The following is a 70,328-nucleotide window of genomic DNA, read 5'->3' as shown; positions in this document are numbered from 1 at the left end:
GTAAGGACCTGGTTATCCATGTCCTACCAGGCACAGAGCATTCTAAATTCCACGGATCTTTAGCAAGATTTAGACTCCCAATTCTTCTTTCTTTGGAAATTGATTTATCAAGTCCTTGAGTGCTTAAGAAAGTGTTTCCCTGCTTTTTTGCATATGTAAATGACTCTGTGGATAACCAGGTTTGCTGCCTTTCCTACCTGCTCTGGCCTCGAAATTCCAGTGTTCCTTTCAGCTTCGGGGAGGGAACTGAGTCACAAACATAAAGAACCCCACAAAAATAAAAAACCAAACAGCTGTGCTGTGCCAGTGTGTAAATTTTGGGGGAAAGGTCAAAACTTCCATCTCTCAAATAACTGAAGATTTGGAATATATCCTGGAAGGAGCACTGGGATTGCAAAGTGACCCAGTGTAGCAAGTTTCAAATATACCAGGGTGTAGGGGCATGGTGAAAAGTGTTGAGCCACAAGCACACTTTGGTTGTGTGCATACTTCATTTATGGAGAGATTTAAAGGATATTTGAAGAATTGAATGATTTTCTTCATGTTTCCCATTCCTCCATAAGAGCAATGGTTCAGGTCAGACTCCTAATGTGAAGATTCCCATTGATTTTAACAGTAGGTAAATTGGAAAGGGATGATAAGGAATTCTTAAATGTATAAACTTACTTTGAGACACTTATCTCTTCACTGTTATCACTATTGGGGAAGGCAAATTAAGTATTTATATCTTTTAAGTTCATCTTTAAGAGGGACTGTAAACACATTTGATCTGCATTTTGAATACAGTTTCATTGTATTTGCAGAACTCTCAGTTTCTTTTGAAGCTTCTTGGCACCTCACAGGAGTGCTCAAGTCAGAAATACCTCTAAATATGAATATAGTCTTTTATTTCCTTTCTATGTCACCTCTTTAGTTCTTGGAAATGGTCGTCTTGTAATGGAAAACATTGATTAATTACTGATGTTACTGATGTTATTGATACAGACAAGTAAAATGATTTTTCTGATTTTTGCAGCTTATGAAGTACAATCTGTCTCAAGTAGCCACAATACAGAAGAGACCTGGGAGCAGAAGGGACGGTACAGATGAAGCAGCTGATTAAAACTATTCCTGTGTCTTCAGACTGATTTTTGTGGACATGGTAAAAAGGAAAAGCATGCAGTTTAATTTTTGCTAAAAATAAATGCTTGAGAGAGAAAGAAAAATCACTGACTTTATGAGAAGTGGACTGTTCATTATTAATAATAACAACAACAATAATATAATTATTCTATAATAGTTGTTAAATAATAGTTGTTGTTAATTGTGCCTGTCTTTCCATCCCAGGGCTCCACGGAACTCTGGTGATCCCTGTTGCTCACACTTGTCACCATGCTGGCAGAAGGCATCCTAATGAGGCTCATCTATAAAGAAAGCTGTCATCAAGATAAGCCTTGTAAATCTCCTGCATCCCAAAAGGCTAAAGAGGGAATCTGGAGACAGAAACTTGTAGACATCCCAAAAATTAAAGGCTTTGCTGATGGATGTGAGAAGCAGGAGGAGCTCTCTGCCAGAAGCAGCCAAGTGGAAGCCGGGAGCAGCCCCCGATGGAGATCCATGGAAAAGGAGCCTGCAAAAGATCAGGAAATGCTGGTTAAAGGAACTGCATCCCCAGCTTTACATATCCCCAAGAGAGGAGGAAGCCTAGACCAGGTGGATTTGTACAGATCCTGGCCTTGCAACAGCATTTACCAGAACTATCCTGACCTGCAGATCGGGGGGGACCACGTGGGGGGCCACACGTGTGACTCGGGCTGTGTCCTGGACCATGTGTGTGATGAACTCCCCGACGGCCCCGTCCTGCTCTCCATAGATATTCCCCAGGGTCAGTCCCCTCTGTGTGAGCATCCTGAAAATCCCAGTGGGATGTCCCTGCCTGGAGAGGAAGCTGGAGAAAGGAGCCTCATGCTCAGTGAGGAGCCCCTTTCCAACTCCACGCTCAACAAGTACATGGAAGCCAAAGTGGCAGAGCTCTACAAAGAGTTTTTGGAAGAAAGCCTGGCCAGGTGTGGTTCCATAACAAACCTCCTCACCTGCAGCTGGATAAGGAACAGCCTGGACCAGATAAGTGTTCAGATCTCCCAGGAGCAGAACATAGAAACCTCCAAAGCCAGAGGAGCCCTCTTGCATTCGTTGGCTTTGTTCAGCTCCCACAACGCTCCCAACAGGAACAGCTCTGAGTTCAGCACCCCAAACCTCCAAATCTCCAACCCAGTGGGTGCAAAATGGAGCTGCAGGATGGAATTCACATCCTGACGGAGCTGCTCAGCTCAGGAGAGGGATGGGATTCGGTTATGAATGTTTTGCTCTAAGGATTGGGTTGGGAAATGGAAACATTTGCACACTACAGTTGTTCTAATTAATATCTTAAGTCTTAAACCCCTTTGGTAGCAGGGGAAGTAAAGGTCACTGTTTTCTGTTTTCTAATGGAGAATTTGAAGTTAATTTCTCTCAAAAAAATGGTCAATCATGTTTTTATAATATATATAGAATCATAGAACTGTTAAAGCAGGAGATGACCACTAAGACCATCAAGTCCAACCATCAACCCAGCACCAGTAAATCATGTCCTCGAGTGCCACATCCACACATAAAAGCATTAATTTTCTGCAAAATCAGCAGAGATGATTGCAGCATTCCTGAAAAAATAATGCAAGATTCCTGCATCTTCATTTGGAAATTTAAACACAGATTTTTGAATGGAAATTCTGTTGTTTAGCTCTCAAATACATTTTCTCCCCTTGCCTCTTGCTTCTCAGCAAATATTTCAGCTGGAAATTATTCATTATGTCATTGCTGTAAAATGAGAGATGAATTGGAGTGTTACCTGCTCTGCAGAATTTTTTTTCTAATAAAGCTTTTCATTGGGTGTTTTTGCTTTTGGTTTGGTTTTGTTGTTTGTTTGTTTTAATCTTTATTTCTTGGGCATTTCTTAAAATCATCTCTGAACTCAAAGAAAATATCAGCAGGATTGAGAAGAAGCTGCTCCTGAGGGAAAAGTGATCCGAGTGGGCAATGTAAGGGCTTCTCTCTCCTGATTAAAATGACAGGGAAAGATAATTCCTGATAAGGAAATAAATTTATAAAATCACACTCATACACATCCAAGACCTAACTGGTCATTGCCTGATCCAAAATTCCCACTGACCTTGGTGCAAGGAATACAAGCAATACTGAATCTCATCCTTGTTTTCTAGGTGCATGAGAGGAAAAGGATGATTTGCTTCCCTATGCATTGCCCTAATTCCACGTGTGTCTCATTAATCTCCTTCTCAGCATCCAAAATCAAGCCAGGAATCCTTTGGAAGAGGCCAAATGACTTCATTAAATTCCAGAGGAGTCCAGGGTGGGCAGAGCTCCCCAGATTTCCTTGGTGGAGGTGCAATTTAACCGAGGGTGAGAGGGGAAATATTCCAGAGGGCAGCAGTAGCCGAAGGGTTTGCAATTATCTGTAGCAAGAAGTGCTCTGTGCCATTTGTGCTGCCGTGCCCCAGCCCTTGCTTCCCCCTGGGATCTATTTATAGTTCAAGCCAAAGTCTGGAAAGAAGTTAATTGCACGAGGTTCTTCCTCAGGAAATGAGGAAGTCGGAGGTTAAACCTGAGCTCCAGACTCCGGTGGTTTTCTGTTCTTCCCAGCGCTCAGGAGTGCGTTGGAGGAGCCCCTCTCTGCTCTGCTGCTCACCTCAGCCCCAAGAGATTAAAGTCAATGGATCAGCAGCAGCTGCTGCAGTGGGAGAATCCCTGATGGATCTGCTGCTCCATCCCCGGGATAGAAACGGAGTGGCAGAGGAGAAAACACATAAATAATGAGAGTTTGGCAAAACCTGACATTATTTGGAACATGTGTTCATCCTTTCCCTTCTCAGGACTGGTTTCAGAGCTCATTTTAAAATTAATTTTGTTAAATATGTGGACAATTTTAGCTGGAATGAAAATAAACCCCCATAACAACAGTGTTTTTGAGGAAAATAGGTAATTTGGACCACCTCAATGGCGTGTTTTCACAGCACAAATGGAGGTGCAGGTAAATGCACATTGTTAATGTAAAGCACATTGTATTTTGTTATGGATTTTATGTAGTTTTGCCCATAGAAAAATATTGTCCATGTGCTTTCTTCCCCAACATTTGTTAAACTGGTTTAATCCACAACTTAAGTAACTTCTCAAAATTAATTTCTCTCTGTAGGAAGAAAGATGTTGCTGCAGAACACATTTTAGGGGGCAAAATCTGTTAATTTCTAAAAAGATGAGACATTTATTTCTAACTTAAATACTATTTTAATTCAATTTTATTTTAATTGATATGCTGCAATCCATGACCTGCTTTGGATTTATTTAGATTTGGAAGATGCTAAGTCCCATTATGAGTTTGAGTAAAACTCCATCAGCTGCACTGGAGTTGTGCCCGTTTTCATAGGAGGAAAATGCCTCAGTGAACTCAAATTCCATGGGGAAAATCCCTGGAAAGGTGCTTTTCCAGCCTGCTGAAGGGCAGCAGCTGGATTTCATTACAAAGAAAAGCAGTGCCATATTTTACAGGGCAGACATCCACGGCCAGATTCTGCCTGGAGTTGATTTTTATCCACATGCCAGAAAATCTGATGTTAGAGGAGAAATGCTGGCAGGGAATTTTTACCTTCGTATCCAGCTCTCAGTCCGTGTTCCCACAGAGGAATATTCAGCAGGTCCTGGGAACCAGACCCTGTAGGAAGCTGAACTCTTTGGTTAAATTTCCCCAATTAATCCTGTAGTCAGGATGTTCCCCAGCCTGCCTCAACTGTGAGAATTAAGCCCCTCTTGAAGGTGACTTCATCTACCTGGAGGATAATTAGGGTTTTTGTACATTAACAATTTTTTTCTGAGATTTATTAAATAGTCAAATGGTGATATCTAGTGGTGGTTTCCTTTAGTACCTTCCAGGTCAGGATTTTGAGAGCTTTACAACCATTTTGCAATGAAATCTCAAAGTCCATCTTTCTCTGGAGGGAGGATTATTTCCCATAAAAAGGATGCCCAGGTGTGCAGAACAACAACTTCCATCAATTAATGTTCTATTCCAGTTAAAATCAAGAAGGACTTAAACCCTGGAAGGCCAAACCCTTCCCTTTAGGACTAAAAATTCTGACTGACAATCAGAAAAATCTCAAGCACTAAATACCTGTAGTTTCCATTCATCTCTCTTTTAATCAAGAAAAAGCCATTTGCTTGTTAAACAAATGGAACTAAAGCTGAGTGGCTTATTTTTACGTTTTTCAAAATGTAAAATATTAATCTACCTTTAATGGGCTGAAATCTACTTTTTAGCTGAGTGTTATTTCTTGCACTCCACTGGTTTATACATGGTATGGCAAAATGGGTTTTTTTCTCTCTGTTTTGCTCCTGTTTTACACACAGATTTCAAAAATTCAGATACTTGATTGTAATTAACCTAATTTTCTTTATCTTTACCAGAATATCCTCACCACTTAATCCTTGCCTGCTTTTCCTTTGAGTTCATTTACTTGTGATAATCCCATAAATGTGTTGGGAATATAAATCACTTATGAGGGTCAGTGGTTGTTTGGTAAATGAGTGCCCAGGTGCTAAAGAGCCTTCCACTCCCACATCCACCATCCTGGCTTCCTTCTGGGGGGAAATAAAAGGGTTTGGTATGGAGCTGTGAATCCCAGGAGGTTGCAGACCTTTCCTTTTCCATTCTGTTCCACATAGGAACAATTGTTCTGGATATTCTCCTTCCCTTGTGGGCTCTGCTCTTGGGGAGGCAAAAAATCTGGAGGAGTATTTGATGCACTGGAGCAAAGTGGGGGGAGATTTATGTGTAGAGCTGAATTATTGAAACTTGCACAAGATGTGTTGGGAATCTTGTGTGGTCTATGCCCATCAAGGCTTTGTTTTCCTCAGGATGCTTGTTTGGGGCTCTCTTTGGAGGAGAAAATTTGTTGCTATTTTTACAACCTTTTAAACTGAAATGCCTTGGGAACAGTGTGGCATCTCACCACTTTTCTGGGGGTTTTATTTGGTGATGTTTCTGAAAAAAGGGTGAGCAAGGAGATTCCCCTGGAGAAGGGAACTGCAGGACCCTGAGGGATGGGGATTAAAACCGGCCCCAGAAGAAGAGCTGAGACTCACAGCGGTTTTCTGTGTCCCACACCTGCTGCTCTTCCTTGAGGGTAAGTGGGAACAGCATCTTTCCTAAATGGAGCTCTGGGTAAAGCTGAAATTTGGGCTCTGTGGAACTCTCTGGGAATATCAGCTCTACTACGGAACCAGGCTGGGAGAGGTGGGGGGCTCTGGAGAAGAAAAGGCTCTGGAGAGAGCTGCGAGCCCCTTCCAGTGCCTGAAGGGACTCCAGGAGAGCTGGAGAGGGACAAGGACAAAGGCCCAGAGTGACAGGACAAGGGGAAATGGCTTCCCGTGCCAGAGGACAGAGGGAAATGGAATATTGGGAAGAACTTCCTGGCTGTGAGGGTGGGGACGCCCTGGCACAGGGCGCTCAGAGAAGCTCCAGCCCTGGAAGTGTCCAAGGCCAGGTTGGACAGGGCTTGGAGCAACGTGGGATAGTGAAAGGGGGGTGGCACTGGATGATTTTTGAGGTCACTTCCAACCCAAACCAGTCTATCATCCCATGATTTTTTTATCTTTTCTCTCTTTCTCCTCACTCTGGTGCAGGAAGGGCTTTCCTGCCTCTCACTCCTGTGTTGGGACACAGAGACTTTGCTTTTCCTGGGCTCTGATTTGATATTTAGGGATGCTTGATCCTCCTCAAAAAAGTTTCTAATTTTGTGCAATAATACGATTTCATAATCTGCTGTGTTGCAGTTTTTTGTTCTCATTCCCCATCTGTAGTGATTACACACTTCTGCTTTCCATTGCCAAATTTCCAAGGCCCATGGACCATTTATTCCCTTTCTCTATTGCTCAACCATACAAAGTTAATATTTCAATAATTAATTACTAATCTGAGAGGTGACAAAAGTTAACAAAGATGAGTGAGAGAACACCCAGACCTGCTATGATTTTTTTTTTTTGTTGTTAATTTTAAGTTGTGTTGACTCTTTGTTCATATCAGTGAGATTTTTAAATGTAATGGAATAGGGAATGGAACTGCAAACAAATTTCTTGAAAATCTTGCCTTGAAGTTTTAAATTACTGAATTTTATCCCTCTTTCCTGGTAGTTGAATTATTAAAAATCCCTTTCCTGGAATAGAAGGCAAAAGCATTGATATTGCACACATTAAATTTATCCAGATCAGAGTGTGAAATGCTGTATGTGGATATTGGTGCTGGTGTTTGCACGCTGGGAAAGGCCACAGCTCCCTTTGCTGCCCAGGCTCTGCTCCAGCTCAGCCATCAAACAACAAGGACAGGTCACTGATCACAGAAAAATGTCCTGGGGACACTTCTATCGAATATTTTTATGTAACAAAGACATCCTTAGAAAAAGCCACCTGCTTATGTTTATTCCACAAAGAGAAACAAAACGCTGTGTCCAGGGAATCCACTTCAGGGAAAGTGTGGATTTCTCCTGACAATGTGTGGGACCAGGGTGTGGTGTCCTGGGGGCAGCCAATAGATGGGAACTGATCTCCACACAGAGGTGAAATCCATGAATTAAATATCCCAGATCTCACTGGTAAGGAGGCAGAATGTGCTCACACCTCTGCTGAGATGTATTCTCTTAATTTGTTCCTTATCAGTATTCCAGCTGCTCAATGTAATTTTGTTGGAATTCTCCTTAAACCCAGATTTTTGGCTGGAATGACTGATGTTATATTAAACCTCAGCCTGCCTGGGCTCTGGGTGCCCACAAGGCTCCCCAGCTCCCTGCAGCACCAAGTCACTTTTCAGTGTCCCCTGGCCTGTGATGTGCTGACAGACCCCACGTGGTGGCTCGGGGTTTTCTGGGGTTTCCCGTTCCTGCTGCCCAAAATAGCTGTGGCTGAAATCCTTCCCAGAAGGGGAAGTGGGATGAGTGGCTTGGAGGTTTTTAGGTTAAGCTAAAAAAAAAATAAAAAATGTTTGCTTCTAAAAAGGGCCAAAACCCAAAAAAACCCACAAGTGGTAACACTAAAACATCTTCTGGGTGCTCCCAAATATCTGTCCCGGAGGTCAGCATGGAGCACTGAAGGGTTTCCCTAGGGAAAGCCAAGAGCTCCCTCAGGGATAACCCACCATGGTACTTGAGGGGCTGCCCATGGTCAGGAGGTGCATGTTCCCTGGAGAAGAACGTGCAGAAATGTCACATTTTTATTGCAAAAGCCTGAATTTTGGTCACTGATATCACATCTCACAATAACTCTGTTCTTCTCCCAGTCTTCCTCATTCCACCAGGAGCAAGGTGCCCATCAGCACAATTGTAGGGTTCAAAATCCAGCCTGGAGATTGGAAAATGTAAGAAAGAGCATTACATTAGGGAAAAAAATGAATGTCTGTTCATAAATATCAGATCAAGTGGTGCTCACATGAAAAAGTAGATCAATACTATCAATAGCCATTAGCAAAGGAACAGCACGAATTGTGTTACCATAGAACTTTGGAAAAACATTTTGTCTTTGGCTTTTGGCTTACTCATAGCTAATATGTAATTGGAACTTGGTGGTCTTAGGGGTCTTTTCCAACTTTAATGATTTTATAAGGTAGCTTTCTTTGAAAAACTGAGCATATTTTAAAATTATGCTCCCTGTTGACCTTCCTCAAATTCTGTCCCAGCTCTGTTGGTTTTTTTTCTGGTTGCACGATTAAATAAATATACATTCTACACACAAAACCAGTTTTCAGGATGCTGTTGAACTCCCCACTGCAAGGCTTTTTCCCCTTCAAGATGCAAACATTTAGTTTTTTTGCTTAAGGGAAGTGTAAGTGAGCATTAACTTTTTGGTTTTATTTGCGAGTGTAGCAAAAGACAAAACGGATCGTTTGGGGATGGAAGGGAATGGGAGGTTGGCAGAACTCCTTTTCCCTGCTGCCAAATGGAACAAGTCCTCAAACCCTTCACTTTAACACCCAATATTTCAACAGAAGGAGGAAAATATGATGGCTTGGGATGTAAGCCCAGGCTCAGAGCTGCTTCCATTGCTCTTCCTCTGGCTAAGTAATTTCTTAATTACTTCTTAATCACTGTTAAGAGCACTGTTCTCCCTTTTTCAGAGTAATGAGTGATTTCTTCTTAGATATTAGGAAGAAATTCTTCCCTGTGAGGGTGGTGTGGCCCTGGCATAGGTTTTCCAGAGAAGCTGTGGCTGCCCTGGAAGTGTCCAGGGGATGGAGCTTGGAGCAACCTGGGATAGTGGGAGGTGTCCCATGGATGGGGGGGGGTTTAATGAGATCAGCTTTAAGGTCCCTTCCAACCCAAACATTGTCTGAATCTATGAAATTCAAATCAAGCCTGGTAAAACAGAAATAAGTCACTCCTCGAGGGTATCACTGCATCCCTCCTGTCTTCCAAAAATGTATCCTCCTCTTGCTTTCCAAATGGGATGAGGAGCAGGGAGCTCATGTGGTGCTGAGGCCCAGGATCTGGGGCCCCACAGCTCAGAAGTGGGTCACCAGCCTGTCACTGGCACTCGATTTTGGTGTCACTTAGGCGACTGAAGGGAACAAATAGGTCATCGATCTGTCTGGCAACAGCCCTGGGCCCCAGATTTTAATTACCAGTGTTCTTTGGGCTAAATTTGTGTCTCTTGAAACATCATCAACCTAAATGAAACTTCACAATGCCTCGAGGAATTTAACCCAATAATTTTTTTTCCCCACTGTTTTATTAAAATCCGTTAAACACTGTTGCAACTACCTTTATTTTTCCATTTTCCCAGCTATTCTGAGCAACTCAGTTTTTGATGTTTTCAGGAGAGATGAAGAGAACTTTTCCTGTTAATCTTCTTTTTTTTAGGAAGCTTTAAGCTTTTATTTGTCCCACACAGGTATCCTCCATCACTGCAGCTCTGTATGTAGCCCAACAAACTGGGTGATTTGCTTGTTGTACCAAATGAAAACTGATTTCCAGTAATGTTTGTGTTGTGTTCTTCGTGTGGGTACTGCAGAAATCCAGGGAAGCACATTGTGTGATGGAGCTGTTTTGGGATGGGGTTTTTATGGGACCTGTTCAGTCAAAAGTCTGTCTGTTCTAACAGAGGTGAAGATTATTTTTTTTTCCCTCCAAGTGAGGTTTATGAGGGACTGGGAGCCAAAATACATCAAAAGTTGGGACTAAAATGTGAGTTGTACCATTGGTGTGAGGGCACACAAGGCATTTCCTCAGGGAAGCATGTACAGGAGGACACTATTTGTGTACATGGCACCAAAAAGCACCACTCTACAGTGGGATCTCCCAGCTGGAAACTGATGGACCAGGGAGGGAAACCAGCCTGAGGTGGAGCATTTGCTCCTCCCTTTGCAGCCACCCCCACGAGCGCTGGTGTCTCCAGCTTCCAACCACTCACCCATCACAGCGGGAGCAGCTGCAGCTCCCAGGGACATGGAGAGCCAGGGACACAGAGCTGCAGCTGTCCTGGCTGGGTCCTGGCTCTCCTGCATCCTTCAGTCCCACCAGGTGGGAGCCCTGCAGGAGCCGCTGTTGGAGGATGCGATCCTGGAGAACATCAGCTGGGCTGCTGAGGAAGCCCAGGGCAACGACTCCTCAGAGCACGCCTTCTTCTCTCTGGATTATCAGCACGTCCAGGTCCCGTTTGAAATCACGCTCTGGATCATGCTGGCATCCTTGGCCAAAATAGGTGAGGCCTCTTGAGAGGATGAGGAGGGATGGGGAGTCACTGTGGGGGTGGTGTGGGCAGGGGTGGCCTTTGCTCCACGTCCTCTCTGGTTTGGAGCCTGAGGTGATGTGCCAAACCCTCAGAATCTGCACGCTGTGTGCCAGAAACACTGCACAGGTGGGAAAAAAGTTGCATTTTAGGTGGGAAATTGTGGTTTTCCATCTAGAAATTCACACCTGGGAGTGCTGCTGCTGTTAGGAGGAAAAATACTGGGTTTCCAGGAGGAGGAATTTGATTTAGCTGCAGGACGCACCAAGGTGTGTGTTCATCTTGATTTCCTTGCCAGCCATGCTCTGTGCAGGTGGTCCACTGACATCTTCATCTTAAAATGAAGATTCCTTATTCTTCAAAAAGTGCCTCGTGTCTTGCCAAGGAATGATTGCATCCATGTCAGGGTGTTACACAGCCTAAAATAAAACCTCTGTGCATTGATTGTTCATGCAAGGTCATCTAAGAAAGATTTAAGTTATGCAAAGTCTCTGATTTTTTAGATTTTCCTCTGAAAAAATTGGCACAGAAAAGTGAAAATTTTATATAAATATCATATTACATAACGAGACCCCAATTCTAGTCACATGCATGAAGACATAATAATGATCAGAGGTTTAAAAAAATTCTTATTCTAATTAGGTTTGTTTCAATGACTTTTAATAACTCACCTTGTACTTGTGGTGGTTGTTCTAATGTTGGGCATTGCACAAGACAGGCTTGATTGCACATTTTTCAGCTTTTTAGCTTTAAATACCAATGATTAAATACTATTAAAAGTGGACCTGCTTATAATTAATGGGAAGGATTTTTGTGGGTTTTTTTTAAAAAATGTATAGAATCTGTATTGTGTTTAAAATTAGAAGTTTCTATTTCTGTTAGTGCTGAGGATGGGCTGCTGACTAGCTTACATAATTAATAATTCCAAATACTGTTTTATTTATGCAGATTATTACTGTTTGTTTATTACCTCAATATATCTCTTTAACCTTATGATATGATGAAATGAGGCCTGCACAGATGGGAATTTGAGGAAATTTGGTATTTTCAGTAATTTTTCAATTTTCTAACTGATTTCTGAGCAACTTCGCCCTCACTGTGTGAATTTTTGTGCTGCTCCGAGGTGGAACCTGCTGACGATGGGAGTGTGGGGACCTTCTGAGGGTTTGTGCTGGTGGGATAACACCAGTTTTATCTCTCTTTGTCTGTGCCCTCCAGGGTTCCATCTCTACAACAAGCTGCCTTCCGTCGTTCCCGAAAGCTGTTTGTTGATATTTGTGGGGCTCATCATGGGGGGAATCATCTATGGGCTAAATGATAGGTCACCACCAGTGATGGACAGCGACATCTTCTTCCTCTACCTTCTGCCCCCCATCGTGCTGGATGCCGGCTACTTCATGCCCAGCCGCCCCTTTTTTGAGAACATCGGCACCATCCTGCTCTACGCGGTGGTGGGGACCATCTGGAACGTGTTTGGGATCGGCTTTTCCCTCTATGGGATCTGCCAGGTGAAAGCCTTCCGGCTGCAGGACGTGTCCCTGCTGCACAACCTCCTGTTCGGCAGCCTCATCGCCGCCGTCGACCCCGTGGCCGTGCTGGCCGTCTTTGAGGAGATCCACGTCAACGAGAAGCTGCACATCCTGGTTTTTGGGGAATCGCTCCTCAACGATGCCGTCACTGTGGTAAGGACCAGCCTGAACTGGGGCATTTAACCCACAGAGGATGGTGCTGAGTGATGAGATGGGAGATCTCAGCCTGCAGAAAAGGAGACTCAGGGAAGACTTTATTTCCCTCTAAAGCTCCTTGAAATGAGGCGGGGTTTGGTCTTTTCTCCCAGGGTGACAGGATGAGAGGAAATGGTCTCAAGTGTCACCAGGGGAGGTTTAGATTGGCTATTGGGGAAAATCTCTTCATGGAAAAGGCAGTAAAGCATTGGCACAGGCTGCCCAGGGAAGTGGTGGAGTCACCACACCTGTGAGTATTTAAAAACCATGTGGATGTGGCACCTGGGGACATGGTTTAGTGATGAACATGGCAGTGCTGGGTTAATGGTTGGACTCGATGATTTTGGAGGGCTTTTCCAACCTCAATGATTCTGTGATTTGTTAAGGGAAAAGGCATCAACAGCCCCTTCTAGCATAGGACTCCTGGTCCAATTCTCTGGCCTGAGGTCCTGGGCAGCATTCAGGTGAACTTAGAGCTTTTCAGGCTTCTCTTTGACTCCATGTCTGGGGACAGAAATGTCCATGAGGGCTTCAGCAGTCCCCTGGTGGGAGCCAGACCTCCTGGGCAGGAGGTGACACTGCACTTGTAGAAATCTCAGTGGTGTATTTGGTGTCAGGAACACGACTGGTGAACATCCAGTTAACAGCTGTTCCCCCTTTCCCCCACAAGGTGCTCTACAAGCTCTTCCGCTCTTTCTGTGAGATGTCGACCATCAAAAGCGTGGATGTTTTTGCTGGGGTTGGAAAATTCTTCGTGGTTGGGCTGGGAGGAATTTTAGTGGGGCTGAGTTTTGGGTTCACCGCCGCCTTCACCACGCGCTTCACCAAGGACATCCGAGTCATCGAGCCCCTCTTCGTGTTCCTGTACAGCTACCTGTCCTACCTCACTGCAGAGATGTTCCACCTCTCCGGGATCGTGGCGTAAGTGAGGCCCAGCAGCTCCTCTCTCCAGGAAAACTTCCTGCCTCTATTCACTGAAAAATACCCAAAAACATTTAAAAATTTGGAAATCTCTGTATGGCAAGGAGCAGGGCCCTCGCCAAGTGTTGCTCTGTTTCCCAAAGTGCACATTGATGGCTGATGGTGGATTTATGTGGGTTATTGAGGAATGTTTGTTTGAGCTCCATGGGATTTTTTTGGAAAGGCTGAGTGCTCCAACAGAGAGATGTCTGGTAGGTTTGGCAGAGCTGGAAGAAGTTTCTTAGCTTATTTTGTTATTTTCCACATGGCCCAGTCAAAACCAACATGGAAAGAGTTACAAGGAGGATTTAGTCAGCTCCTTGGAAAGGTTTGGTCTCGGTTTGCAGCACATCTGTTCTCACATCCCCTTCCCCATCTGCATGTCTGGCCTGGCAGCCCTTGGTGTGACAGAGCAGCGAGTGATGGGATGGGAACTGAATCCTGAAATATTCCTGCTTTGTGGGAGCAGAGGATTCTAATGGAAACCTCTGCTTTGGAGGGTCTGACTTGGCTCCAGAAGCTCAGACACAGCTCATGTCTGGCCTCAGGTGTCAACCAACACATCTGTCTCCAATAACACTGGGAATCTGCTGGCCAATATCAGCCAAAGCTGTCAGGGATCATTCAGTTAATTTAATTTTCTTTCAACGGGGTAGATCTTTCAGTAAAATGAGTTATTTTAGGCCAGATCCTTCAGATTTAAGAGACTAATTAAGCTTTGTGCTTACCTCTCACTGTCAGAGCGGATGCTGAGACAGAAGTAGCCAGAAAGACCCCAATGTTCACCAAAATCTCACCTTGGAAAGGAGAGAGAGAGAAAAACCAGAGGGATCCAGCCCTCCTGGATTCTGTGGGCTGGTATCTATTGGTTGTGCTGCTCCTACCCAAACTGAGTCAGCTGGTGCTGAGGATCACAATCATTTAATATTCCCCCAAAGACACCAAAATGCACCTACCCTGCATCAGTGGCTGCAGCGTAAACAACTGTGCAGCTGATGAGAATGAAGATAAAAAGAAAATAAAACAAAAGAAGTGGGCTCCCAGCTCAGCACAGAAGTATCTGGGAGATCTATTTTAAAACTAATGATGTTGCTTTGGATATAAACCATTCCTGCATCTTGCAGATTTTGTTTCCTCAGCTGGTTAATAGGAGCAATATTTGAGTGTTACTGAAAACAATTCCAGCTCTGGGAATAGGTAGGAAAAACCTATTTATAGGAGTGCAAGACAGAACAGTGAAATAAATATGCTGCATAATCATCGTAGAGCAGAAAACATTCAATCCTAATGGTGTCTCTTTCTATCAATCACAATCTGCTGTACCCATTATGGAACCCATTTGCTGTTCTTTTGAATAATGCATTTTTTTCTAAAGCAAAACAATGGCAAAGGCAGCTGATTCCTGCACTGTGCCCTTCTAATTGCCAAATTATAAATGCCTCTCTTATAGATCTGGAGTTCAAACAATTCATTCTGTTGTGGCCAGGGAATACTGTATTATAAGAAGCAGCTTTTGGCTGTTTGTTTCTTTGAAAAATAATTTGATTGCCAAAAAAATCAATTCTACATAGTCCAAAAAAATATAAAAAATCTGAATACAGCTCAGTCTGTGAAATGGCTTTGCTTTGCAAATGGGTTTTAGTTTGATTTTTTCCTTTCTTATTCTCCTTTTTTTTTTTTCCCCTGCCCCTTGCCTTGGTGGCAATGTCCATCTTTAGCCAGTACAAGAAAAGTTTATTCCCTTTCTGTGACCCTGCTGCAATCCCATGTCTGTTCTCCAATAAGCTTTCCCAAGCCACAGCTCTGAAAATTACTTGCCCATAAATACTTGGATTTCTTAGTTTTTAGCTGCAACTGTTTTCTCCACTATTTATTGAGGCAGACACAGAAACTGAAGAATTTATTATTTTTTTTTCAGTCTGTGTTTTGGTTCCTGTTGCTCTTTCTGGCAAAGCAGGTCAGACCTAAAAAGGATAAATCAAACCAGACTTTTATTAGAATATTTTTTGTACTGGTACATTTTCTTAGGAGATGAGAGATGTGAACCTAAACATTTGGTGAAAAAGGGACTTGAATCTTGGTCTCCTGCTGCTGTATGACAGAGGATCCCATTCCTCAGCAAAAGCATTGTGGCTTTCCATATTCTGACCTTTCCTGTCCTCTGCTCTTGCCACAAATCCTCTCCCTAAAGCCCGCTTTTGAATTCAAACAGACCCAAATGTTTGTGTCTTCAAAATAATGTGAAATGTTACTGAAATTCTGGGGTTAAACAGGCTATTTTCAGTGCAAAGCAGTAATTTCCTGATAGCTCTCTGAGTAGTTGATAGTTCTGGGTGAGCCACCACCTCTCTCAACATCTTTCTTTGGGTCACTTACCTGTCCTGGTCCCAGCAGGTGTGACCAGGTCACACCCAGAGCCAGGGAGAAGCCAAAGTTCTGCTTCTCTCTTGGCTTTTCTGTGACCCAACATCGTGATGCTCCCTGTGGAGGCGTTTTTCAGTGCAATAAAAATATGGATGGCCTTACCAAATGGCACTGGAAGTCAGATCTTGGAAATTTAAAGCCCTTTTTCTGTTCCTGCTGCAGTATTTGGAACACAAATGTTCTGGTCCAGACTAAAATATAAAAAATGGAGCTTCAGTACTTCAAGCACTCAATTGTTTTGACAGTCTGGGATTGCTGGCCTGAAAATGTATTGATTTGAAAAGCTGATGAATTAGGCTAATGCCATGTTCCCTGGAACTCAAAGAAGCAATTACCCATGAAAAATTGCCAGGCAATTGCTAGGCCAGAGTTTGGCAAAGTTAAAGAACTGGCAATGGTGTGTGGGGATGGGAAGAGTTGGGTGTTAGTTGGAGGTGTTGCTTTGTGCTCTGATAAAATGCAAGAGGTGATGAATTGTTTGTCTGTGAAAATCCACATTTGGACAGTTTCAGCAACCTATAAAGTATTTTACTGTCCTAGTGGTCCTGATCCTCTTGGCCTGATGTAGGAAGTGAATCAGCCCTCAGTGAAACGTCTGCAAACACCCAAGACTTGACGAAACCCACTTTTTTTTCATAAGTGATGTGCTGATTTTCTGCGTTAAGGTAGAAAAACATATTGTTTCTTTTCCATTGTTCATTTTTTCACTTCCTCAGCATCATTTCCTGTGCCATGGGCATGAAGCGTTACGTGGAGGCCAACATCTCCCTCAAGTCCCACACCACAGTCAAGTACTTCATGAAGATGTGGAGCAGTGTGAGCGACACCCTCATCTTCATCTTCCTCGGAGTTTCCACCATCGGAGAGAACCACGAGTGGAACTGGCCCTACATTTGCTTCACGGTTATTTTCTGTCTCATTTGGAGGGCACTTGGTAGGGGAAATTGCAGATCTTGATTTTTCATGTATGTTCATGACAGTGAGGGATGAGATTCCTTTAGATGAGAGGGTGCTCTGCCCCTCCATCATCCTTTCCCGTCACTCTGCAGTGTGATTATTCCAGATGGGGATGCTAGGACTGGACTGGGACATCCCAGCCGATGCTTCCTGCTCCTCCACCTTACTCAATCCCAAATCTTGCATTTTGCTGCAGTTCCCTGCTCTGTGCACTCACTGGTGCTGGATAGAAGCTCTCATGAGATCTGTTTTATCCATGTCTCTTCCTTTGCCCTCCTTCATTGCCATGATCTCCTCTTCCATTGCAGTGTTTTTCTTGGTATTCTCCCAACAGGAGGGAATTTGTAGGTACAGAACTTGGGGTGAGAGATGCATGAAAATCCTCTGACCCCGTACTCTGAATTGTGACAGTTTAAGGGATTTAAATCATAACAAGCTCATGTACAGCAGCATCCTTCACTGGGAAACTGGAGGAACATTCCTGTAGCTGTCCTGGGTAGATGAAATTTGGGATGTAAGGGATGCGAGGATGTTTCTGCACCTACTCAAGAATTTCAGGCCAGGGTTGAGAGTGGCAGAACTGGGAATTGCTGAGGTTGGCAGGGGCTTGTGGAGATGATCTGCTCCAACCCCCTGCCTGAGCAGGGTCAGGCAGGCAAGACTGTGTCCAGATGGCTTTTGTTTATCTCCATGGATGGAGAGTCTGCAGCATCCCTGGAAAACCTGTCAGGGTGTGTGACCAACCTGACAGCAATAAAGAGTCCAAGGCCTGGTGATAATGAGTAGCAAGGCAGGAAAATACTCTCTTGATAACTGATCTCTGCAGTTTCTTTAGCCACAATTACAGTGAAAACCCAAGTCTTGGTTCCAGAATTCCCTGGGATCCCATTTTCATGCATTGAAAATGACCAGAAAAAAATAGATGTGCTGTGTTTCCATTCTCCTCAGTTGCATCTTGTGCTGATTCTGTGCTGGGAGAGGCTGGACCTCCATTTCTCTTACAGTGTTTGGCACCTAATGAGTGCAGAGTGCCTCAGTTATGGATATTTTTATATATTAACAATATTTGTGAAAATAACAGCTCCCACTTTTGGCAAAGAATTTGTGAGCTTAAAAACATTCAACAGAGGATTTGTGTTTACAAACCAATGAGTCAAGCAGTGAACTTGAATTTGACAGACACCTCAAGAAATTGTTTAAATAGGTTAGGCTGTGATTAGCAAGGCAGAGCAGAATGGGGTTTATTAGCTGTTAGGACATGCCAAAGTTTGGTTTAATAACTGCGCACCATACTTGGAAATGTGCTCATTAGTCAGTTTTTTGTACATTTAAGTGTTTTATTACCATTAAGTGGTTTCTCTTAAATTATTTGCTCAGATAAAAGGAGTTCTCAGTGAGTTTGATTTTTTTTTAGTTCAAAAATTCTTCATTGCAAGATAGAAGAACATAGCAATGCTAGAAAAGCACCCCAAAAATCCTCACTAAACACAGCCCTTTTGAGGGCATCTTAAATTATGCAGCACATTATTAGGGGAGGGCTGAGGCTGCAGCCACCCTTTTCCAGTCAAAATCTCCCAGGAATTAAATAAGAACACACAAAGCAGGGTTGGAAATTGTCTGAGTGGTTCTGAACAGGGTGTTCCTGTCCTGCAGCACCTTCCTGGGAAGCTGTCAAGGAGCTGGGAGGATGAGAACTGGGAAGGGGCTGCACCAAGCCAGGCTGGGAAACTCCTGCCTTGGAGATGGTGGTTGAGATTAGACTTTGACCTGCTTAGAGCCATCCAGCAGCTCTGGATTAATTAATTAATAATTAATAATTGGATAGTAGGGAAAATTTCTTCATGGAAAGGGCTGCCAAACATTGGAACGGGCTGCCCAGGGCAGTGGTAGAGACAACAGCCCTGGAAGTGTCCAAAAAACGTGTGGGTGTGGCATTTGGGGACATGGGTTAGTGGTGGCCTTGGCAGTGGTGGAGGAATGATTGGACTTGATGGTCTTGGAGGGCTTTTCCAAACTTAACAATTCCAGGATTCTAGGATTCTGGAGGTGCTTGAGGCACTGATCCAGAAAAGGGAGGTGCCTCCACATTTCCTTGCAGGATTTGGGGATTTTTGGGTGGGCAGTGCTGGGTATGGTGTGCAAACTGTACCCCAGCCCTTCATAGAACACTCTCAGTGCTTTAAATATTTGAGAAATGATTCTGCTGAAATCTGGGGAATTCCTTTGGTATGAGGAAGATCATCTAAAAAGGAAAATAGAGCCCTTGCATGGCAGCACTGGGGCTCTGCTGATATCCAAGCCCTGGGGAGATTTCCTCCTGCTCTTTCCCAAGGTATCTGCAGGAGAAAATACATTTTGCTGAGAATGATTAATTGTATGTCATCTCTTGGAGCAAACTGGCCTTGAATTAGTTTAGGGAATGCTAATAATAATTTATGAGGAAGGATTAAATTAAGACAAAGGCCAGGATATCAGCTCAAGTAAATTTCATTGCTTTAAATCATTGGCACTGCCTGAGCTGTAGAGTAGGGGTGGATGTGATCTGAGGGAGGCTTTGTTTTATTTATTTTTTAAGTTGCAAAGAACCTTGACACCCAAATGCTTCCCATCTGCTGGTCTGGGCACCAGTTGTGCAGAGCTCCAGATATGGAGAAGGTGTCACGAGGTTCCCTATTCCCAAACATCCCCAGCTTTTTGTTTTCTTCAAACTCCTCCAATGTACAGTCAAAATTCAGCTATTTTTAGCTGGAGGTGTGTGGGAAGATGTTTGATATGTACATAATAAATGCACTGTTTTTATTTCTTTTACAAACACCCTCTAGAAAAGCAACAGTGCTGTGGCTCCAGCTAATTCCTGACAAAAGTTGGTGACAGGAGGTGCCATCAGTTCCCAAAAAAGCTTTTAATCTTTGGGAAATGGGATGTTTATCACATCCATTGGTATTAAAATCACAGCCTACTGATTTAAGGCCTGACTTTTTGTACCTTTCTGCATCTGTTTGTGCATTTGCAAATGGCTGTAAATCACAGCAATTGCTGTGTCACCTCAATTTGTACAGTATAAATCTGAGGGAAAGAAATAACATTAACACAGGTGGAATATAGCTACTTATCCAAGATACTGCTTGGAAACTTTGGCAAATAGGAGGGCAATTTGTGGCTAAGTTGTTGCTGATGATTTGCCTCAAAAGCATTTGTAACCTCAGCAATTCAGTCATTTGTTATCACCAATTAGAATAAATCAGTTAATATTTCAGGACTGTAGCCAGTCAATATTTGTAATCCCTCAAATTAGAAATATGGTGGGGATTAAGTTTTATCTGGACAAAGCAAATTTCAACCTGTTGGATCCAACTGGAACAAAAACTCTCTGGTGGAATATTGGGAATGTACCCCCTTGTGCCCTGGCTAGTTCCTTGTGGTTGGTGTTTACCAATTCCCTGATGTTTTACTGGAACATGTAGGATGATGAGTTTTCTCTAATTGTTCTGTTTGATTGATGTGCCTCAATCTACCTTCCTGCTTTCCAGGGGTTCTTGTGCTGACTTTCTTTGTGAACAGATTTCACGTGAACACCATCACCAGTAAGGACCAGTTCATCATTGCCTACGGGGGGCTCCGAGGGGCCATTTGCTTCTCTTTGGTTTTCCTGCTGCCTGACTTCCACAGGAAAAAGCTCTTTATTGCAGCAACAACTGTCGTCATCCTCTTCACCGTGTTTGTACAGGTAAAACCAGTACTGGGCACAGATTGGGGATCAGGTCCCCTCCAGGAGACTGATGGAGAAAGTTCCTCTCCCTCATGCTTGGGCTGTAAGTTCTGGTGCTCCAGCAGTGAGTTTGAAGGAGCTGTGGTGCTCCAGGGCTCGGGAGGAGCAGCAGCTCTCAGCATTGCTGTGACATCTAGTGGTAAAACCACTCCTGCAGCTTTCTGTGGGATGGGGGTCTTGGACGTCTCCCTGCTCCTCTCTGACCAGCAGCAGGTCTCTAAGGGCTTCTCTAAAACACAGCTGGCAAACACAGACACATTTAAAGGAGGATGTGGTGGAAAAACTGGGGTTGTCTGGTGCTGAAGTGATCAAGGCCGATGTCCACCTGCTGTTTATCCCAAAAAGTAAAGAGTGAGTCTCCACATGACTGAAGTGAGTGGGATGTGGAGGTTTGGGAAAGATCTCATGGAGGAAAACTCCCTGCGAGCTCCTGGTCAAGGCCATGAGGTCCATGAGGAGCTGCTGACCAGGAGCCACCCTCCTCCTGCCCTGGGATGTGTCCAGTCACCTCTGGGAGATGGTGGCTTGTGATGCCAGCTGCCGAGTGGCCCCGTGACTGAGCATCCCCCTCAGAGCAAATTCCTTCTGCTTTTCCTGACTGAACCCCTCAGGTGGGTGTCAAGCACTTGGAAAATGTGGAGGGTTGGGGTTGGTTTTTCTTCCCCAAGTCCACCTAAATCCTCATCCTGAGCTGGAAGAGTGGTGGAGGAAGGATCAGAGTGCGTTGTGCCAACGGGATCAGAGCTGGGACCGCAGGGCAGTGGGACTGGGCACAGCCTCAGCCCAAAAGGAGAGAGCAGGGACCAGGCCAGGGAGGGGTATGCACTTAGGTGGAGCTTGACAAGTTTTAAGATGCAAATTTGGGTGAGAAATTGAAAAGCCCCGATCCCCAGGCTCACCCAGAGCCACTCTTGAGCCTCACACAAAGGTTGTTCTAAGGCAGCAGATCCAGGCTTTGGGAAATCCTTCCCGGGGCCAGGAAAAAGGGCTTTTGTGTAACCTCAAAGCTCAGCTGGTGATGTCACCCCCGTGCAAAAGGGTGAGAGTTAAACAGGGTCCCTGTGTCATGAGGAGATCCCCTGACCTTCAGCCATTCACGGGAACATCGTGTCTGCAGAGGGGCTGTGCTGGGGCTCCAGGGATCTGCAGGGCCCACCACGAGAACAGGGGCAGGAAAAAAACAGGAAAATTACTTAAAACCTGAGGCAGAGGGATGTTGCTGGAGATCAGCACAGAAAAAGTGGGTAAATGTAACAGAACCTTCAAAAACCTGGGTTTGGAAATCAAGTTTGTGGTGCTGCTGCCAGACACATCAATGCATACATTATTGGGGAGGGGATATTTTTTACCATTCTAGAGTCTTTCATGGTCACTGTGTGTGGAAAGGGAAAGAGAAATATTGTTTGAGAAACAATTTTTGTGCATAGTGGACATTTTTGTTCTTGTTTTGCAAATGTTTTCTTGTTTATGCAAAATGTTTTCTTTATATTCACAGTGATCTCAATATAGGCTTGGTGGGGAGTGTCTGTGTTAAAATAGGACAGAAACCAAGGCAGAGGTGATTTGAGACCTTTAAGGCAGGTTTGGGCCAGCAAAGCATCTTGTCAGAGCTCAAACCCTCCACATCCTATGACTCCCTTGTAAATCCTGCTCCTGCTGGCTGGAAACCCTCGTGCCACAGAGGAATGACCATCCCTTGAGCAGTTTGGCTTGGTGACCCATGGCTCTATCAGTGCATTGCACAAGCCAGGAAACTCCTCTCTTTCAGCCTTCCTAACCCAGTTGCATAAGGCTCTTCCCACAACAAGCCTGGTTAATCATTTTGAGGAAGGTGACTGAGCCATTGTCAAGTCCTCAGTGCTTCCAAGCAGGCTGGACATGTGCCACTAAGACCAGGAAGTTCCCCGGGGAGCTCCCTGGGCTTGTCTGGAATGTCACAACCATCCCTCACATTGTTCTGCCTCTTGCTGTGGTTTTAAAATCAAATACTGTTGGAAGTTCTCTCTCTCAGCTTACTGGCCCCTGACCTCTGCCACAAAACTCTGAGCAAAAGTAATAATTGCAAAGGGGGGAGGTTGTTTGATGCCTGCATTGTCCCACTGGATTTCTGGAGGTGGAAAATGTTGTGTGAGCTGTGGCAGAGCCGTCAGACACTCCCTGGGATGAGTTTTCCCTGGTGGGAGGAGGAAGAACACAGGGGACCTGCAGGTGTGCTGTGAAAGGATGTGTGGCCTGGAATGACACATGGGATTCCCATTACAGTCCCAAATGCTGCTTTAAAATGGAAACAACTCTGGCTGATTATCCAGGAGGGCAAGAGGCCAAATTGCACAGTCTCTACTTAATTTTTGTAATATCTATTATTTTGGAATTTGTGAGTTCTGTGTTAGTGACTCTGAATAGCGACACATTTTTTACTGCTATTAGCTATTAAAATGACACATTAATTGTTTCTGCAATTAAAAATGTGTTCAACTCTCCTCTGTGCCAGCATCTGTGACATTCAGAAGTCATAAACATCAACCACTCCATCATTTTTGCTGAAAACATGTCCTAGGAAAGTCATTTCATACGGAAGTCGGACTAAGAAACACATCACAGCAGCATTTTAGTTCTCTCACGGGGCTTAAAGGATATTAAAACTTTTCCCTTGACCCTTTCCACCTGGTGGATGCTTTGATTAGGAAACTTAGGCACTGGCTGGCTGTCAAAGATCGCTGGAGTTATGGTGTGTGACACACAGTGCTCAAGGAGTGAGCAGACAATTGCTGGTGGAGGCTCCGTGCTGAGAAATCTCGAGGATTATCCTCATTTCAGGCTTTTGAACTTGGATTGTTTCAAGCCCCTTTCCATCTGGGAGGCCACCAGCAGCAGCAAACCACAGGCTTGACCTTGGAATTACTGGTTGGCTTTTTGTGGTCTCTGAGAGGCCGGAGGAGGCGAGCGGAGGTTTCCTCCCCCCATCCTGCAGCCTCTCCGTGAGCTCCCCTTGACAGGTTCCTACCAGGACCACAAACAGAGCATTTAGGGTACACCTGGGAGAACAATTTCTAGTCCTGTTGAAGCTTTGCAGGTTTCATCCTGCCAGGAAAGCAGAGCAGGTGAGAGAGGCTCAAACACCAGAACAAGGTTGCTGTGGCTCAGCCCCACGCCGGTGGCTTTTGTTCCAGTGCAGGGAAAGGGAAAGGCTGACTTTTGTGTGTGTGGTTACTTTGCAGGGAATGACCATCCGCCCCCTCGTTGATCTGTTGGCTGTCAAGAGGAAAAGGGAGAGTGCTCCCACCGTGGGAGAGCAGATCCACATTCGGGTAAGTGGAGCATCCATCAACGCACAGCCAGAGCTTGCTGATATCTTCTGGAATGTGTGTGTCTCCAGGGACCCTGCAGATCTGCAATTTTACCTAAATCCTCTGCAGGTCAGCCTCTTTCCATGTGTGAAATCCTGTTCAGCTTCCTAACCATGGGTTATTTTTGCATTGGAAGAGCAGCCACCAGTCAGGCTGATGTAACATCAGCTGGTGCACAAACATGAGAGGAATAGATGATTTCTTGCCCAAAACTTTAAGCTCTGACCTAACTCAAATTTCTCTGGTCTCTGAAGTGAGAGAAAGAAAGTGAGGTTTGGTTGCTTTCAGGATTAGGAACTTCCATGTGTTCTCCATCATCACCATTGCTTCAGATATTTTGGGGAAAAAAAAATTAGGAAAGGGAGGATAAGGTTGGTTGCTGTATTTGGAGGGAACCTCTGAAGTGCAGCATCCCTGGAACTATTCTAGGCCAGGCTGGGTGGGGATTGGAGCCACCTGGGATAGTGGAAGGTGTCCCTGCCCATGGCAAGGGGAATAAGGTCCAATCCAACCCAAACCATTCTGTGATTCTACATCCATAATCCAAAGGTGGGATTTCATTCCCCTTGTTCTCACCACCCAAATGTTGGTATTTGTAGTCATAGAGGGCTTCAGGGCTCAGCTCAGCTCCATGAGATCAGCTGCTCTCCCACTCAGCTGAGCCTTTGCATTTGCATCTTCATCCAATGGAAAATTAATATATTTATGAATCTAATTGTTCAATCCCAGCCACGTTCCTGTGGGTATGGCTCCTTCAGGAATATTATTGTCATTGTCCTCTTTAGCAATAAAGCCATTGGGGCTGAGGACATTTGTAAAACCTGTTTGGCATCCTCACAATGGGGTTGGACTGCAGGGCTTTGTCTGAGGTTAACACAACAGCTCAGGAGGCTGAGGAGCCTTTTCTAGTCGTGAACAGAGAAGACTTTGTTCTTTTGTTAGGGCGTGAATGGTAAATCATCTCAGAAATGTGTTTATTAGGAGGTGTGAGCTGAAAATGGCCACTCACCAATTTAGCTGAGGAGGTAAAAATGAAGATAGCTGGAAATCAGGGATGCAGAAGCCAGAAGCAGCTTTCTTCCTCAAATTTATTTTGCCATCTGGATAGGCAGGATGTTATTGCTCACAGGAGTGATGATCAGAGTGTGTGAGGGTAAATCCAGAGAATCAGAGTAGTCTGGGTTGGAAGGGACCTTAAAACTCATCTAATTCCACCCCCTGCCACGGGCAGGGACACCTTCCCTTATCCCAGGTTGATCCAAGCCCAGTCCAGCCTGGCCTGGGACACTGCCAGGGATCCAGGGACACTTCAGTGCTTCCCTCCAGTGCCGTGTTTGAGGAACACACAGCCATGTGAGGGCAATAAATCCACACCAGGCTGCAGGACTGGGCCTGCTGCTCTGAAACTTTTCTGTCTCTGACCCCCCCAAAAGATAATTTTAAAAAGATTTAGAGCTGTAGGAAGTTCCAGGGTCATCAGTACCTGAGTGTGGATGGGCAGCAGAGCAGAGCCCTCTCCCAGTTTAGAGATGCCATTAGGAGGGAGAGCAGTTTGAGAAATCACAGGGATTTAACTTGTAGGTGGACAGCCCAACCAGGCTGGGATTTTTTATATAACTTTAAACAATAATAATGTATTTATATAAAGTATGATACGCTGATTTCATTTAGTGGGAAGTGTCCACAGTATTTATTATTCAAGATTAACATTTATGTGTTACCTACATTTATATCCAGAAGATACTGATTTCCTGAGACAAATTGTCCTCAAGAACCCCAAAATGAGCCTTTTCTGCTGGTCAAGGCCCAGAGGGCAGAACATGGGAGCCATCAGCCCTCCTGTACCTATCACAGAGAGCAGATTCACAGCCCTCAGCATTTATTCTCTGCTTGCCCATATTTAAAAGCAAACCACTCATTGTACTCCAGCACCAACGGATGAGGGGATGGAGAATTATCCCAGTGCCTTCTCTCCTTGTTTCCCAGCTCCATATCCCGAGCTGGAAGCATCCCCTGTTGTGTGTGTGGCTGGCTGGGTTCATCACGTATGCAACCAGTGTCGAGCGAAATCCTCTCTCCTCTTTAGTTCTTGGATCATTTGCTGGCTGGCATTGAAGATATATCTGGACACTGGGGACAGTATTACTGGAAAGACAAGTAAGGATTTGCCAAAATACAACTGTGTACACGTGTAGGGAAAAAAAGGAGGTTGGTTTCTATTCCCAAATATGTGGGCAGCTGGGCCTTGTTCATCCTCATGGCAAGAGGGAGGTGACAAAAGGGGACACCAGGTTTTCAGGGCACTTCCCTGCTTGCAGACACCTCTTGTGCATCACCCTAAAAAGATCCTTTCTCCTCTCCCGTTGTGTTTGTCCCTTCTTGCCCAAAGAAATCTTCTGGAAGTGCCAAGGCCATGGCACTCAGCTTGTTGCAGGCTGTGCACAGTTAACATTAAAGAGCTGAGTTTGCAGCACTGCTCGTGGTGGACTGAAATTACAGAGGATCTCTACGGATTTCTGTAACAAAGTGTTCAATTTTCATTGAATTCTGGGAGTTTGTACATTTTAAAATTTTTAAAAAAATGCATCAGGATTAAAAAAAAAAACACAAACAACCATAAAATATGCTAAGAAGATTATCTACCAGGTTCCATTCCTTGGTGGTCCAGTCACAGATGCAGCTGGTAGAGATTTTTTAGGAATGCCCATGCTTGGAAGTGCCACTAGAGGGTATGGGAGTCACTGCTGCTGAGGAACATCTCCTTGTAAGCAGATCTTAGAGAGACTGATGATCTCAGAGGTCTTTTCCAATCTAAATTATTCAACGATTTGAGCAGAAAAGAAGAGGAAATGGCTCAAGAGGGAATCTGGAAGTGTTGAAATCTGTGGCTGCTGCATGTGCTTGTAGCACTTCTAGAAGAGTTCATGATATATCTAGCAATTTGGGGAGTTTTTATTCTATTTAGCAGAGTTTTAATATTTTGACTCATGTACTGTAGTGCAGAAATAATTAGGACTGACCCCTTGGACCATCAATTTCTGAGGAGGAGTTAATGGGATATAATGGAATTTAATGGAATATGGGGCAGTCGTGGGCTATGACCCTGCTGGCTTGCTCAGGTCTGTTGGTGCTGAGGAGTCAGGGGAGAGGTTAAACCCACCTCATTTTGTTCTCCAACAGATTGGAATATTTCAACAGCAAATACCTGCAGAAGATCCTGCTCAGGGAGTACGACCAGCCCAAGTCCAGCATCGTGCTGCTCTACGAGAAGCTGGAGCGCAAGCACGCCATCGAGCTGGCCCAGGCTGGGCAGCTGGGCCACGGCCCAGCCCACCCCTCCTTCCTGTGAGCAAACACCAGCCCAAACTCAGCAGCTGGCAGCTAAAAATGAGGGGCTGGATGAGCATCACCCGGCACTGATGGTGGCACGTGGAGGGTCACCTGTATCCCCACAAGTTACAGGGAAATGGTGCCCCAAGGAAGAGGCTCCTGCCCAATTTTGGATGGGTTTGCACTGTTAAATGTTCTGAATGGCCACTTCAGAGCTCACAGATGGTTCTGCTCTGCCACAGCTCCCCATTGCTCTTTTATCCACCGGGGAGCAGGTGGAGAGCCCAGCTCTGACGCAAATGCCGAATTCCTGCTTTGCCGTGAGCTCCATCTGCGAGGACGAGCTGTTGGCTGTGGTGGGATCCCAAAGGGGCACTGAGATTTGGGGATGCTCTTCTTGTGAATCTTCCAAAATAAGGGGTTCTGCTTTCCTTTGCAGCACCAGTGACAGGACTGTCATAACAGACCAAAAACTGGAGGACACTCCAAATCCTGATGTCCTGGACAACATGCAGGAAATATTGGCGAGGAACCTGTACCGGATCAGGAGGACGGTATAACTTTTCCCTCAATCCATATTTTAAGTGTCCAATAACACGAATTTCCTCGGTTATCCGAACAGCCTGAGCAGATGTTATGAATATTTCCATAATTACCCAGGATGTCTCTTTGTGAGCAGAGAATAGTTGGCTGTGTGGAGCCAGATCCAGTTTCCAAGTCAGTGGCACATTTCTGTTTGCTGCCTGACAGCTTTTGAAAGGTTCACCCAGTCAGCCTATAATTTCATGGAATATTTTCGGCATCGGTACCCGGCAGTGAAAAGGAGAAAGGAGGAGCATGTGGAACATCAGGCACTGGGTTAGCAGATCCAGCAGCAGCTCCTAGGGCAAGCAGGGATGGGGTTATCCTCATGGTACATTTTTCCCCTTGGAAGAGAGGTGTGAGTGGGAATTAATCTGCAGAGCTTTTAAATCCACCCAGCAGTTTTGCCATGGAACTGGTACCAGTGGTTCAAGGGCATAAACCCCACCTGCTGTTTACAGGACCATGGATCATGTCTGGGCTTTCACACAGCACCTGGGGCTGTGCATTGGAATTGCTGTCTGTAGGGAGACTTAACCTTAAAATCCACCTAAGCCTTTGTGTTATGGATTACACACAAAATACGGAGTCTTCAGGGGTGGGGCTGGTGTGGGCAGCTCAGCACAGAAGGATCAGCCTCCCCCTCCTGTCCCTTTGCTGAGCTGAGGGAAGCAATGGGATAAGGCTGGGAAGAAACCCATGGACATGGTGCAGGGATGATGATGAAGGCACAGCTCCAGTTTTGTGCTTAGTCCTGCATTAGTCCAGCCTAACCCCTCGTAGTGACAACGTTATCCCACTGGTGTCAGTGGGAGATTTCAGCTTGGCTGGGTGGTGGCTTTAGAAGGAGGATTTATGGTTCCCATTGTCTGCATGACTTGGGAAGGTGGGGTTGATACAAAACATTGGGGGCTGAAGCCGTGAAGGCACCTGGAGCAGAGTCCCTGCACTCCTTTTGTCACCCGAACTTCCAGGTGTAACTCAGTTCTTGTCACTCAGTGACTTTTTGGGTGATTTCCCTGCAGGGCCCAGCGTACAACAGGCACACCCTGCCCGGGGACAGCGAGCCCACGGAGCGGGCCAAGGAGATCCTGATCCTGCGGCACAAGAGCCTGCTGGTGGAGGTGAGCGGGAGCGACTCCTGCAGCTCCAGGAAGGAGGTAAGAGGGAAACTCAGGCAGGCAGGACCGTGCACTGGCTGCTTCCCCCACAGCCTGCTTCTTGCTGGTGGTGTTCCCTTCCAAAGACAAGTCTTGTTACTTTACCTTAAAATTAAAGAAGGGTCTCAATCCCAAATTGCATTCCAATGAATGGGAAAAATACAAAAAAAACCCTCCCCAACCCAGCTCCTGGCAAACCAAGGAACCATCCTGAGCAGTGCTTTGTGAACACAGACTTCCACCAGTGCTAGGAAAGTTCCTCACTGAGCAAATGTAACTGAGATCTGGTTTTCCCATGTTTTCTTTTCTGGGAGATTTCATTGAAGACAGGAATTTGTCTCCCCCATTGTCAGTGGTCCAGAGGGACTGTAAATATTTGAAACTGCTCAGTGTTTTTTTTCCCCCAACTCTTTTGAAAGGACAGAAGTATTTTTGTGATCTTTCTTACTCATTCTGGAGGTGATTTTTTTTTTTGTTTGTTTTTAAACACATCTACAGTTCTGGGCAGGCTTGAAAGAAGTAAAATAGAGGGAAGTTTTGCTTACCAGAAACCTGTTAGAAACAAAAAAATTTCCAGTTTACTACTGGCATAACTCTGTGTTGGTTTATGTTCTGAATCAGAAGAGAAACAGGGTTAATACTGTGTCTGTGCCTGATGAAGACTTTTGCTCTTTGGAAATTGGTGGGAGAAGCTGGGCCAACATTTAGCTATGGAAAAAAAATAAATGGTTTCCAGGAATGATGCATGAGAAGCAGGCTTGGTCTTTTCAGTTCTTCCCATCCTCTGTAACTCTTTAGAGAAAAAACATTTAGCCCTTGTCATATTTTTCTCCCAGATGCCCAGGTCAGCAGCAGTGCAGAATCACAGAACATCCAGAGCTGGCAGGGATCCATGAGGATCACTGAGCCAACTCCTGTCCCTGCACAGGACAGCCCCAAGGATCCCACCCTCTGCCTGAAAGTGTTGTCCAAACACTCTTTGAGCTCTGGCAGGGCTGGTCCTTGTAATAATTGCTGAGCCATCCCTAAATTTCACCCTAAATTCACTTCTCCAAATCTTAGGTTTTGATGGCTTGAGCTGGAGCACCATCCAAGCGTGAGCTGTGATCTCTGAGCAGCCAAGCTCCATCACTGAGGAGAACAAAATGACCTTTTAGAAAGAAATAAATTATACTTCTCTATTTAGACAGTAATTTTCTATGACAGCACAAGAACTCAGGACTGCTGTGGACTTTTTTCCACCCCAATTTCCTTGTGGAAGTGCCAATCCTGGAGGAGCCCACCAAGAACAGCGGCACCGCACCAAACGCTGCTGGTGATCAGCCCTTCCTTCCCAGAAAGGTGTTCTGGCTCTTGCAAACAACTTGAAGGATTTAATTTGATCATTTACATGCTGATTGGTACTTACAATTCAGAATAGATAGGCAAGAACATGGCATGTTCCTGTAGAACATTTGGTATAATTAAACTTCAAAAGAGCAACATCAAACTCCGGCTGATTTTGAGCACGACGTTCCCTACTTTAAGGATATTTGATTGTTAACCCTTGTGCTCCTGCTTTCCCCTTCTCTGCTGCATTTGGTGGGAAATTCAGGAGCTTTGGGAAAGCTGTTTCTCCTGTTCCTTTGTGTGCTTGTGGCTGAGCTTTGGGGGAACAGAATCGTTTTTGGGGAATTGCAAAAGCAGTAGGATTCACTCTGCGTCTGTACTGACTCCTGGATGATGGAAAATTCCCTCTGAGGGCTGGAAATGCCCTGTGGATTATGGAAAATGTCATCTTGATGCTGAATACTCACTGTTGTGTCATCGTGGCCACTTGTTGGTGCTGCTCACACCCATCACTGCAGCCACCTTGGCTTTGTGCCAGGTGAAGGGAAGCAGATATAAATCCCAGAATAGTTTGGGATGAAAAAAAAGATCATCCAGCTCCAACCCCCTGCCATGGCCAGAGACACCTTCCACTAGATCAGGCTGTCCTGTCCAGCCTGGGAGATGATAGTAGATACTGGGAGCTGATCCCAGTGACACCTGTAAGGGTGGCTCTAACCCAAGAAGCATCCCCCAGTGCCCAAAAGGATAAGCCATGCCTGGTTTGTGTCACCAGCAGCTTTTCTGCTTATTTTTAAGAGTAGCCACCTCATTTACTCTGAATAGAAATAAAATGATGCCCCAAAGTGATGGAATAATGCTCTAACAGAGCCGTGAAATATTAACACCATATTAATTTTATATATATAATATTATATAATATTATATAATATTAAGGAGGGTGGATGAATGCTGTTACTTCGTGCTGTAGGAGGACAGATTGCAGAATTTGTCAGCTGAAAGAAGGAACGCTGTGCTAAAAAGTAGATTCTAGCCTATTATAAGCAGCTCAATACTTAGTGGTTTTTGGGGAAAAAAGCAGCTACTCGTGTTTCTTCCATGCCAAATTGAAAAGAAAATGGTATTTTCCTGATTAAAAAAATGCTATTAAATGAAAAATGTCATTAGTGTTAGAGATTTCTCCGGTTGTCAGATATTCCATCTTTTGTGGTCCCACGGGGAAGGGTTTGGCCTTCCGGGTTTTGAGTCAGCAAGAAAAACTTGGATGCTGTTGCTCCCCACGTTTTTCTGTTCCACATCTCACCACGAGATGGGAGCATTACAACTGTGTTTGCAAACCCTGCTGGAAATGCAGGGACGGGAAACAAACTTCCAGCAAAGGGCCACTGAAACCCCTGTGGTGCTGGTGAAACTCCTGCAATTCCACTGCCACTCTTGGAAAAAGCTTTGGTGATACCTTCAGCGTTAGGAGCTGAGGGGAAAATTAAAAAACCCCTTTGTTTCAGTAGAAACCCTGTTTTTTTCTGTTTGGTGAGTGCCTGTTTTTCTTCTTTAGTGAAGCTGCTGAGAGCTTCGCTGTTAAATGTGACGCTGTTGTAGCTCAGTTAAACTCATATTTCATTAGGGACTGGTTGGTCTTTTCCCCCCAAACAAAATCAGGGATGTGTGGGAGAACATCCTCGTGTGGTCACCAGGCTGGGGAGGAGCCAAGTTCATCTTGGCTGCTGGACAATCCTTCTCCTTCCACAGGAGAAAGCAGTGTCCTCACCAGGATGGAGATGGACACAGGCCAGGGGTGCTGGGATTGGAGCAGGATGATCTTTGAAGCCCCTTCCACCCCAGACCATTCTGTGACTCTGAGTCACCTCTCCTGGGTGGCTTTAGGTGCCTTGGGGCTCTCCTGCATTTTAGGTGCTTTTACAGCATGGAAAGAGGGCTCTTGGAGCTTCCTCCAAGGAGAGTTTGGAGAGCAAATGGGGAAAAAGCAGGGAGAAGCAGCAAGAAAAGAACAATCTTGCTCTTTCCGGAGCAGGTTAAATGATTTACCCGGCAGAAGGACCTTGGCAGGAGAACGAGGTGACTTCAGCTCTGAACCACAGCCCAGAGGATTAACTCCAAGACTATCTATTTCCAGCAGAAAGTTCGCCTTCCTCCGCCTGAGGACAAAATTCCTGCCGAAGGCTGCTGCTTCCTGGAGCTGTGCATCATTGCTGGCTCCGAGCACCGGCCGCATTTGGGGCTTGCCTTATTTTAGGCAGGGATCCAGCCCAGCCTGAACTGGCAGGGCAGATTCTGAAACCCAGGACAGCTTTTATTTACCACGGAGCACCCAGAAAATCCTTGCACCTGTAGCCAGGCAACTTGGTCCTCTTTTCTCCTGCCAAAACACGAGTGCACTCCCCCAGAAGGAGCTGATTTGGAGCTGCCTGTGAGCCATGTGCGTAAATGACACAGTGCCTTTGGTAATTATGTCGGAGCCCTTTCATGGAGCATGCTCTGAGAATCATTAAATGCCCCTGGGAATGGCTTTCCAGGGAGCCGGGCGCTGCTGCTGGAGCCGGGAAGGCATTGTTATTAAAATGGTCAATAAAAGTGAGAACAAGGGATGGAGGGCAGCGGTCCTCGTTAGGGGAGGGAGGAGAACGAACCGAAACAAAATAGAAAACCAGGCTGGGAGGTGTCCAGAGTTATTTTGGCAGTCTGGGTTTCTGGACCGAGGTGCCAAATCACAGCTGCGTGAGAGACTTATTCCCAGTTTACAGAGGCACCGAACAATCCAGGCGGCATTGTGCTACCTGATTTTTATTTTTTTCGTTGCTATTTTTTTGTCCTGGAGGGTGGAGATTAGCACTGGAGTGAAAGGACAGGGAGCTCGTTAGTGCCAGCTCGTTACCTGCCTCCTTGGCCTGCAGCCAGCGTGGGGAACAGCCAAGGTGAGAAACATCCATATCCTGGGGACAGCTTTGCCTTCTGCTCTCCCTGCCCCATCCTCCCAGCTCCAGGGCTGCTCCTTCCCATCCTCTGTGCTGAACCATTCCTGGGAAGCTCAGACCTCTTCCAGAGCTCAGAACATAATTGTTGTATTGTGCAATTTTAATTCTGTAAGCCTCTGACACTGGCTCAGTTTTATTTCTAAATTCTTGACATCCATGAAGAGCTTTCAGTGTTGTTTGGAGAAGCTCCCCATCCAGGGAAGGATTTTGGGCAGGTTTGGATGGAGCAACTTGATCCTTTGAGAGGTGTCCCCACCCACAGCAGAGGGATTGGAATGAGATGATCTTTAAGGTCCCTTCCAATCCAGGCCATTCCATGATTCTGTGTTGACACTATGCAAATCAATGTCTGCAAATAGATTTCTTCAGTCTGTTTTTAGCAATCCTTCTTTTTTCTTTTATTTTTTTTGTTTATTTTTATGTGGCAAAAGTTAAACAAGTGGGAGTGGAATCCTTAGGGATTGCAGAGGGTTGGTTTATGAGGCAGGAGTGTCGCGAACAGATTTCACAAGGCACTAAAGTCCTTCTCTCCCTCAGTCCCAGAGGGAGGACTCGTGCTCGGCGCAGGGCGAGGCCACCCCGCAGCCCAAGCTCTGCCGCTCCTTCACCGGTAAGTTGTGGAGCTGGGGGTCATTTCCTGCCCTCTCCTGCTCACCCTCACCCCCGTGGAATGGCCCAGCAGGTGGCAGGGAAGATGTGGGACATCTTTAGATGAGCCTCATGGTTGAGCAAGGAGCGCCCAAAGCCTTCCCAGCCCCAGTGCCTTCTCTCAGCCCAGCCTCAGGTTGGTGTGAACCGTTTGGGCCCTTTCAAAGCCATCTAATCCAACCCCTCTGCCACAAACAGGGACTTCTCTGACTAGCTCAGGTTGCCCCATCCAACCTGGGATGTAGCTGTTTTAATCCACAGTTTACCAGGAGTACTTCAGTTATGTTCTTCCTGAAGAGAACCATGACTGTAAGCAGAGAAAAATGATAAAAACCATTGTTTCCAGGTAAGTTTTTTTCCACCTCCAGGAAAACACGAGCACCTTGGCCCCTGACATACAGTGGTGGCAGAGCAGAAGGAGATTGTAATCTTCATTCTGTTGTGGCTTCATGTTCATCCCTGCCAATAAATCCCATAATGTGACAGCATGACATTCCAGGTGCTCCAGCAGGACACCTGCATTTTCCAGAGCTGGTTTAAGGTAGTATCCAATGTGAATTTTTGCTCTGCAAAGTTGCAGGTGGGGACTGACAAAAGAATGATGATATTGATCCAAATACTTCATGAATTTCAAAGTGTAAACCTGGGTTTAAATTACCTTTTCTTGGTTTTTTCCTTCCATGGAAACACTGATCTTTGTCTCCTGTTTTGTAACTGGGAAGTGATCCTTGGAGTGGAACAGCTCATCCCCAGAGAGCACACGGCCCCCTCGGTGTTCCTTCATTCCTGCTGCAGCACAAGGAAGGGTGTTTCTCGTGGTGTTCCTCACGGTGTTTCTCTTCCCACAGTGGGGAACACGGAGAAGGCTCGGGAGGTGAAGGAGAGCCGATCCAAGTCCGTGTGTGCCATCCCACCCCCGCAGCCCGGCGGCGCAACCTGGGCCGGGAGGAAAGACGCGAAGAGCGAGCTGAGTCTGGAGATGTACAAACACAAGGGATGCTCTGGCTCCCCATGAGGGGTCTGACCCCTTCAGGGAGGGCTGCTCCAAATGTACATAATGTAAATTAAGATGAATGTTGGAAAGGACAGCGTGGGCAGGGTGGAATATCCGGAGTGGTTGTGTGGAAAATCGCTTTTATTGCCCAGTGCTCGGTTTTTGGTGGGAACCAAGGGAAAAGATGCTCAGCAGAGCATCAGCAATGCCAGGGAATGGCTGAGGGGACATTTATAAGGAATTTATAGGAAAAATTAGCCTGTTTAGTTTGGGAAAATTGCTGAAACTGCCTACAGCTGGAAGGAAGGATGCTTTAATAAGGTGAGATATGGGATCTTCTCATTAGTTTTCAGGGATAGGCTAAACAGCAGGGAGCATTTGGATTATAGTTTGGTAAAACTTGATAATCTCAAAGAAGCTTTTATTAGGGGATGGAGAAAAGAGCAGAAACAGCAACAGGTTTCTTCTGCTCCTCAGGAACTGGTGGATCCTGGCTATGAACATTAATCTCACGAAGCCCAACGTTAAATGACACAGTTAAGTAAGGGGTTGTGTCTCACCTGAGGGATTGTCCCACAGTTCTGTTAATGGAAAACTATTGCAGCTGAATTGAAAAGGGAGAAATATGTTCTTACTGGTTTTTAAAAATTTATGTAAGAAATGGTTCACCTCAAAGTTAAAATGAGGAAGCTCTAAACGCAGTGGTGATACCAGGAGATGGTGGTGACAGCCCTTAAATAGATGGGAAAGGTTTCTGATGTGGTCTATTGGCTGCATTAATCCTGTAAAGATATTTTGGGATGATCTTTGCTGCCATAGCTGGGAGCTGTGGGTTTAGAAGGGTTTGAAAGTTCCAAGAAGGTGACCCAAACCATGGCTGCTTCTCCCAGGAAAGGAGTGAGCCCTTTGCACAGCAGATGCAGGCAAACTCCAGGGATAGGACCTGAGGAAGACAGCCCCAGCTTTGGGTAATTTTCTTTGAAACTCCAGGTAAGTTCAAGCCTTTGAATTCGTGTCCTTACTGAACCTGACAGGACAAGTTTTAGTTTTGCAGTGACATTTTTCTTTCTCTTCTCCTTCCTCTGATCTAAGAGTGTTTAATCTGAATGAGTGGCTCTTTTTGAAATGGCATTAAAAGAAGCTGTAGGAATTCACAGACTCCCCTCCATGATATTTTTGGGCTCGCAGAACCCGTCTCCTATGTGCAGAAATGCTCCCTTAGGAGACCCCTACCTGGTACATTGGGGCTTGCATTTTAAATTAAAGGCACAAATTTGCATGAATTTGCTTTGCAATGATCCAAGGTCTCATTTTCTTCTGAAAAAAGCCCTTCATGGTGTCCTGGCATATGCTGAGGTGGTTCATGTTGACTTGAAGGTCACTCCATCACTGAAAATTCACTTCATTGCAAAGGAAAATTGGAGCTTTTAACAATAGATGTGTGTTTTATGTGTGTATATACATATATGTACATATGTACTGATTTTAATGTAGGCTCATTGTCATCTTCAGTTAATTTATTACAATTTTGGTTTGTTTCCTAGTTTAATTCATGTACATGGAAGCCATGTGGGTTTGGTTGTACTTGGTTTAGAAAACAGCCCATCTTTGAGTTTGTTGTAATATATTTAGATACAATCTAAGACATTTAGGAATATGTTGAAGTGTTCAACGTTTCAATTTCAATTAAACTCGCTGTGTTATGGGCTCATCTCTGAGTTATTCTCTCCTCACAACTTCAGCATGCTGCTGGTGACATCATCAGGAGCTGGGGACACTCAGGGGTGTCTCTGGGTGTCATTCCAGGCAGATCCTCTTGGAACAGCAGCTCCTTCCACCCTTGGCCAGTGATCCCAAGATCACGAGTGAGGAAAGCGGTTGTAACAAGGAAATAAAATTGGTGTTCTTGTTATTGATGAAAGCCATTGCATACAAGGGAGAGAAAAAAATTCTGGTCCTCAGCTCTCTGGGGTTGGAATGTCCCTGTTCACCTGCAGTTTTATGTCCTTAGTGTTTTAAATTTCTCCTTAAATTCTGCCTAGTAAATAGTCATAAGAAGATTTGCTAAGGTGAGTAGTTTTTATTCTATAGTGGGAGAGCACAAAGGAAATTAAATCAATTTGCTTGTCAAGGGGTATTTAAGCAAGGATAGAAATTGTGATTGGCTAATTCTTGCTTGGGTTTTGTTTGGGGTTTTTTTGGCTCTTTTATTTTGGTTTTATGCTTTTGCATCTGTGCTGTGCTATTTGGTCTGAACTACCTGGGTGTCTGTACCATCTTTGTCTTGCATCCATCCTTGTCATCTTTATCCAGCCTCCATCATTTTTCTGGGCATCAGGCACTTAAATAAGGAGCTTTTTTCAGCTGAGATTCCCATCAGTTCTCTGCAATGTCATTATGGGTTATCAAGGACCTTATTAAATGGTGGCTGTTTTGGTGGGGGTAGATTTCTATGTAATACTGTTGTAGGCAACAGAAGTGGTTCGAAGGGTGCCAGAAAATGGAATGGAAATTTTATCTGATGTGGGAAAAAAAATGTAAAAAAATAAAAATTTCCTTGCATTTTTTTTTTTTTAGAATTGTACATTTTCATCTCAACTCAGCACGAGGGACGTTTCCATGGCAGGATCTTGCAGCTTCTGGCAGTTCCAGAGGTTGCTGGCTCCAGGTGTGCAGAGGCTGCTCCAGCCCAGCCCCACATTCCCATGCTCAGGCATGGGATCCTTCATGGATCCCAGCCCATCATTCCCTTCCAGCCCCACTTTGAGTGCTGGGTCCATCAAAACCTCTCTGCTGCATGAACAATTTGCTTGATCTGCAGAGAAGACAGTATATATTCCCAGCAGGACATTTTTACCCAATGAGTCACTCTGCCCTAAATTTAACCTTCTGGATACTGTGGATTTTTTCTTAAAATTTCTTTACAAAATATAATAGCCCATCTAAAGCTTTTATGAAGTATTTTCCAGTCACTTAGCAGCCAAGCCCTCTGACTAGTTTGTATTTCAGCCCAGAGTACCTTTGATAATCTTTGCCAGTATCCAGTGTTGGTGGTCTTAAAATTCTACAACCAAGTGGAAAACTGTTAAGTGCTCAGGCTTCAGAGCATGCCTAATTAATTCTTTCCAGGGTTTTAGTCCTTTAAAAAGTGTTAAAAACACGGATTCAGTGTATCATTGAATATTGCATGGTTCTGTGGAAATAAATTGCTTCAGTTTGATTCCTTTAGGAGTTCAGAGAGTTTTTGCTCTGTGCTTCCCCTGGAAGTTTACAGGAGTCAGTGGAAAGTTCAGGTTAAAATGGGCAAAAGTTGTTAATAAGGGGGAGTAGCTTGAGAGCAAAGAGAGAACCCAAAAACCACATCAGAAAACTCTTTGCAAAGACATCCATCAGCTGCATTTGAAAATCAGGCAAAATCTCCCCTGTACTCAGAACTCCAAAAGCATTTTCTCATGTGAACTTAAGTATTTTTATTTTGAGCAGAAAACCACGCTTGTGTTTATTTTATTTCATGACTGCTTAAGGAGATTATAATGACTTAATCCTGGAAAGGGCTGGCAGCGCTTGAGAAGCAGGTGAGGCAAATTTGAGCTCTTTTCTCTCCTGACATCAAGTCCTGGAGGGGATTCAGCCTCAGAAGAACCATGAAGGATCTTTCAACAACCAGGCTTATGTGCTTCTTCCAAGAGACGTGGAGACGGGGGAGATGAAAAGGGAGCATGTGATGGAGATGAACTGGAGATTATAATTTTAATTCAGAATTAAAGGGGCAAATGTCAACATGGGTATCTATTGCTCTCCCTTCCAGCACAGCTCAGACTGGGGGGGTTGCTCTTTGTGATCTACCATTGGGGATGCTGGTGGATTTTCCAAGGTAAAGTTGGCAGTGCTTGGGGGCTCTTGTCGTGGTCTGGTTGGCTTTGCTGTAATGTCTGTTCTGAGGTTTGGGGAAAAAAAGAGTAAAAGAAGAGCCTCGAGACAGATTCACTCACCTACCTAAGGAAACACCACAAGGGACGTCTTTTGGAGCAGTGCAGATCATAGAACCATGGATCATTTAAAAGGGCTTTGGAAAAGCCCTTTAAAACCATGGAGCCCAACCATTCCTCCAGCACTGCCAAGGCCACCACTGGCCCGTGTTCCCAAGTGCCACATTCACGGGGCTTTTAAATCCCTCCTGGGATGGGGACTCCACCCAATTCCAATCCATTCCAAGATTTCACCCCCCAGGATCATCAGGCCAAGCTCCGATGAAGAAAGGTCTGCAGATCTCCAAAGGGACTCAGTGTAATCTCCAAAGGCTGCCCTGGAAACTCATCTCTTTATAAAATTCCAAGAAATTCTCTGCTTTCCACATGAGAGAGTGAAAATATGTTGATCTATCTACATAAAATGTAAATTTTTCTGTGAGCATGGATCAAACTCCAGGAAATAACAACACAGACTGTGCTGATGGAGTCTTTGATCAATTCAAAGGTAAAACACCCACTTCTGTGAAAAATCTGAGCTGACTTGTCCCAGCTCCTTGCTAGAATATGTATGTTTTGGAGAGTCACAATTTTTGGTTCAAAAGCTTAAGGGAAAACAAACAAAAAAACCTCCTCAGGGTCAATTAGGAATTAATAAAATGCTCAGGATAGAAGTTTCCTTTCCATCCTCTGAAGTCCTGGAGCTTCCCAGGGTGGCACTATCATTTGACCTCTGTGGATAAGAGGATGCTGAAGGCAGGTCCCTGCTGGTGCCAGGAGAGGCAAGGGAAGAAAGGAAGGGCTGTTTTCCTTGGGAGTTAAATGCTATTTGTGTCTGCCTTTGCATGGAATGTGGTGCTGGATGGTTGATTCACTCCCCCAGCTTTGGTGTGGATCCAGAGACCCCAACAGGGGCTCCAAAGGACAAACACCATCATCATCACTTCCTACACACTATGGGAGAGACCACACGGTCTCATTGGCCAGGGATTTTTTGGATCCTGAAGGTGATGAGGACATGCTTGGGGCTGTGACAAGGAATCATAGAATCATGCTGGAATCACAGGATGGTTTGGAAGGGACCTTAAAGATGATCCAGTTCCAAACCCTCCTGTGGGCAAGGACACCTTCCACTGGACCAGGCTGTTCCAACCCCTGTCCAACCTGTCTTTGAAAAGAAACACCTGTCAGGGGTGGGATTTCAGTGCATGGAGAGACATCCCAACCTTGGGAGCTCAATTCCTGTTCCACAGCCTCAGAATTTGGAGGATATTTGACTGGGCAGAAGGCATCCTGTGAAGAGCCAAGGCTGGGCACCAGCAATGTTCTGCCTCAGCCACGCAGGGTTTTTCTGCCAGTGGGACCCAGAATTCCTGAGGACACTTCCAAATGGCAAACAGCACTAACTCGGGATGTGCAGTAGCACAAAAACAGCAGTGCCAAATACAGCTGGCTCAAAACACACCCAGAGATGTGGAAGTGTGCATTAATCCCTTTTTAAAAACAAAAATACACAAGTGCCCACTTTGCATTTTAATTTTATGTAATTGCAGTGTGAGCTACAAAAAAAATCCTCTCTCCTGGTGTGCAAATCCTTGTTTTCACCCAGCTCCTCTGAGCATTGCCAAAGCTCCTGTCAGTCATGTCCAGCTTTGAGGAGGAGATCACAAGAAGAGATGGCAACCAGTTGTCATTGTCACTTCAGACAGGTCTAGCCAGGATTGTGTGGTAGTTAAATGTCTGATTGGAATTGCACTAATTGCTTATTTAGGTGATAGATAAGCTGTACTTTGTATTTAATCAGCCATTTTGCATTCACTACAAGGAGCAGCAGTGAAGCCCCAGTGGCTGGGAGATGGGTGTGATATTGCTGTTCAAAACTATGGAAAAAGAGTGAATATGCTGGGATGAGATGGGAAAAGGTAATTTGTGTAGGGATGGGATGAGTGGAGGTTTAGGGAGGGTTGATCACAAGAACCTCAGTGTCTGGGAGTGTTTCCAGTGGAATGGCAGGACAATGGGATGGACAGGGTGTGTTTATTCCTGCAGAATCCCAGCTTTGTGGCTGGGTTTTCACCCTGCATGATGGTAAATCTGAACCTTGCCCCAGCTCTCCTTTCTCCCTGTCAGTGAAGGGCTTGCTCTGAATCCTGGATCCTGTGGAATCCCTCACATGCTCAGAGTCAGGTTAAACCAGGAGCAACTCAGCCCCTGGGACAGTGAGGGAAAGAGAGGCCTAACGTGTTACTTAACAGCTTCCCTTGCAATATTTAAGAAAGACAATGCAGAAGATAAAATAAATGATTATAATTTAAATTCCGTTGTGCTTGTAGAAGCACAACAGAAGATTGAGAACATTCAGCGCTCTATATGCCTCAATAAAAAGTACAGTCAAAAATTTTCCCAACCTTCTCCAGGTTCCCCAACCAGTGTGCAGTTGCTTTGAGATACCCATATGTTCACAGGTAACTTCAAATATTAAATTGATTCGGGAATCAATTTGGCAACACAAATTCCTATAGGATAGAGAAGTCAACATCATCAACCTCCCCCCTGTTTAGAGCAGGTCATGACTAAAGCTAAGGTTAGAAAATCGGAATGCAATTTTTAACTGTGATTTAAATTTCTTCTCCCAGCCTCCTGGCGTGTCACAGGAATATAGTTATTGCCCTACAGAAATTATAATTTTCCTAGTCTGGCATCCCTTTCCTGGCAGTGATCTACAGCAGATGCTCCAGCAGAAGCCAAAAACATTAGGAAGCAAATGGCAGTGAAATTCCATGCAGGAATGTCCTTGCTCCCAGGAGACACTTCTCCCACAGCAGGCTGGGTGGGTGGGAGAGGTATGGATCCATATAATCCACTTTTCTCTGGGAGGGGGGAGAACATCATTTACAACTGTAGGACATCCCCAGTGTGTCCATGTGTGCACCTGCTTGGATGCTCCTTGTCCAGCACCGTGTGGACCTGCCTGGTGCAAAGGTGTTGATTGCAGCCCTTCCAAGAGGACCGGGATATTTAAGATCTCCCCGTGTTTTAATGTTTTTCTTGCATCCCTGGGGTTGCTTTCTGTGAAAGCCACATCAGAGTTTTTCTCAGATGAAGAAGGAGACACAAATTCCAAAGGTGCCATTTGTGGGGACATGGTGAGAGGTGTCACCACAGTGGCTGAGGACACCACGGGCTCCACAGTGTGGGGAAGACCTCTGGGTCCAGCTCTGCTCGTGTGTGCAGGGAGGGATGGGAATAACTCCCTGGTGTCCCAGGAATTCTGCACTCGTGACTCAGAGCCGTGTCCTGAGGGCTCTGGGCTCGGCTCCTCCCGGAGCAGCAGCCGTGTGTCCCCTTGGATGGCTCCTGCTCTGCCTCAGTAGCTGTTTGTCATGATCCTTAATGCCACAGCTGCTTGCTTACGCCAGGTCATCTGCTTTTATTAGTCCTGCCCCACCACCCACTGAAACTCACACCAGCCAGGAGATTATTATCCACATCCAAAAATAGCATTTCTCTGGCCCTGCTCTCCCAGAGACCCGGGAAACTCGGGGGTTTTCCTCCTTTTCTGATTTCCAGTTGTGCTGGTTTCCCCCCTGCTGCCCCATGAAGGCCGGAGCAGCCGCCCTGGCAGCCGGGATCCTCGGAGGCATCGGGGTGCTGCTCTTCCTCATCGCCTTTGGGACGGATTATTGGCTTCTGGCCACGGACACCTGTGGGGTCTTCGACCATGGGAACAGCACTCTGAGCACCAGGGGGGTGAGCTCTGCAATCTTGTGCTTTGAAAGAACTTACCTAAATAATTTCAGATCTAAAAATTTGAAATCTGTGATAATATTTATGCTCAGTGAAAGTGACCAGCCTGAGGCAAAACTTTAAATTCTTTAAAATCTAACCCTGCTTTTCCATAATATTGAGCATTTTGACTGGAGTAAATTGTGTCTAGGAAACATGAAGACGGCACCTCTGTAATCTGGCAGATATGAACATTAGAGAATGAAAGGCAAAAATGTAAGAGCTTTAGTTGTTGACAGCATTTCCCTCTAAAGACAAAAGATATGTCCTGATATTTGCCATTAAAAGATTTCTCTCTCTGTAAGTTTCTTCATTTAAAACTAGTTCATGTTTAAAATTGTGGGGCTTGGCAATCACTTCCATCTGAAGTGATACAGCTGCAGCACAGACACCAAACAAAAGTGAACATCAGACACAGAGCAGACGGGTTCCTGCCCATCCCACCAGTGGCCTGGATATCCTCAGAGTAAGATTTATATAGGATTTTAGTTAGCAGGAAATGTAATTTTCAAGGGACAGCTTGATATTTTAGTGCTAAGGGCTGGTGTCGCTCGTTTTTGGATCCCCCAAGCTGGATTTTCGCTGCACTTGCTGTTGTCTAACTCTTCAATGAAATAACAACCAGATCAGTTCCTCGAGCCACCCACTCCCCCGAAATGTTTTTGTGCCAATCAATGTGTGGTTTCCATTACAAAATGACAGGAAGATCCTTGTTGTGTGCAGACTTTTTCGTACTTCAAAGTTCAATCCAATTAGGTTTGATTTTTTTCCTGGTGCGGTGAGTCACCCTGGGTAAGCATCATGATGCCAGCAAGAAATATTTTTCTTTCATTTCAGAATCCCATAATCAAATGTAGGGCACTGTTTGCTTGAGTCATGGTTCCAAATGACTTTCCCAACTTAAAAAAAACCCAAAAAATTATGATGGAAAAAAATGCCTGGAGAAGTGAAACAGAAGACAAGGTCTTTAGTTTCACACAGCTCAGTAAAGCCTGGGGATGGCAGAGACAGAGAAGTGCCACTTGTTTTTCGTGCACTTGGGAAGTGACAGTGTTAATTGTTTTGCATTTTGGTTGTTTTTGAAAGTGGAGAGAGCAAAGATGATGCACTGCACAACACGAATAAGCATCTCAAACATTTCAGAGACGCTCTTGGCCAAGTGTTGGGGAGCCTGATGCTGAGGCAGTGACTTCAAAAGCACCAGGCAGAAATAGGAACCGCTCTTACTCTTCCCTCTGAGCTATTTTATTTCTATTTCAGACACTGTTTCTATTATTTCTATTTCTGTTACTGGTTGTGGATAACAGGCTCGGTTTTTACCTTCTCTGCCCTTTCTTAAACTGTCAAATACTGTCCCTTACAGATAAGGATGGGCTGAGTATCTGGAAAACTCAGTGAAATGTGCTGTGGATGCACCAAGTCAGTGCCACCAGCTGAGGAAGTTTCAGGGCTGAATGTTCCCCTTGTCATAGTCAGGATTTTATCCTGAAAGTCAAAGGAGAATCTGGGCAGAGCTCTGGAAGCTGCTATAATGTGATGCATAAATGCATTGAGGTGAGGGAAGCAGATCCCTGGGGAAACCTTAGAGCCCCTTCCAGTGCCTGAAGGGGCTCCAGGAGAGCTGGAGAGGGACTGGGGACAAGGGATGGAGTGACAGGACAAGGGGGGGATGGCTTCCCACTGCCAGAGGGATATTGGGGAGAAATTCTTCCCTGCAAGGCCCTGGCCCAGGGTGTCCAGAGAAGCTGTGGCTGCCCCTGGATCCCTGGAAGTGCCCAAGGACAGGTTGGATGGGGCTTGGAGCAGCCTGGAATAGGGGAAGGTGTCTCTGCCCATGGCAGGGGTGGCACTGGATGGGCTTTGAGGTCCTTTCCAACCCAAACTTTTTAATCTGTGACAGGATAAGTACCTCTAGCACCTCCCTGTTGTGTCTCTTCTCCTTTGTGGTTCACAGGGCAGATTCTTTTATGGACATTCCTCATCCATCATAAAACATAATTTTGTCACAGTCTCCTTTGTCAAACTGTGTGAGGAAGATAAAACTGGTTTTGAGATAATTTTAATAAATCCTTTGGTAAATCTTCCATGACTAAAGTTTGCAATATCCTCCCTTCTGGAAAGACCAAAACCTTGTGCTCACAGGTCTGGTTTGGGGGTTGGAGGAAGGTGTTTGAGGAGTAGGGCACACCCAGAAGGCCCAGCTCCCTGAAATTCCCATCCAGCTCTGGTCAGCAGGGGTTGAAGGACAGGAGAAAAGGCAGCAAATGGTTTGTGCAGGTTCTCAGGACAATTTGTTAACAGAACATTTCGTAGCTGTGACACAGCAGAAAGTCAAGGACAGCAGCTCCTCCGTGTTCCCCAATCCCTCCAAAGTGGACTCAAAAAACAAATGAAAACCCCATAAAAAATGAAATCAATGTCTGTCTAAGCAAAGCAGACACTCTTTGTACCATGATCTTCCTTGTTTCAACCTCGGCTTTCATTGCTCCCCAGGCTGAGACTCCAACAGAGGCTGGGAAGGAGATCCTCACTTTCCACCACGAGGGTTTCTTCTGGCGGTGCTGGTTCTTTGGCGAGGGCCACCCCGAGACCATCTGGACCTTCTGGTACAGTGAGTACAACGCCACCACTCCGTATCCACAGCATTCCCTCACAGGTTAATGGGAAACAAACACAGGAAGTGCTCCCAGGGATGTGGAGATGGTTTTAATTTAATTTTTGTCATTCTCATCTTCTGTCAAAAGCAAATCTGGCTCACTCATTTTGTCCCCTTTCTGTGCTCATTTTTTGGCTTGGATTTTGCTCTCAGAGGGCTGTGCACAGAACTGTTGCAACCTCTTGAGGCCATTTAATTTATCACCTACAAAGTTATGTGAAGTGGTGGCTTCCACCAGCAAGGAGAACTCTTCCTTCCTCCCCCTTCCCTCCCAATACCTCTTGATATTCGTGTTTGGCAAAGTTCTGTAAATGTGAGCCCATGCCCTTCCTTGAATCACTCTTCTGTCCCTGTTTTCTGCCTTCCAGGTGCTCAGAATTCCCAGCTCCCACTGATTTCAGCACTGGGAAGGTTGGAACTGCGTGTTCATGGTGTCCCTGGGAGCTCAGGACCAGCGGTGCACCACAAAAAGCCGTTTTATTTTAAGATCTCGCCTTTTTTACTTTTCAAGATCACTGGAATTACACTTGAGAATAAACAGAGAGGGATGCAAAATCCTTTATTTTTTTTGAAAAACGCATTCATTCTTTAAAAAACAAATTGAAGGAAAGGGTGAAACCTGTTCTGTGACACTGGATGGTGCCAACCTGGTGGCCCTTGTGCAGTGAAGGGTTGGCCCAGTCACCCAGCTGCTCCCACCAGGGATAGGAAAGGAATAGGAAAGGCCCCTCCTCCTGGGGACCCAGCTCTACAGTAGGATTTGGGATAAAACACCCCCAGTTAAAAATAAGTTAAATATTAAATAATATTTAAATAATTTCTGCAAAGGCTTTAAACACCACAAGAACCTTGGCCCAGTGCCCGCCGAGGCCTCGATGGAAGATGTTCCTGTGGTTGTGGAGCAGCACAATCACCTCAGAGGGCACTTCCCTGCAAATAATGCAGGTTCCTACACTAAATTTACTCTGCAGTGATTAAAATTTCAAATGACTTCGCTGTCCCCCAGCCCCTGACCTGTTTCCTGTAAAACCTTGCAGGAATACTTCCCGCCACCGTTCAACTGAACAATGGGAGGTTTTTCACACGGGAAATTTGTGATAAAAAAGGACAGGCTCGAGACAGGGAGTTTGCTACTGAATTACATTATATGGAAATACATAATATAATTTTACCTGAAGTAAAATGAGTCACTCTGATAACTGGCAAATTTTTTTTTTCTACTTCTTTAGGTATTTATTATAATAGGATTGATCATGGCAAATTAATTTGCTGCTCTTGTGGATGTAATAATTAATTCAATAGGTATTCCATAGTCAATTTAGCATGAACTAATGTCCACCTATTATAAAGTGCTCCTTTGAGCTGGGGAACATATTTAAATAAGTGGCCAACCATTAATTAATTCATTTAACATTCATTCTATTACTGTTAATCATGATAAGCCTCAGTGGTATTAATATTGATGGGGCATTTCTATTCTAATTGTGCTTTTCCTTCTCACCAGCTGGAGGTCTTGGAAGTATCTTGTTCTGGTACCCAAATATTTTGACCCTTCCAGGTGGTCAGGCACATTTTCTGGAGGAAAACAGCAATGAGAATATTGACACTGACTTCAGTTGTTCCATCTTTCATGATTTTTGTCCACCTCAGACTCAGGTTATGAAGATGAGAAGATGTGCAAGAAGCAGTCTCAGAGCCTCTGATATCTCCCCTCTTTCATAATTCTCATTCCTTTTTTTTTCCTCTCTAGCCAATATTTGTTATCTTTTTTACCTCTCCAGCCTTCTGATTTCACTGAGGGTTTTGCAGGTTTTGCACAGCAGCACATCACTGTCTCAGTACTGTAACTGATTCTGCAGGAAATAAAAGCAAACAGGGATTTAATTCTTCTTTCCCTTCATCTCTTCCAGCCAGCCAAGCACACCCCAAGTTCTGCATGCACGGCTACCTCTTCCCCATGCCCATTGCTGTGGGACCTTTCCCCCACCCCTCCTATGACACAACTGCAGGTGAGTTCCTCTCCTTCTCCCCCAGCAGCTCCTTTTCCACGGGATCAGGCAGAGATTTGGGATGTGTGGCAGTGCTGTGCTCCTCCTGCTGTAAATTCACACAGCCAAGCACGGCTGAGACCTTTGGAGAGCTCCTTCACCAGCCAGTCCTGCTTGGTTGGCTGCCCCAAGCACAGAGGTTCTCCTGTCTTTTCTCTCCTCCAGCTGGGATGGGCTGTGCTCCCTCCCACGGGTGTTCAGCACTGACTCCTGTGAGCAAGGCAGGAGGATAAATCCATTCTCTCCCATCTCCTCACTCATTGGGAAGAGCTGGAGCCCTAACCCAAACCCAGCCCAGGTGCTGACTTGGTCCCAGAGTCTGGTTTCCCTGGATAGCTCAGGTGTCCATTTGTTGCAAGACAAAATAAACAAGCACTGGAAAATCGGTTAAACACCAAATTGTTAGAAAATCCACACAAGTGAGTGCCTTATTTTTAAAGCACTGAATACTACGCAGTTGGAGAGCTCCCTTTCAACCGAGTCCCTTTTTATTTATGTTTCTCTATATTTTCCAAGTTCTTTAATGAATCAGCTGCTGTTAGGAATTTTAATTTGCTAAATTGGTGGCAGCAGTTAGAATTAATTCAATGATCTTTTTTGAAATGAATTGATTTCTTTAAATAGTGTGCATCAGTCTGCCTTGCCTCCGGGGATGCAGGGCAGACGTTCTGCACAAACAAACATCTTGACCTTTTCCTTAGCCTTTAGTAGTACCTTTTTTTAGTTTCTTTTTTTTTTTTTTTTTTTCCCTACGAGAAATTAATTTATATAAAAAAAAATATTGTCAGTAGGAGCATGTGAGGGAGATCAGCTCGTTTCTTTGGCTGTGCTGTGCAGAATTCCTGCCCCGGGGAACGCTCAGCGGTGTCAAATGGATACGAGGGACCTGTGGAGGGAGGAGGAGGAGGAGGAGGAGGAGCTGGTGCAGGATGTGCAGCAAACACGGGACAAAACAAAGTGCGGGATAAGCACTGGGATTGTTCCTGCTTGGGAGAGACGGGCACAGCGTCCAGGTTCTGAATGATCCTGCTGATAAACACTATTTTTTCCGTCCTAAATAAAGGGCGCTGGAGGCGTCTGTCCCTGCCTGTCAGCCCGGCTGGGAAACCCTCCCCAGCTGCCTCCCAAATGTGTCCCCCGGGGCAGCCCCGGGAATATCTCGATTTTCTCAGAGGTCTTTTCCGACCTTGATGGTTCTGTGAGGGTGCCGGGGAGGGGGGGCCACCCTCTCCCTGCCTGTCCCCATCACCTCTGGGGACGTGGGGGTAGCTCAGCCTCCACATTTTGGGCAGGGGGAGCTCCCAATCCTCTGCAAAGCCCTCGGGGGGAGCAGCCACTCCTGTCCCGAACACCCTTTTCTTCATAACCAGTCCGTCCTCATTTGCAAACGCTGACAAAACAGGAGGCTGTCCAAGGAGAGGGGTCCTCCAGCTGTTACCTGCTCCAGAGATAATTCTGCCTTATCTGCATCCTCTTAGACTCCCTGAGAGAAACGGGTGACGGGAGGTTAAACATGAAAATGAATTCTGTGGTTTTGGAGAGTTCAAGATACTTATCTCTCCCTAAGTGGCTCTCCTGACAAAATGGTTTCAAATGAGGAAAACGCATCTTCTCTGTATCATTTTTCTTTCAAGTGTGAATCATTTCAGCACTACCCACTTGCTCGTGCTCTGCTTAAATGGAACTGGAGCTTCTGGAAAGCAGCTGGCAGGGCAAGATGTGGTGGTCCAAGGGATAAATCAGGGGATGGGGAGCAGGGTATCAGAGGGTCTCTGGTGGAAGACCTTTTGGATAAGGTTTATGGCAGTATCCCACTTGGCTGCTGGGAGATTTAAATTAGTGGGCTGCATCCCATCCTGTTCTGTCTGGTGGGATGTGATGGAGCGAGCCTGCTCAGCTCTGCCTGGGGTTTTTGTATGAAGTCACAGCCAAACCCCCAAATTCCCTGGATGGAGAGGCAGCTGCTCATCTGCCCCTGGACTCAAGCAAGGCCATTGATGGGGGAACTCATGAGCTCCTGTTCTCCCTGCAGTCCTGCTAGCAAACACTGTTTTTATTTTAAACCAGGACCCTGGCCCCTTCCCGAAGTGTTAATTAAAGTGGAACAAAGCTGTAGTCTGAATCCACCTCTCCATATTTTTCAATATTCTTTCCTTTCTTGCCAAATTTTTCCAACCTCCCCCGGCACAGCTAAGAGCAGTGTCCTTTCCTCCCACCCCTTTTTTTTGTGTGCTTCCCTGGCAAACCTTCCCAGCCCTTTGGCCTCATTCCAGTCCCATCCTGTAGGGCATGACATTCCCCCTGAACCCGTGGCTGTTCCAGGTGCCCTGGCAAAGCCGGAGCCTCAGCTCTGCCTGACACAGTGGCGTCACAGGTTGTTGTTTTCACTGCTGCTAAACCAGGAGTTAAACATGGCATCATGAAGAAAAAGATTTCTGAGGTAGAAGGAAGCCTGTTTCCCTCTCCTTTCACTGACTTTGCTCCTGTTGCAGTGTACAGAGGTTTTTGGACGGCGTTCATCCTGCTGGCCGTGGCCGCCGGGCTGGTGGGGGGGCTCCTGCTGGTGTGTGGGGTCCCCTTCTCCAGCCCCCACTCCTACAAAGTTGGGGGAGGATTCCTGCTGCTCTCAGGTGAGGGGACATGGCTGGGGCAGGGTGGCTTTGGGATGGGGGCAGGGGGGGATGGAGTGCTGCCGTGGGAGATGGGGCTCTGGTGGGAGCAGCAAATGATTTCCCTCTTCCCCACTGGAATTAAACCCCTGGGAGCTCTGACCAACCTGGTCCAGTGGAAGGTGGCCCTGGCCCTGGCCCCTTCCTACCCAAGCCATTCTGTGATTCTGTGCTCAGACAGGCTTTAGCAAGATAGTTCTTAGTCCTAGCAAGGCTGAGATTTTTGAAAATCACTTTGTTTTTACTATTTCTCTGTGCAATCCTTTTATTTCAGTAAAGCCTGCAGGTGTGTTAAGCCTGGGCAGCGTCAGCCCCGCTCAATTCCCCAAAGTCAGGCTTTGCATTTGGGCTGCTCCTGCCTCTGCTGTTAGCTTTGATAGAGCTGGAAACCCACAGAGTGATGAAAGGCAAACCCCATGATCCAAAATGGGAGGGCTGGCTTAAGGAGACCTGAAAAGATGAAACGATGGCACTGCAGGAAAATGAATTAAAAATAGGCATTTATTCATTTTTCCCACTGCTGTTACCAATGATTCCACTGAATTATCACTTGGGCTCTTTCCTTTTCTGTATTTGAGAGGAATAACTGGCTTCAATAGTAGAAATACTTGATTTATACCAGTGACTCAAACTCAGAAAAAAGCTCTTTTATGACTCAAGCAGCCACAGGCTAGAGCTCAGTTGAGCTGCGCCAAGTGAAGAACTTGGTAATGAAATCAGGCCTTTCTCTGAAAAACCACTGCTTAATTGCAGATCCTTCACCAGCTCCTGCTGCCTCATGCCTGGCATAAAGCACATGAGACACCGTCTTTGCTCTCAGTTTATGCTTTAAGTGAGCCCAATTTAGGAGGGGCTGAAAACATTAATGAAAATATTTAACAAGAAAGGTCCTGACATTGACCCCAGCTGCCACATCTATACAACTTTTAGATTTCTCCAAGGATGGTCATTCTACCCCTGTCCTAGGCAGCCTGTGACAGAGATGGACAATGAAGAAATTCCTGCTGATTTCCAGCCTGAACCTCCCCATTCCCTCTCCTCCTGTCCCTGTTCCCTGGGAGCAGAGCCCGATCCCCTGGCTGTCCCCTCCTGGCAGGGACTTGTGCAGAGCCAGGAGGTCCGTCCTGAGCCTCCTTTTCTCCAGGCTGAGCCCTTTTCCCAGCTCCCTCAGGAATTCTCCAGCCCCTTCCCAGCTCCTCAGGAATTCTCCAGCCCCTTCCCAGCTCCATTCCCTTCCCTGGACACGTTCCAGCCCCTCAAAATCCCTCTTGTCCTGAGGGGCCCCAAGGTGCCCCAGCAGTGCCCTCATCCCCCTGGACACCATTCCTGGTCCAAGCCTGGTGTTATTGGCCTCTTGCCCACCTGGGCACCCCTGGGCTCATGTCCAGCTGCTGTCACCAGCACCCCCTGGGCCTTTTCCACAAACACATTCCCAGCCACACTGCTCCAAACCTGTCGTTTTCCATGGGGCTGTTGTGATCCCATAATGGATAATAATCCAAGGGCTGTACCAGGGCCCTTTGTCTTCCCATCTGTAGTCCAGGCTCCCAGGAGGCAGCAGATGTCCCTGAGGAGTGTGTCCAGCCTGCACATTGGGCAGAAATATCGCAGAAAAGGATGTCGAGTAATACTCAACTCTCTTCATTTTTTTTTTTTTTCTCATTGTTTTTCCACTTTATTTGACTACTCCTTGATTAAAAGGCTGAGGCTTCGAATGTGACACTTTTTAGAAGAGCTGATTATGCATCACATAAACCTCTTGGCATTAGACAAAGATGCTGCTGTTAAAATTGAAGTTTGTATTAATGCAGCTTCAATCTGAACAGCAATCATTGTTATTAACAGTCATTCGGGGGAACGAGTTCAGCTGGAAGACACTTCCTACTATATTTCCCATTCAAATGATAGCAGAAGGATTCAATGTGTTTTTCAGCAAAGTTTCCTTAGTGTTTCAACTGATGCCTTTATTCAGCAGGGCTTATGCTGATCTCAGACCTCTGGATCCTGCTTGGCCCTGGCTTCTGGATGGATTTGGGTTGCATCCCTCCATGGTTATTTTGTCGTTATCCCTTCTAAAAATATTTTGCATAATTGCACTGAGCAGTAGGAACAATGGATTTAACACAGCCTCAAGTCCCCAGCCACCCCTTTCCTTTGGATAGCGGGATGTGCAGGGATGATGCAGGAGAAAGCGCCTCTTGTCTTCTAATCATGGCCTGCAGGTCAGTTTTAATTAACCTCCCTTGCAGAAAGGATCTCTCCTTGAGGAAGTGTGAAAAAGCTGGCAGTCTGCAGAGTGGGAATGTGGTCTGGCAGTCGGAGTGGGAGATGGAGCACCAGAACCACGGGATGTCCCGGCCTCACAGGGAGCCCTTCACCAGCAGCTTTGTTCTGCTCACCAGCTCCCTACTTTTGGGAGAAGTTGTGGTTATTCATTGTTAAACGACGTCACTTTTTCCACCAAAAGACTGGAAATGCATTCCCAGACGTTTATGGACATCCAGCCTGGTACAAGTCTTGAGGAGGGTTGTGTGTCCATCTGTTGCTGGGGAAATCCAGCCCGGAAGGGTGAGGATTGTTATGGATCCCTTTGGATTTCCCTCAGAGATACTTTTTATTTACTGAACATTCCAGAGGGCAAATCTGCCTGTGCCAGCTCCCGTAACCAATGGCCCACTCTGGGAGGTGTTTCAGAGAGCCCTTCCAAAGCATTGGATCCATTTCTCTGGATTTCCTCCAGTGGGTGACTCTGGAGAGAGCTGGAGCCCATCTGACATTTCCTGGTGCTGCCTTTGCACATCCACAGCCCCAGCTGAGCAGTTTTCCCTGCCAGCTCTCCCAAAAGCACCTGGAATACGTGAGCCAGGAGCCAGTGTGCTGCTTTCCTCCCAGCACTTGCCATCTCGGAATGAGCTTCAGCGCTTCCAAGCGGTGGCAGATCCTGCCTGGTGCCTGATTGTCCCTTTGTTTCAGTAGTCAGAGGCTGGTTAATTGTCACTACAGTGTCACCAAGAGGTCTGGATGAGCCCTGTGCTGCAGCTTCTGGAAGCTCTGAGACAACTTTGCTTGTGGTCCTTCAATTTTCCTACCTTGTGCTCCTCAGTTTTCTTTTCCTTTGGGTATTTTAGAGACTAAACTTAGAAGTGCAGCACTGGCACTGTTGCCCAAAGAGGCTGTGGATGCCCCATCCCTGGAAGTGTTCCAGGCCAGGTTGGATGGAGCTTGGAGCGACCTGGGGTGATGGGTCACATCCCTGCCCATGGCAGGACCAACCTGTTCCTCAGCATGACCCAACAACATGGAAAAAAGGCCCGATTTCCCAATCCTGTGAGCTAAAGTGCTGGATTTTTTGCTGATATTCTGCTTCCCAAATGGAGCAGCTCCATTTTGGCAGTCTCAGGCTCCCCACGTGCAGTGAAGGCTGACAGTTATGGAAGGGCAGCTGGAGGTCACCCCTCCATTTCATCGTTATTAACATCCCTAAGAGGCAACGAGTGAGAGAGGAGAACGAGTCAAAGTTCATTATTCTCCTAATTAGCAGATTACACAGAAGTTCAGTAGCTTCCCCAGAATAAGAGTTAAAGATTGAGTTCACTCACCTGTCCCCACAATTAGCAGCTATAAAGGTGTCACAAGGAAATAAAGTGAGAGAAAGGAAAAGCTCTACTTCAATTTGCCCACATGGAAGACACAGCTCCGCTGGGAGAGGGGGATGGAGCTCCAGGCTCCTGGATCTGCAGCTCACAAAGGAGACAGATTTAATACCTCACTGCAATTTTCTGGCAATTAGCCCCACCCCAGAAGATGCCACTGACCTCATCAGCCTGGAGATGGAGTTTCGCAGTTAATTTTTCCCAGTACCATCCTAGTGGCAAAAGGGAGAAAGAGGCAAGGAAAGGGATCACTCGGGTAATTTTCCAGTGGAGAAAGCACAGGGATGCTGAGAGGAGCATGGGGATGAGGTTTGATGAGGTCTTTACTTACCCAAGCCCAACACACACCCTGTGTCTTGTGTGTGGGTGCCAATGCCAGCGTCATGTTTAGGACAGAAAACTACATTTTTTCAGTTTTTCATTTTTCTGCCCAAAGCAGGAAGGAATCTGCATCTCTAGACCCAAAGCTGACAGGAAACAAAGATGATTTTCTGCTGTGTCCAACACTAAAAGCCCCAGAAAGGAGGGGGTAATGTAAAACATGTTCAACAGATGAAAAATCCCAAATTCAACAGCGTTTTAAAACAAAAATGCCAAACACTTTGGTAACAGGGGAGTGAAGTATCCTGATTTTCTGATGATGAAGAGGCTGCTGATGGCTGTAAATGTGACAGATTTCAGGCAGGCTCAGGTACACTTGTGATTGCTCCAAACAGGCATTTCTGGCTGAGCAGATTTCGGTGAGCTCCCTTCCCGAGCTGCACCTGCCTTTCTGATTTTCTCTTCCCACTGAGGACGTGGTGTAAATCCCAGGGATTCTTCATCACTCAGCTGTAATTATTCCAGGGAAGAAGGCTGCTGGATTTACATGCTCTTGTCATTTTCCCAGAGTGTGAAAACATTCTTAATTTAGATGCCATGGCCATGCCATCACCTCCAGTACCTGTTTAATAATAATTCCTTCCATGCCAAGACCTGGAGCTTCTGCTGAGCCCAGAGGAGGGACCAATTCCCATTCCTGACCTCCTCTAGAGGTTGGGCGTGGTTCCACTCACACCTGGGACTTCCCACACCCTCCTCAGTAAGAACTGGAAGGTTTTGATCTGATTACTTAAAAAAATGAGACTTAAGATGTCTAAACTGTCCTGGCAGGAATCAACACAGAATTCCTGGTTATTTAAAGCGAAATTCCAAAGCACTTTTCCATGCCCACGTTCTCTGTCCCACCGGGGCAGCGCTTTCATTTGCGTCTCTTACGGTAGGTATTATAAGTTAATGAAATAGAAATTGATCTTTAAAGGAGCACTTTTCAAGGTTCAGTTGCTATCTAATTAATTTAATTTTAAATTACATCAGTAATAAAGACTTAATTGCCTTCTTATCAATACATTGTATTTTGTAAAGGACATGCGACTATTTGAACACGCCATCGCTTTCTTATAGTAGAATAATTGGTATTTTAAGTGTACAACTATCATAGTAAGTGTAAAATATTTATTTGTGCACTTAATTTCAAGTGGTATCAAAACCTCAATGAACATGCAAATGTTCCAGCAGCTGCTGTTTAACTCCTCGCCTGCCTCTCCAGGAAATACAAGGACTCCTCCACATCAGGGAGAACGGCTGGAATATCACTGTGGGGTGATGTAAAGAATATTTGTATGGCTGCACCAATTTTTGGTTGATAAGATTGCATCTTTTTAGGGCATGGGAGGCAGTTTAGTAAATGTGACAGCTTAGGGTGGGAAACTGCAACTTCTACCTCGTTCCTTGTGAGGACTTTGAAGCCTCTTACCTTCGTGTGAGTCTTATTTTTGTCTCTGAGATGTTTTTATAACCATTATAAACAGAATCACAGTGAAACACAGACCTGTTTTCTCTGACTGAAGATTCACTAACCTCCCTAAGCAGATAAATCAATGTCAAGCTTTACCCCTTTCCTTTCCTTAGCACAGGAGCTGGATTTTGGAGTGTATAAGCTGCCAGGAAGAATAATTAAATACACCACAACTACCTTTGATTTAAAAATGGCAAGGGGAGAAATTAAATCCTGCAGAAGCCACAACACATCCACAGAACTGTGTGGTAACTTGTCAACTAAATTAATTTCGAGCAGTTCACTTCAACCATAAAAATAATATAAGCTGTGATGTATTTCTTTCATATATGTGTGTATGTGTATATCTATATGTTATACAGAAACATTTAAAAATAGCAGCTTCTACCTGTGAAGTAGCAGGATCAGATATTTCTGAACTGCTTTCAGACCTGTCATCACACCATCACTATTTAGCTTTAATAGATGTTGAGTTTAAAATGCACCATAGAAATATATTTTTTTAATGATACACAGTAAGTGAGATTTGGGCCAGTCTAATTTTTGTCATCTGCTTCCAGCCTCATGGCATAAGCTGCTTAATATTCTTGTTATTATTCTGGTATTTAGTAGCCTATCTAAGATTAATATCTCATGGCTGTGTGCCTTTGCCACCCTGTAATGTGTTGGCCCTGCAGGCTCTGCTGGCTCTGGGGGTGGCAGTGCCAGAATTTTGAAATCAGGAGGATTTATCACGGCATCTTTGCATTCCTGGTGGGGATTGGCTATGACACTGCTTGCAAGGGTAGATATAAACCAGGAAGAACTAAGTTCTGGTGTCTCCTCATTAATATGGGAGAAATTAAAAGTGAAAAAAAGTGGAACATCCCAACTTGGAGAGAGGAAGGCAGGACCCTGCTGGGAGCATCAGCCCTGCTCTGGTGGTTTCTCCACAGCCTCATCCTGCTGAAGCAGAGCCTTCAGAAGTGCTGGTGCTCAAAGCCCAAGGTGTCAGAGGGCAGGAACCGATCCCTGTGGTGTGGGGCTCTCCCATGGCGAGCAGCCTCAGCTTCCACAGGAACCCGCAGAGCAACGCCAGGAGCAGCAATCCTGCAACACAAAGCTTTGATGCAGAGCATGGATGATCTTGTCTCACTTTTATTCCTGAGTTTCCTGCACAAACAATAACTCAGTTTTGTCTCTCTTCCCAGGAGGTTTGTTTCTCCTGCTCGTGTTTCTCTTTGTGATGTGGAAGGAGTTTGCAGCTGATTTTCAGAAGTACATCCTCCTGGAGAGGAGCGAGGAGTGCCTGGATGATGTCCCCGTGCACGTCTACTACGGGTGGTCCTTCATGTTCGCCGCCGCCGGGGTGCCCCTGGTGCTGCTCTCTGGACTCCTCTTCTTCCTGGTGGGCAGAGACATTATGGATTCCCTGCAGTAAGACAAATGTGGAGAAGGCTTTGAGAAAATTGGTGATGCTCCTTGTAAAGAAACACACCCAAGTTTTGAGGACTTGATCGTTTTTTGTAGCTCTAATTGTCGGGATAGGTTACACTCGTTGTCATGGGGAAGCAGGGATGGAGAACTGGGCATCCACAGAGTCCCAGGATGGTTTGGGTTGGAAGGGACCTTGAAACCTGTCCTGTTCCTGCCATGGACAGGGACACCTTCCCTTAGCCCAGGCTGCTCCAAGCCCCGTCCAACCTGGCCTTGGACACTTTCAGGGATCCAGGGGCAGCCACAGCTTCTCTGGGCACCCTCACAGCCAGGAATTCCTTCCCAATATCCCATCCATCCCTGCCCTCTGGCAGTGGGAATCCATTGCCCCTTAACCTCCAGCCTTTATTCCCAGCCCCCTCCAGCTCTCCTGGAGCTCCTTCAGGCACTGGAAGGGGCTCTGAGCTCTCCCTGGAGCCTTCTCCAGGTGAGCACCCCCAGCTCCCCCAGCCTGGCTCCAGAGCAGTGGTGTCCAACCACTGCCCATCCCAAAGCAGCCCCAGCTGAACATCCAGCTCCAGCCTTCTTCCACTTTGATATTTCAGCACGTTGGTGGGGTTTGCACCAGGTTTTTCCGCAGCCCAAGGGAAAGCAGCTCTCTGTCAGCAGAGCTCTCCACATCCATATTCAGCAGAGCTGGAGTTTTATAGCATTCCCAGCATCCTGGTTTCTTGTAAAAGGAAATCGAATCTGGCTGCGATGGTGCAAGCAATAATGTCTATTTCTAAAAAGCAATTAAGGATGATTTTTTTTCCTTAGCTGGCTCTAATTGACGTCAAAAGAAAACCATTTTAATGGGATGTCGGGAAACATGAGAAACTTTTTTCTTCCTTAAAATCCCTGATTCTGAAGATACAAATGTGCCTGGACCCAACCTAACCTTCAATAAGGGAATAAACCAATTTCTGTGGCTTGAAACATAACGGGAATTAATTTGTATTTCTTTACAGCGATGCTTTATTCTGCATTTAATATTTTCCCTGGATACAGTTTTGTGGGGATTCCCAATGCAGAAACTGAAAGGTGATCCTGGTTGAGGGAAAAGGAGGGGGGACAACATCATGATATTGTGATATCACTTTGGGTTGTGCCTGTGCCTCATCACTTCTTCAAGTGGCAAATTCTCGCTATAAATTTGTTTTGAATAATTTTTGTCATTACTCTGAATTGAATATTTTCCCTGGACACGGTCTGGGGAAGTTTCTCAACCCAAAAAATGAATAATGGTGGGAGCTGAAGGAAGGGGAGTGGGGACAATAGCGTTGGTATATTTATTGGCTTTGTTTTGGCCCTGTCAGGCAGCTCAGCTGGGACTTTGTTGTATTTTACAGACACCTCAGAAGAATCAGATTTAAAAAGACAAATTATATAACACCTAAATACATTTAAATTCTTGCAGTCACTCAGGTGATTGGCTGACGTGCCAGTGACCCTCTGAAGAGCAATCACCTCCTAATTCTCCTCCAAACTATCCGGATACTGAAATAATTGGTCCTGAATATGCAGAGGTTTGTAAAGACACTTGAGAAATGACAAAGATTTGATCTTGTCTTGTTTTTTGGGCTGGAGCACGGTGCTTTGAAGTAGTTTGCTGGGTCCTTGCTTGCTGAGCTCATTTGCATAAATTTTAAATCAAACTTCTCAAAATGCGCCGTTCTCGTGGATGTCAGAGTTTGTGCTCAACTCACATCTCCCGAGCTTTATGTCACACTATTGACTCAGTGCAGTTAATTAATAATGGAATGTAAATCTCTGCTAGGAAGCGCTGAAGATTGTTGGCAGTGTAAAAATGTTTGTTAATGCTCTTCCTAAAATATTATTCAAGTCTGGCGTTTCTTTCCTTTCGGAGCAAGTTCTAATTATTCTTTTACAAGATTCATGGCATACACAGAGTGAGAAATTGTAATTCCCCCATGTAAAGATTAGTTCTTTCATATGAATAACAGGCTTGGGCTACAGTTCTTAAGTAATATCCACACTGTTTTCCCTTAATAGAAATTTTGCTTGAATAGAATTGGGATGTGCAGGTAAAAACAGGTTTTTCCTGGTGAATGGATGTTTCATGACATTCCCAGGTACACAGAAATTTTAGTGTTTTATTTGTCCATTCTAAACTGTTGTTTTGGTTTTTTTTTCTGGTTCTCCTTGGGTTATTCCTGTTCCCCATCAGTTCTTCAAGGGATAATTTCTCACTATAAATTCCCTTCGAATAATTTTTGTCATTTAATTATCTATTCAGTGTGGAGATGAACACTTATGGTCACAAAGAATAAAAGTATATAATCCAGGAGCAGAAGAGGTCAAGATTTACAGTCACTTGCCTTTCACTGATCCCATAAAACAATCCAAGCATGCAGAAATGATGATCCCATAAGAGACACCAGGGCAGAAGAATGAGAATGCAGCAAGAAATCCATCAGACTTATTGATATCTGTGAAGCTGAGGATCCCTGAAGTTGTGAATATAGAAGTGAGTTTTATATTATAGAATGAAATATTTATTAACTTTCTCCATCTGTTCTTTAAAAAATTTAGTTTAATGTCATCAAGGCATTTATGGAATACATTTAGCTTAATCATGCATTCATGCCTTAGGGAGTAAAGCATCCCTGGAGACTTGCTCTTTCTGGATCAGCTCTAGAACAAGCAATAGTTTAAAATTCCATCATTCTTTGGAAAGAAACCCACATGGCTTTGAATCATTCTTGAACAGAGGGTGTTTTATTTTAAATATCTGGTATTGTGCACATCCAATTGTTGTCTGGTATTGAGCTTTTGGGTAGCCTCATCAAATCCCTGGATCTCCGACAGGTTTGGAAAATCTCTCAATATTAGATATGTATCAAATAGTCACAGCAATAAGAAAGAATGAGATTGTAGAGTTGCATAATTAAAGCAATTAACTCCTTCATTCAAATTCCATGTTTATTGCTAGCACAAGGCCAAACACATCATTTTGGTGCACTAGAAAGTCCAGTTCCTTTGCTCTCAAGTTTCTCGTGGCAAGTATAACTCAAGCAGACAAAATTTGCTGTGAGAGTCATCATTTCTGTAGGAGAAATTTCAAAAAAAAAGAACTCGTGGGCTCAGTGGTAGAGTTGGAAATTGCAGAAACCACGGTCGCTTTCATCTGTTGAATGTGAAGTTTGATGAAAGGATATTATAGAGTAGTGACAAGGACCTAATTCTGATCCAAGTTTTGTCATTATAAATCATGAGTAATTCCGAAGGCTGCAGCAGACCCTTATCACTGCTAAACATCTGTAAGTCAGATCAGAACCGGGACTAATAAATACATTCAAAATGCATAATTAAAACAGTGATTTCACATCACTCTGATGAATTTTAGTCAAGGATTTCTTCAAGGATGCTTTTCTCACATTAGCATTTGATGTTAGTAAGCAATGAATAATTCCATTTTTTCTTTCCAACATCTGGGACACTTCCTGCTTTTTTTGCTACTTACTGAGCACTCTGCAGGAAATATTAATGAATCCTGGGTGTTGAAACACGGGCCCTGTGGATCGTGCTCAGGAGGAAGCCTTACGTAGGAGAGGAGAGGTGTCTTGAGATTAAGAGCTTGATTTTGGTGAAAGATACTGGGAGATCTGCCAAACCTGAGGGAGATACAGGGATTTGGGGAGGTTACCCTGCAGCAACTTCTTTCATGCCATGGAGCTCTTCCCTCATACCTCAGAGACATCAATTAATAATAAAAGTCTTTCCCCTTGGCCAGATCAGCTCTTTTTGTGGTGATTCTGAAAGCCAACACCCAAGGATGCCCCGAGGCTGGGAGGGTGCTGGTGCTTGGAGAGATGGCCCAGGGGACCAGCACACCCTGAGAGCATCAGTGCCCTGCCCAGCTGCTTCCTCACGTCTCCAGAGGTTCTTCTCTTCCTTGGGAAATGATGGAGTTCTGTGTTTGGAGAGCCCTGCTGGCCCTGCAGAGCAACCTGTGGAGGAAACCTGAGCTGAGCACCAGGAGAGCCTCTAAGGGAGGAATTAAATGTCCTCCTGTGTTAGAGTGAAGCAACTTTGACAGTTCAGCATCTGACCAGGGGGGATAAAACACCCTCTGCCATGGAAAACAGGTAAATTGGAAACTGCCCAACTTCATTCCAGCTGGGGGTGGAACAGCTCCTCCGGGATTTATTACAACCCTTTCCACTTTTTCTTTTTTTACCCAGAAAAACTCATCTTATCTGTCCAGGTCATGTTTCAGCCTTGGTCAGACACATTCCTTGGTAGCTCCTGTAACAAAACGTGCACGTGCAGAACCAGGATCCCCACTGGAGCTGCTCCCCTGAGGTCCCAGCCTGATCCAGACATTGCTGGTGGTCCCTTGTCCCCTCGGTGCCCCCAAAACCGATGGAAGAGGGAAGTTCTGGGGTGCTCCATCCCTGTGGAAGATGCCCACGGCCCCTTTCCTGCAGCAGCCCCCATCCTGCTGGCTCAGCACCTCCTGAAGTGCCCCCTCAGTGCTGGGGAGAGCCTGGGGGGAGAGGGCACAGATGTGGTGCAGCAAATGAAGGCACAAACCAAATTAAAATAAATGGGGAGAGGGGAGCGGGCTCCACGCTCGGAGCACGGGGCTGTGCATTACAGCAGGATTAAGCCATATCAGGCAGAGTCCCCTTTACAAGAGTGCACAGCACCTCAATCCCAGAATCAATAAGCTGTACATGCTGCAGCACAAAGAGCTCTTATCTGCAGTACCACTTTGAATTTAGTGAATTTATTTAATCCCTGATGCCTGCAGAGCATCAGTCCTGTCTTCTGGGTTAATTTATTTATTCCGGTGATGTATTTTTAGTCTTTCAAGTCCTTGACATTTGAGAAGCAGATTTCCCCCCTCCCCAGCTTAGTTTCCTAAAAAACATCTGAATTGGAAAAAAAAAATTATTTACAGAAAAGTATTTTTTTCCTGATTCATTCCCCACTTTTCCTTTTGGGAGCCAAGAGAAATACAATATCAATACTAATAACCATAAACTGAATGGATTGGGAAAGGCTCCTTTTCCCCCTGCTTGGCAGAGCCTGTTTCTAAATCAGTGCTGGATATTCACTGACCTTCTCTCTTCCTTCTCATCTTTCTATTTTTTCTTACAAGTATTCTCTCCTCCTCTTTAAATTAAAAGAAATAAAATTCACCTATTTTTGAGATATAGCCAAGATTCTGTGCTGCATTTAATTTGGGAATTGTCAGGAAGGCAGGTGATGCTCTTATGTCCTGGAACTTGATATTTCCAGGTGGATCAGATGAGCCCTTGGCTCAACCCAAAAGAACCAGTGGGTTAAAGATTGGGACTGCTGCTAAAAAGAAATACCAAAGGAAAATGTAGTCCAGCAGGTACTAAACATTTGGTTATGGAAAAGTAAATTGAAGCTTTATAATCTTCAGGATCTGCAAAGAAGGAAGAGGTCTCATCTGGCCTTGGCTGAGTCAAGGATGGCTCCAGGAAAGCTGGAGAAATTAAAAATAAAGTAGCATGAAGGGCAATTGTTTGAAAAACAGAAGTTTCATTCTATATCCTTTATCTATTTATTCCCCCTATCCATTACCCAATATTTCCTTGTGTTTACATTAAGAAAAGCAACAAACACCAAGAAGAAAGAGCCTCTCGTAGATCAGGGACTCTGCAAAGATAAATTACATGTCCTCAAAAATAACTCTGTAAAGTCACAGAACAGAATTGTTTTTCCATTTCAGATGTAAGAGGGTTTTTTTGGTATTTTCTTCTATTTAAATACCAGTCCATGGGAGATGATGTTCAGCAAACCATCAGTGCTCAGATAACATTGGCTGAACTGGCTGATTTGAGATTTTTATTTTAATTCAGCCTCGTTGGTTACAAGCTGGAATAATTTCAGTGCATGGTGAATAAACGTGGCTTATTCTGAAACAGAGGCATCAACTTTTGGGCATCCCTGCCCCCTCCCCCTGCAAAAAAAGAAGGGAAATGTAATAATTTCAACAAATCAGCCTCAAAATTGGCCTTGCTGGGTGTCAAGGTGGAGATTTTGCATCAGCTCCCCTGAAATGCAGGCAGAGGTTTTGCCTCTCAAATCACAAGCGAAGTCATGACATGAGTTAAATAATTAACTCCAAATCAAATCAGCCATTAATCAAATTTATTGCAAGGCTTTTGCATCACTTCCCCAAAATAAGTTTGGGGGTTGTACCAGCTGCCCTGTGGGGTTGGGCATCCTCAGCCCCTTGGTGTTCCCAGGCTTTTTTTGGTGGCATTATTTCCTCTAAATGGAATCCTGGTGCTGGGAGAGTGAATGAATTCTAAAGGCACTAAACAAATATTTTGGTCCCTCTGAAGGTCAGACAATTTCATCTGCATCTTCAGGATGGTGCTGATGAAGGCTGGAAGCATCTTAGAGATGTTCTCACGTTGGTTTTTCCTTCAATTTTGCTCTGCAAGTCAAGATCCCATCCCTGTTTTCCCACCTGCCTTGTGAAACCCCCATTATCCGAACCCAAACACAGGCACACACACTTCACACATTAAATATCTGTAAAATAACTGGTGTTCTCTGAGGAGAGACTCTTCCTGTGCCACAAACACTTCAAAGGCTTCAAAGCAGAGGTGCCTGCAGCGAGGGCTGAAGCTGAGAGCACAAGTGCCCATTTCAGCTGACACCAGAGGTTTCAGGCTCTTAGGGCATAAAGCATTTTTCACTCTGTTTAAATTAATTTAATTGGAAAAAAAAAAAAAAAGAAGGAGAAATAACTGAAGACATTTTTGAAGGTGGGTTGTTTTTTTTTTTGTGTGTGCATGTGATTTTTTATTTTAAAGTGGAAAATGCCGTTTTGAGATTAAACCTGCCTTTAAGTAGATATTTTAAAATGAAAATAGCTTTAGTGCTTAAGGAAGGACTGCAGAGACCTTCTGTTTGCAGCCATCTTAGAGGGGTGTTTTTGCTTTCTCTTGCTTTGCTGTTGCTCAAAGGATGTTCCAGCTCCAGGCTTTCCTTCTGCTGCCCCTTCTCAGAGTTAATGCATTGGTTCTGCAGGCAGAAAAAGAGACATTTTTAGTATTCCAGAAGTCAAAAGGCTGTCTGCTGGATGGGGGGATTTGCTGTGCATCCCAGGCAGGAGATGCAAACCCAGTTTTATACCAGGAATGCAGCACCCTGTGCCCAGCACTGCCTGCACTCCTGCCCAGGGAAGGGTGACAGAGAGAGGACATTCTGCTGTTATTTTTTTTCATTTTTTTTTTTTTTTTCAAATTAAAATCCTGAAGGAGTGGAAATACCTTGGTTTTGATGGCATGGGAATCTTCTAAATTTTTGAATTTATTTATTTAACTGCTCACTCGGAGGTAACCCTGAGACTCTCAATACTTCAGCAAAGAACACACCAGATTTGTGTTTGCTGGTGTTTTCAGGTTGTTGCAAGAATGTGAGCAGGGTTTGGATGCTTTGTAGTGGAACAAAGATCTCCTTAGGATACATGGCTGCTCAAGGAGTTCAGGCAGAGCAGAGGATTCCCTGGACTAGCCAAAAGTAGCTCTTAAAAGATGGAGATGGTCTATGTCATCACATTAATTTAAAATAAAAGTGTATCTCATATACATACACATGTACATGTACATATACATATACATACACACATATACATATATATATAATATAAATAAATTTATATATATCTATATAAAAATAAAAATGTATTGCTTTAAATAAAAACAAAGTCATTAATACAATAAGTCATTAATACAGTAAGGAAAATAATTAAAATGATGTGGGAATGCGTGTGTGAGTGCAAGTACCCCCCATACCCAGTCCAGGGCTGCATTCCATGATATCCAGCACAGAAAAAAAGGGATTTCAGTCCAGCTTTCCTGCTTTTTCCCACCTTCCCTGTGATTCCCTGTTCCCTCCTTTTCGGCCCAACCCTTGGTTAGGGAAAATCACTGGAGCGTCACGGCCGCATTGATTTAATTGATTTAATTCTCTGCCCAGAACCTCAACTCCACTCCCAGACAATGCTAATCAGAGCAAAAGATAACAGCAGAAGGAATGAAAAGATTTCTTCCCTAGGACTCCAAAGTGCCTTCGGAGAAGAGGAAATTACGACAATGTTTTCTCTCTGTGGCCCTGGGTTTGCCAGCGGGTGCCCAGAGCAGCCTCCGAGGGTCCCTCTGGATCAGCTCGGCTGCAAAGAGGCTGCTGCAGCTCCAGTAGAAGCAGCCAGGCTGCCATGAGTTTGGGATTTTATCCACCAAATTTTATTATTTTTATCCAGCTCTACTGTGGAAAATCACAGCTGGGTCTCCAGCCAAGGCAGTGACTGAAATTAGCAGCAAAGACATAAAACCTCATGGTTTAGGGGACTTTGTTCTTTACTTTAACAAAACTTGAGTGTTTCACAGTGTGATGATGACATTATCCATTACAAATGGATATCCAGGGTAAATAGACCCATAAAATTAGGGGAAAGCAAGACTGCTGCAGCAAGCTTTGATAACACCCCAAATAATTCACCCTCTTGCAGCAGCTCCTCAGCCCAGAGCCACCGACCTCCCCAAAGGGTCCCCGCTTCCATCCCATTAACGAGTGAGGCACAGATGGGTTTGGTCTTCTGAAATCAAATCAGAATAAAGAATCACCTTTTGCTCCCTCCTTGCTGAGGTGTCCTGAGGGGTATTCTGAGTTTGGGCCAAAAATAAATCATTATCTTGGAGCTGCCTTGTGCTGCTCCATCTTGGCTGGAGCCAGGAGGGCAAAGCCTCAGCTCAACCTTCTGCAGTCGCTGTTTTGGGGGAAGGAAATACACAAAGAATTTTCAGAGAATACAGAATTCCATATGGTCATGGAATCATTCAGCTTGGGAAAACCTTCTAAGGTCATTGTGACCATCCCCCAGCACTGCCAAGGCCACCACTCCCCCATGTCCCCAAAAGCCACATCCACATGGATTTTGAACCCCTCCAGGGATGGGGACTCCATCCAAGCTTCTCCCTACATCTTTCAGACAGAACCAAAGCAGAGCTGAGAATGGTCAAGGGCAGTTTGGCCATCACTTCCCCATGGGCATGGAAAGGGTGGGGAGCTGCCCTTAGGATGGGGAATTCAGGAGCAGCCTGAATGGAAACAGATCCTCTGCCTTTCTTTACCTGAATGTGCTTCTGCCATAAATGAAATGCAGGAGTAAAACTCAGGGCAAAAGCTGAATCACTCTCGCTTAATTTAGCGGTGAAATCACAGGCAAGGCACTACAGTACCTGCTGAAGGGTGCAGTGATTTCTAATTATGGATTATGCAGCTAATCAGTACCAATCAACATTTTATGATCTTGACTTAATATTTAATATAATGTTAATTATAATTGCTTTTGCCACAAACTGTGTCAAATCCTAGGTGTGATTTCGCCTCCCGGCGTTCCTCGCGGTGCTGGGTGGGCTCTGGGATGGGGGCTGAGCATCCCTTCCCAAAATCCCACCCAGCAGCACAGACCCACCTCACTGCTCGCCTTCCTGCTCCCCCTGCCTTGAGTTGTGATGCTAATTAAGTGCTGGTGAGTCTCAGCGTTATTAGAATGGAGTTTTTATCTCACACAAGTACCTTCCAGCTACAAACAGGGGAAGTTCATTTAATTAAAAATAATTTTAGTGTAAGTTAATGTGAACACAGTTCAATTACTCTGAAATAGGTTTAATTTTTTTTTTTTATTTTGCTTAGTTCAAAGTCTACCAAGAGGCTGCAGAAAAAATCCCGAAAATTTAAACTAATATCAGATAATCCAGATGATGCATTCAGGCCATTTCTGTGTATTTAGACAGTGGCCAAAATGTCATTACAAGCAGGAGCAGAAATGTGTAACAATGGCAAAGTCACATTCACGGCACTGTTCCTGTGATTGTTTATTGAGCATCCTCAGGGTTTCTGTCCTTAAGTGCCTTTGTGCCTTTTCAAAGTGCTTTTGCCAGCTCTCACCTGATGTCTGTGCATGACAACTCCAAAGTCCTCAGCTCTGCTGTGCACAAACCACCCGGGACCATCTTCACAGGCCTGGTGGTTTTTGATCTAATTTAAACTTTATTATAAAAAAGAAACCTAAAAACAGTAAAACCAAAGGAAATCCAGAAAGTTTAAGGACGTAATCAGCGCTCAGGCAATTTTTTAATATCCTAAATGCTCTGTATGAAAATCAGCAGGATGCTGCTGGCCCACCTCATTTAATTCACCTGCATACTCCCAAAATCCATTTCCAGCTGAGCTTGGGATCAGGTCCCCCACCTCATCTTGTCCTGGGGTGTCCCCTGAGCATGAGCTGGGGTTTCCTCTTGCAATTAATAATTTATAGACTTCTGCTTAAACCCAGGCACGTTTGATGCCTTTTTTGGCTTTCACAGAGCTAAGTGGAGCTACAGCCCAGTGTCAGCAGCTGGAGCTGCTGGTTTTGCCCCTCCAGCAATACCAGGGGCTGCTCAGGGAAAGGAGGGAGTCCTGGGAATTAACAGGAATGGGGGACAAAAGGGGTCATGAGCACATCAGCTATTCTGGGGCTGCAACCCCCAAAAAACAGCTGCTGGGATGTTTCACCCAACCCCCCAGAGCTGGCACATCCTGGTGGGGTTCAGCACTGACTAAGAAGCTCTTGGAAGTTTTTACTGAATCTTTATGGCATAAAAGCCCTTGGAAGAAAATTTGTCTTTAATAAAATGAAATAAAGTAAGGAAAGCAAGTAACTCCAGCTGGTTCCTCCAGAGACAGACGCTCCATGGGCACCAGTTGCAGCCCAATGGCTTTAGCAGGTGAAATCCTTCTTCTCCATCCCTCCCCAAGCCTTTCACATGGGTTTGACCTCTCTGATTTGGGAAAACAAAGCACCAGATAGGAGAGAAAGTCCTTAGAGTTAATAACAAAGCCCATTGACTTTCAAATGCAATCTCATTGGGGTTTTTTAATACAAGTCTGTTGTGTTGCATCTTGTGTCCTTTCTCTCAGCACCCATTAACTTCAGGGAATATTACCATAAAGGAAATTAATTCCACCTGCACAAACACATGAAAACTCCTCCCATCAGGGTATTTTAACATCACTTAGGTGCTGATGGGAAGCGATTATCCCACCATAACTCCTCTGGTGCCACTACAGCAGGTAAAGTCCTTCCATCCATTAAAGACTCTATAACCTCTTGTTACATGGGAAGTTACATGGGAAGTCCTATTCCCAGGAAAGGTTAATTAAAACCTGTAATTCTGGTATGAGCTGAATGAAAGGGAGGTCAGGCAGGAATTTCTCCCAGGCACAGCCCCTTACTCTTTACTTAAATAAGAATTAAGTTCTCAGAAAGACACAGAAGCCCAAATTCTCCTTTGGCAAAGGAATATTTATCAAAAGCCAATCCTTCTGCCTGTACAGCAGAGACTTAAAATATCCTTGTAGAACCCTGTTCAAGACTTGGAGCCCAGCCTGGCCTGCTGGCACAGTCAAGGGGATGACATGTTTGTGATGCCCTGGGTAATAATTGCTGAGACTGAGTGGACAATTTAGGGAGAGGGGATCTTTCCTCCCTGGAGGAGTAGTGACCTAAGAGCACCCAAATCCGGCCTTCCCAGTTCATTGAGGGGCTTGGACTGGATGACCTTCAAAAGGTCCCTTCCAGCTCAAACTATTCCATGATTCTACATTCCCAGAATGAATTTTTAAAGGCAAATGGAGTGGTCGTCCCACCACCCACCTTTCCAAGCCCATCAAGAGAAGGAAGCCTTGCACAGAGCGAGCTGGAGGAAGGGGATTTATCCGAGCAGCTCTAAGGGCTTCAGCGCTTTGCTGGAATTGGGCAATTAGCAGAGAGGGCTAACGAACCTCAGAGGCAAACAGCTGAGTGTCCCCTCTAACACCTCCTCCCTCAAAGAGCTGCTGTGAGCAAGGTGGGCTCTGAGACCACCATTGTGTGGGAGCTGCTTCACTGGGAAGGATGACATTTTATATTTATTTCTGCAGCGGGAGGAATGGAGGGGAAGGTTATAACCAACTCAGAAATATCTCCACACACAGCCCCCTGTGCACGTATTTAATAGAAAATAGAGGCGTTGGAGGAGACCACCAAGCTCCAAGCTCAGTTTTTGCCACCTTGCCTTGTGCTGGTGGTGAGGGAATGTGCAGTGCCTGTGATAAAGGCGGCGGTGGGGTAGAACCATCAGCGCTACCTAAAAGCAAATGAAACTGGCATAAATAATTGTGCTGTAGAAAGCCTTTCTGTTGCACCTTGCCTATCACTGACAATTTACATATCTTAGGAAAACCTTTGTCAGCTTCTGTCATTTCTGCACTATTATGTGCCTTTCTGGATAATTACCAGTTAATGTGAAAAAGCAGATGGAAAAAACCTTGAAATTTCTGATAGAGAATCCTCAAACCTCTCCCCTTATCTGTGCACAGCAGCTTCCTGATTTCAAAAGAAGTTTGAAAACCTTTGTTAAAAATGTCCCTGATTCCCAGTTTGAATGAACCAAATGACATTCAGCTAAAATTATTCAGCTTTTTCCACAATTAAATTCCATTATCGTGAACCGCCAAAGTAAAATGGAAGGTCTCTTAACTAATGTGTCGGTTGTTTGCTTGTATTTTTCGTGGTGTGTATTGTATAAAGCTGTGTGAAGTAGAAGGAGGATAAACAATAACTGTAATTTTGCATCAATGAGCGGGGCATTTTTAGACCCTTTATTATGGGAACACACCAGGGTTGGTGGGTTTTCTCTCTTCTTTATTTTCCCCCTTCTTTTTTTTTTTTTGGTTTTTTTTTTTTTTTCTTCCTGTTATTTTATTTATTCCTTTTCCTGAAAAACCCACTGAGACTGATTGGATATTTCACCAAACTTAAGGAGCGGTGTCAGGTTGGTTTTTAGCACCAGGAATGATTTCTTTTATGCAGCCCTGCACACCATGAGAGCTCAGCACTGAGCAAGCACACACTTCTCCTGTCCCTCTAATGAAGAGGCAGTGTAGCAGTACACAAGGGAAATAATTTCATTTTAAAAAAAACATTTCCACATGCAGGGGAATTGTTCTCGTGTTGTCTCAGTTGGTTTTCTCCTTCTGCAAGACTTAAAATTAAGATGCCCATGAGAAAGGAAGAAAGTTAATCACAGAATCTGGAGTGGGTTGGGTTGGAAGGAAATAAAATACCATCTCATTCCAGTCTCTGCCACAGGCAGGGACACCTTCCACTAGAACAGGTTGCTCCAAACATGGTTTTCT

General features: G+C 45.1%; 3 protein-coding genes across 4 annotated transcripts in view; all 3 read left to right on the top strand.

The window, feature by feature from the left end:
• The window catches only part of LOC107203673 (protein CXorf21-like), a 4,022-nt gene extending 1,105 nt beyond the window's left edge, over positions 1–2,917 (top strand). Inside the window, exons 2-3 of one of the 2 annotated variants that reach the window (XM_015625985.3) lie at positions 1,016–1,141; positions 1,327–2,917. In XM_015625985.3, coding sequence (XP_015481471.1) covers positions 1,372–2,295 — 924 coding nt within the window. In that variant the 5' untranslated portion in view covers positions 1,016–1,141; positions 1,327–1,371 and the 3' untranslated portion in view covers positions 2,296–2,917. Of the gene's footprint in view, positions 1,142–1,326 lie in introns of both variants that reach the window. The other variant, XM_033514141.1, reaches the window with a different exon arrangement.
• A 7,597-nt stretch (positions 2,918–10,514) lies between these two features.
• Positions 10,515–38,195, top strand: LOC107203684 (sodium/hydrogen exchanger 2-like). The gene is made up of 12 exons (XM_015625995.2): positions 10,515–10,770; positions 12,016–12,479; positions 13,192–13,442; positions 16,622–16,839; positions 20,393–20,589; positions 23,850–23,939; positions 26,065–26,135; positions 27,159–27,323; positions 27,748–27,862; positions 28,916–29,050; positions 33,916–33,982; positions 34,869–38,195. The coding sequence occupies exons 1-12, from the start codon at positions 10,515–10,517 to the stop codon at positions 35,033–35,035; spliced, it is 2,196 nt and encodes a 731-aa protein (XP_015481481.1). The 3' UTR covers positions 35,036–38,195.
• Positions 38,196–42,480: 4,285 nt separating this feature from the next.
• On the top strand, positions 42,481–58,255 carry LOC107204082 (transmembrane protein 182-like). Its single transcript, XM_015626887.1, has 5 exons — positions 42,481–42,732; positions 45,262–45,379; positions 47,335–47,433; positions 49,965–50,102; positions 56,822–58,255. The coding sequence occupies exons 1-5, from the start codon at positions 42,580–42,582 to the stop codon at positions 57,049–57,051; spliced, it is 738 nt and encodes a 245-aa protein (XP_015482373.1). The 5' UTR covers positions 42,481–42,579; the 3' UTR covers positions 57,052–58,255.
• Positions 58,256–70,328: the final 12,073 nt, after the last annotated feature.

This window comes from Parus major, chromosome 4A (assembly GCF_001522545.3).
Source record: "Parus major isolate Abel chromosome 4A, Parus_major1.1, whole genome shotgun sequence".
Lineage (NCBI taxonomy): Eukaryota > Metazoa > Chordata > Aves > Passeriformes > Paridae > Parus > Parus major.
The sequence above is the reverse complement of the archived record's forward strand: the minus strand, read 5'-3'. Positions and strand labels throughout refer to the sequence as shown.

Coding starts and splice junctions, on each gene's coding strand:
- LOC107204082 (XM_015626887.1), top strand. CDS start 42,580: ATGAAGGCCGGAGCAGCCGCCCTGGCAGCCGGGATCCTCGGAGGCATC. Junction 42,733..45,261: donor GCACTCTGAGCACCAGGGGG/GTGAGCTCTGCA, acceptor ATTGCTCCCCAG/GCTGAGACTCCAACAGAGGC. Junction 47,434..49,964: donor CTCCTATGACACAACTGCAG/GTGAGTTCCTCT, acceptor CTCCTGTTGCAG/TGTACAGAGGTTTTTGGACG.
- LOC107203684 (XM_015625995.2), top strand. CDS start 10,515: ATGGAGAGCCAGGGACACAGAGCTGCAGCTGTCCTGGCTGGGTCCTGG. Junction 12,480..13,191: donor TCAACGATGCCGTCACTGTG/GTAAGGACCAGC, acceptor TTCCCCCACAAG/GTGCTCTACAAGCTCTTCCG. Junction 27,324..27,747: donor CCAGCCCACCCCTCCTTCCT/GTGAGCAAACAC, acceptor TTTCCTTTGCAG/CACCAGTGACAGGACTGTCA.